Source organism: Armigeres subalbatus, unplaced genomic scaffold, assembly GCF_024139115.2.
Source record: "Armigeres subalbatus isolate Guangzhou_Male unplaced genomic scaffold, GZ_Asu_2 Contig1609, whole genome shotgun sequence".
NCBI lineage: Eukaryota > Metazoa > Arthropoda > Insecta > Diptera > Culicidae > Armigeres > Armigeres subalbatus.
This window is the reverse complement of record NW_026942405.1, coordinates 2,268-74,356: the sequence shown is the minus strand read 5'-3', so window position 1 is coordinate 74,356 and position 72,089 is coordinate 2,268. Positions and strand designations below refer to the sequence as shown.

At 44.6% G+C, this 72,089-nt stretch overlaps 1 protein-coding gene across 1 annotated transcript; it reads right to left on the bottom strand.

Annotated features, from left to right (window-relative positions):
• Positions 1-26,849: 26,849 nt before the first annotated feature.
• Positions 26,850-53,129, bottom strand: LOC134203049 (branched-chain-amino-acid aminotransferase, cytosolic-like). Its single transcript, XM_062678029.1, has 6 exons — positions 52,653-53,129; positions 38,029-38,250; positions 37,332-37,541; positions 36,326-36,860; positions 36,105-36,259; positions 26,850-27,513 (listed from the first exon to the last, which is right to left on the bottom strand). The coding sequence occupies exons 1-6, from the start codon at positions 52,668-52,670 to the stop codon at positions 27,325-27,327; spliced, it is 1,329 nt and encodes a 442-aa protein (XP_062534013.1). The 5' UTR covers positions 52,671-53,129; the 3' UTR covers positions 26,850-27,324.
• Between the last annotated feature and the right edge of the window lie 18,960 nt (positions 53,130-72,089).

Below are 72,089 nucleotides of genomic sequence, written 5' to 3'. Positions count from 1 at the left end.
TAAGAAGATCAAGTAGTTTTTTCAGTTGGAGTAATCGCAGAAAGATCACTCCGTTCGTTTTTCCGTTCCGTTCCGTTGACTACGTTGATTACTCGCTTTGCTTAATTTCTGCCGGGATTTATTGGCGGGTTGGAAGAGTTTGAGGGTAACATAACTTAGGAGGTGGCCGAATTGGAGAAGCACTGGGTGCAAGGCAATATTTTAAGTTTCAGCCAGCGACCGTTCGAGTGACCCCTGAGGAGAGAAGTCGAGTGTTAGTCGGGCAAAAGAACTCGACCGGTGGTCTTCCGGATTCCGGAAGTGGCGCTTAAGCCACCGGTTAATCATAAACCTCGAGCAGAAGCAACAAACTGTTACACACTATATATCTAAAACTAATAGTTTTGGCGCAAACATTTTTGTCTTGCTAGATTCGACTCTGGGACCATTATGCATTGTGTCCGTTGGGTGGTCCCCTGAAAGATGCAGAAAATCCTTAAAAATGGTCAGTTCGTAAATTCCGTCTTAAAGCTACTTGATTTTTTCTAGAACCATTTTATCCGGAACCCTCAGTATGGAATTGATGTTTTGATCCATATGTTCGTATGGTCAGTAAGAAGGTTAAAGCTAGAGCTGTGCGCCGATTGATTTTTATCAACGGCGGCGTCATGCCGTTTATGATCGGTGGCATGGGACGGCGTGAATTAAATTCTTGTAACATAAAATTTCCGGAATTTCTTCGATAGTTTCTCCAAAAATTTTCCCACGAATTCTTAATGAGAAAGACAAAAAATAATTGGCAAATATAAACAAATCATTATTAGCAATAAACAATTACAAAAATGTCCGCAAAATAAATATTGTGTGTGTGTTTGTTTTTTTCTTCTTCTTCCTAAGCAATGGAGGGGGAACCTGCTCAACAGACATCCTTGTTGGGTTGGACGTCCAGGAAGTGCGGGGTTAGGGCTAGGGCCCGCAAAACCGTTTCCATTGCCGCCAAGCCCATCGTCCCTTCGGTACAACCAGAAAGTAATGCTTCAAAGGGGGGCCAGTGCACAATGCACCCTCGAGGTTTGCTGCGTGTCCTTGCAGCACCGACCATCGTGACTCACTTGTATAGAAGAACACCAGTCTTCAAAGAGCATCCTCTTTTGAGAATGATTCGCAAAAGCATGCTTTGAAAAAATGATTTAAATTGGGATAAACTTACAACCTCGCTTTTAATTGCTCCTTTGCACACTTGATTGGAAATATCGCATCATTGATTCAAATCATTTCAGGCGATGAACTACCGAATGGTGAATCGAAGCATCAAATTGCCCTTTGAAAGCATGTAACTCAAAGGTGGCTCTGTGGTTATATGGCTAGTGGTGTCATTCAATTGTGTCAATTTATTGAGTGAGAGTTTGATTCTCTCGTCGTACTTTCTCGTTTTTTAGACTTTATCATATGGATATGATTCGAGTGTTAGGACACACATAATGTCGAATGAGGGTACTAACTATTTATTTTGACAAAAAAAACTTCTAGCTGACAGCAGCAGCGAACACAGACAACAACTTTACGAGCACAAAATCTATAGAGCTCATCGTAATGAAACTGGCGATTCTATCTGTTGCATAAAAATTAATCCTATTTATTTTGAAACTTTCATCATTTATGAATTGTAATTGGGAATTAGTAAAACGTATGGGAAAAAATGTAATGAAATGAAATTATGTTTGACTGGTTTGAAATGCTAGCTGGCACCCGATGTACTAAATATGTACATATTCGGGAAAATAACATCGGAAGCACCAGCAGCACATTTGGAAGAGTCATATAATGTAAAACAAATAGGGCAATTATTTTCTTAACACAATTCATTGAAGTTTTGGTCTTCAACCCCTCGCTTTGTTTCAAATGTAATTCCCTATTACAGAAGCAAAATATGACACAATATCCAGTTGCTAACAACAATCGTCTTCGCGACGTGACAATGAAGTGGAAAGCAAACCGGTTACTAATAATACGCACCACGTGTTTGCCTTTGCCTAGAATCCAATGAAAGGATTCAAATCAATGATGTAGTATTTTCCAAAATGATGCAAGTGCATCAAAGCAATGATCACTTGACAAATAGGGAGCATTCATTCTCCTGCTCCTTGGATTTTGCATCAATGCAACGAATTGCAAAGGAACTTTTGAAGACTGAAGAACACCATGGTATCGTGCCAGCGCATTGCCGGCTTTCTAGGTGGCCTTACCACGCCCTATATCTACGAAAGGTGAGAAGGGTCGACTTCGCGTCTGCTTCCCTCTGCAAGGCTGGTATCAAGAATGATTATGCCGCGTGCACTCCAAATTGACCTCTCTGCGAAAGGCCTATTCGCCAACACTCAGAGGGACTTGCCAACGCGGTGCTTACGCCTGCCCCAGCCTTGACGAGGACCCCTTTCCGTCCTCGGGATCGGAACCCGCCCAATTGACCGATGCCGCGAAAGTGACGATACCATGTTGTTCTTCGCGCGGCCACTTGTTCGATAAAAGGATCGAGTTGGACCACAGGGCACCGTTATGACCCATGAAGCCGACTCCGAACCCTTTGACCACCTCTTATTTGCGCCTGACCTAGCCATTCCTCGAGTCCACGCGCCACCTTCTGTGTAGCTCCGAGACGATTTGGACTAAACCTCCATACACCGGACACTCGGGCGAGACCGAGTGTACGAACCGGTGTAGATACTGTCTGAAGCAACCATGGCCTGTAAGGACCTGGGACAGATCGAAAGTGATTTCCCCATGGCGCCTCTTGACCCACGTACCTATCTCCGGTATCAACCTATGTGTCCATCTACCCTTAGTGGAACTGTCCCACGCACGCTGCCATTTGATCATTGAGGCCAACCTGACAGTCCTACGGATGCCTCTCGTGCCGCGCATTTCGAAGCACTCTATGTCTTCACCGATAACGATGTCAATAGGCATCATACCGGTGATGACGCAAATTGCATCGTGCGACACGGTACGGTACGCGCTCGCAACTCTTAGGCACATGAGCCTATACGCACTTTCTAACTTCGATCTGTAGCAGTTAATACGCAGGGCCGTGTCCCAAGCTGGCCCTCCATACCTAGTATGGACAGAGCGACACTAGTCAGAAGCTTGCGTTTGCTGGCATAAACCGCAGAGCTATTGGACATCATCCGGGACAATGCCACTATAGCTGTGGAGGCACGCTTGCAGGCGTAATTGTGGCTACCAAAGGTGAGCTTATCGTCGATCATTACCCCCAAAAGTTCCATGGAGCGTTCAGAGATGACCGCGCAGTTGCCTGCCATTTTCACCGCTTGTTGCTCCGACTTTCGGTTGTTAACAACAGCCACCTCAGTCTTGTGGTGAGTCAGTTCTAACTTCCTGGAACTGATCCACTCATCCACAATTGCGATCGAATGGGCTGCATTCAACTCCACCTCTTCGATCGATTCGCCGTAGACCTCCAGCGTAATATCGTCAGCGAAGCCGACGATTACCACGCCCACCGGGAACTTCAACCTCAAGACACCAACGTACATGACGTTCCATAACACCGGACCCAGTATGGAACCTTGCGGAACCCCTGAGGTTATGTCAACGCACATCCGTCCCGCCTCCGTGTCGTAGCTTCCGAGAATCTTGCACAGGTACTCGGGAATCCCAAGACGCAGGAGCGCATCTGCAATAGCTGCCCAACATTCTTCACGTCGAGAGTCACTACTGCACAATAGCGAACTCCCCTCCTCTTACGCTGGACAGCGATATACGCGGATTTGGTAACCGACAAGATAGCGTCTACGGTCGACTTACCCTTTCGGAAGCCAAACTGGTTACTCAATAAACCATCCGCACCCTCTGTGCGTATCAACAACCTGTTGAGGATGATCTTCTCGAGCACCTTCCCCGCCGTATCAAGCAGGCATATTGGTCTAGATGCCGACAGATCCCCCGTTGGCTTTCCCGCCTTTGACAATAGGACCAAGCTCTGCCTTTTCCATGCTTCAGGAAAGACTCACTCGTCCAGGCATCTTTGCATGACAGATCTGAACATCTCGGGAGCCTCAGCAATGGCCGCTTTGGTGGCCAGGTTCGGAATACCATCCGGTCTTGGCGCCTTACCTACACTAAAGGACTGTGCAATACCCGCAAGTTCCGCCACAGTTACTCTTACCTCATCGGCCACCCTGGCCCCTGGCAGCTCCACAAAGTGAGGCCAGGGACTTGGGTCATGACGTGGGAAGAGCCTCTGGAGACCGCTATGTAGGGGCCATCGCCCCACGTGTCTTGGCCATTACGACCCTATAGGCGTCACCCCATGGATTCGCGTTGGCACTTTGACACAGGCCCTCGAAGCAGGCTTTTTTGCTTGATCTAATATCAGTCTTCAGAGCCGGTCTAGCAGCCACGAACGTCACCCGTCGTTCAACACGCTCCTCTTCTGTGCATGCTCGCTGCATCCGCCTCCGTGCCCGTAGGCAGGCGCGCCGCAGGTTCGCAATTGCTTGAGTCCACCAGTAAGCCGAGGGCTCTCATTCCTAGGGTGGACTTTCCTAGGCATGGTGGCATCGCATGCACGCGAGAGTACTGTTACCAGCTGCTCGTCGCTCAGACCGAGAGTATTGTGCTCGCGGCGGAGCGCTTCCTTAAACACCTCGTCGTCGAAGTACGATGTCTTCCACATACGAGGGCTAGGCCTCGCCCCTTCTTCTGTCCGCTGAATACTGGTCGTATAGTCGATACTGTAGCGAACCGCCAGGTGGTCGCTGTGAGTGTAGGCATCATCTACCCTCCAGTTCGAACTACTCGTTTGGCCAGGGCTCCAGAACGTAACGTCGATAATCGACTCGGCCCTGTTCCAGCTGTAGGTACTTTTGGTACCAACATTGGCCAAGTCCACATCCAACATGGCCAGTGATTCCAGCAGGATCAGCCCCGTTGTTTTGTGGAACAACTTCCCCATTCCTCGGCCCAAGCGTTGAAGTCCCCCATCAAGTTAGCCGTCAAACAATCCAGCATACGACCGAACTGCTCGATCGACCATCGAGGAGGCGCATAGCAGCTGCAGAAGAAGACCCCGTTGATTTTGGCAATGACGAAGCCCTCGTGTGTCGAAGACACCAACTCTTGGGCTGGGTATTTCTCCGTTGTCCATATCGCCGCCATTTTAGACCCATCGGTGACCCAATTACCGTTCCTGGCGGGTACCCGGTAAGGATCTGCTATGATGGCGATATCCGTCCCCCATTCAGCAACTGTCTAACACAGCAGTTGCTGGGCTACATCACAGTGGTTCAGGTTTAGCTGCGTTACCTGCACTGTGATCTTGCAGCACGCTTAAACGCCGGGCACTTCGAACCCCCCATGGGATGCTTGCTGTTCGCAGCTTTCCTGGAACAAAACAAACAATTAGGAGGGTTCGTGCAGCATTGTGCCTTATGTCCCTCCAATCCGCAGCGTCCGCAGAGCTTGCTTCTGTCAGGGCCTTTGCAGTCCCATTGCTTGTGCCTGGTTCCAGGCACTTGAAGCAAACTTCGGGTTGCACGTATATGCCCACAGGGCACCGACCATCCCACCTTGACGCTCCCTAACTTGACTACCTTGGATGCGTCCGCTGCAGATAGCCGATCCAATGTTACCTGTGTCCCTGCCGGACCTTTCTGTAGCCGAACGGCTGCGGTGGGCGTCTCCATTTCACACTGTCGCCGCAGTGCCGTGACGAGCTCTTTGACTTCGGTGATCTCGTCCCTTAGATTTACCTACGTCGTGAGTGGCCTCACCTTGACCGTCTCGCCTAGGACTTCCTCCGCCAACTTCTTGTAGGAAGCGCCCTTTTGCGAGACGCCCCGCTTCAGCTAGAGCAGCGGTTCTCAACCTTTTTCCTGAGAGGTACCCCTTCGAACTTTTGCATTAATTTAGGTACCCCCTCTCTAGAGTAGGCTTCCATTCCTCTTGAAAAAATAATTCCAAGCCCTTTGAAGGGAAGCTCCTTTCAGCTTTTGAATCCCTTTAAAGTAGGTTTCCGCGCCTTAATTAAAGGATTCTGAGCCTCTTGTAGATAGGCTTCCGAGTCTCTTGAAGACGATTTTCGAGCCACATAAAAGGAGGCTTCCTTTGCATCTTGAAAGGAGGCTTCTGAGCCTCTTGAAAAAAGAATTCTGAGCCCCTTGAAAAAAGAATTCCGAGCTTCTTGAAAGGAGGCTTCTGAGCCTCTTGAAAGGAGGCTTACGAGCTTCTTGAAAGGAGGCAACCTAGCCACTTGAAAGGAGGCTTCCGAACCTCTTGAAAAGAGGCTTGCGAGCCTCACGAAAGGAGCCTTCAGAGCCTCTTACAAAGAGGCTTGAGAGCGTCTGTAAGTAGGGCCTCTTGAAAGAAGGCTTCTGACCCTCATGAAAGAAGGCCTCTGAGCCTCTTGAAAGAAGGAGGCATCTGAGTCTCTTGAAAGGCGGCTTCTGAGCCTCTTGAAAGGAGGCTTCTGAGCCTCTTGAAAGACGGCTTACAAGCCTCTTGAAAGAAGGCTTCCGAGCCACTTGAATGGATCTTGAAAGGAGGCTTCGGAACCTTGTGAAAGGAGGCTTTTGAGCCTCTTGAAAAGGAGGCTTTTGAGCCTCTAGAAAAGAAGGCTTTGAGCTGCTTGAAAGGAGGCTTCCGAGCCTCTTGAAAGAAGACTTCTGAGCCTCTTGAAAGGATGTTTTTGAGCCTCTTGAAAGGAGGCTTCTGAGCCTCTTGAAAGGAGGCTTCTGAGCCTCTTGAAAAGAGGTTTCCGAACCTCTTGAAAAGAGGTTTCCGAATCTCTTGAAAAGAGGTTTCCGAACTTCTTGAAAAGAGGCTTCCGAACCTCTTGAAAGGATCTTAAAACTAGGTTTCCGAGCCTCTTGCCAGCCTCTTGAAAGAAGGCTTTTGAGCCTCTAGAGAAGGAGGCTTTTAAGCCTCTAGAAAAGAAGGTTTTTGAGCATCCTGAAAGAAGGCTTCCGAGACTCTTGAAAGGAGGCTTCTGAGCCTCTTGGAAGGAGGCTTTTGAGCCTCTGAGGAGGTTTCTGAGCCTCTTCAAAAGAGGTTTCCGAACCTCTTTAAAGGATCTTGAAAGGAGGTTTCCGAGCCTCTTGAAAAAAGGCTTTTGAGCCTCTAGAGAAGGAGGCTTTTCAGCCTCTAGAAAAGAAGGTTTTGAGCTGCTTGAAAGGAGGCTTCCGAGCCTCTTGAAAGAAGGCTTCTGAGCCTCTTGGAAGGAGGCTTTTGAGCCTCTTGAAAGGAGGCTTCTGAGCCTCTGAAGAGGTTTCTGAGCCTCTTGAAAAAAGGCTTCCGAACCTCTTGAAAGGATCTTGAAAGGAGGTTTCCGAGCCTCTTGCCAGCCTCTTGAAAGAAGGCTTTTGAGCCTCTAGAGAAGGAGGCTTTTTAGCCTCTTGAAAGGAGTCTTCTGAGCCTCTTGAAAGGATGTTTTTGAGCCTCTTGAAAGGAGGCTTCTGAGCCTCTTGAAGGAGGTTTCTGAGCCTCTTGAAAAGAGGCTTCCGAACCTCTTGAAAGGATCTTGAAAGGAGGTTCCCGAGCCTCTTGAAAGAAGGCTTCTAGAGAAGGAGGCTTTTTAGCTTCTTGAAAGGAGGCTTTTGAGCCTCTTGAAAGGGAATTTTGAGCCTTTTGAAAAGAGCCTTCCGAGCCTCTTGAAAGGAGCCTTCTGAGCCTCTTAGAAAGAGGCTACTGAGCAACGAAGCAAAAGAGCTATAGTGAAAAAAAAATCATTTTGTTCGTTTGATCTTTTGTTCCGTGCTGATTGATTTGACATTGTGCTGATTGTGGAAGGCAGGATTTAATTGGGATTTATTGAACGCATTGCATATTATGTAAAATATAAATTTTTTAAATTAAAAATACGCAATTGTCAAAACTTTATCAATAAGTTTTGACTGGAATTGTAATACGTCCGCCATTACGTATTTTTGTCCGAGGTACCCCCTAGGACCAGCGAAGGTACCCCCAGGGGTACATGTACCCCAGGTTGAGAACCGCTGGGCTAGAGGATCATCTTGCCCGTCCGGGTATGTCGACGCCGAGTTCATCGAGCTTGACGTCACTCCTCTTCGCCTTCAAGACGTCCGAGTACTTAGCCTCATCCGTCGTGATGACTAGGGCATCGCCCCTGGAGTGACTGGCGCCTACCCTAGACTTCTTGCTATCTTCATTCGCCAGGGCCTTCTTTTCGGCTCTTGACGCCTTCGGTTTCCTCTTATTCTTGATCAGGGTTCAGGAGGCGTCACCCCCCTCTATTTCTCTGGTCTGGGACGGCTGAGAGCTCTTAGCCTGCCGTATCCCCTTACCACCGTCTTTCCTAGGTGGACGGACTTTTCCAGGTCCTTCCTCCCCCGGTTTTGAAGGTACCTGGCCGGGGTTCAGCTTCCCAGCCCCACTACCCTTGTTCGGGGTAATAACCCTCCGCGTTTTGGAGCGGCCTCCAGGGAGCTCATCCCCTGGAGACTGTCTCCCCCGTTTTTGTGTCTGCTCCGTTGGAGCAGTCACCTCCGACGTGCCCGCGAATACTTGAGCCTCAGTCTGGGTAGACTTTGGCACCACCGTCTACGCAGGCACGCCCTCGGTCGATTCGACCTTGCCCAAATTCGCGAATTCTTGGGCCTCAGTCTGGGTAGACCTCGACTCCACAGATTTCACGGGTTTGCACTTGGCCGTTCCGACCGCCCTCTCCAGCTTGGCGTCCAACATCGACTTTCGAAGTTTCAATAAGCTCCCCTTGAGGTCCTTACTGATATTATGCTTCGATGACGCAAAGTCGATGATGGCGTCCAGCTGTTCCGTCGCCACCTCGAAGGCCGAAAGCCCATCGCGTTTGCGGTTCATCGCCCTCACAAGCCATTGGCCGTCTATAACCACTACCGGCGTAGCCGGGGAGAACGTTAAGTGACCTACGCTGGCGCTGCGCACCGAGCTGCCGACTATTGCCTCTGACTTCCTAGACGGAGACCTGAACAACCCACCTCTTTCGAAGGGGTTGTCGCCTACACTACTACCACTAATTGAAAAGTTGACTTGGTTTTCCATTTTGATCCCACGAGTTGCTCGGGAAAAGAGGTTCACCACGCCAGAGCCCAGCATGACGCGGTAAGGGACAATTATTGTGGAGGGTGCCCAGGTACTCCACAGGCTCCGTTGAAGGCCTAGCTCATTATTTCAACCCCCCCCCCTGGCCCCCTGACCATGTCACCATGTCGCTTAACGCCTTGGCACGATAATTCTTGGCCGCACCCCCTCACTCTAGCTGATGTCAGAAGGACAACAGTGCCCAGGCTGCACTACCAGCTAAGTACAAAACCCTTAGCTGGCGGTCGATTGTCATCGGAAGACCCGTGGAAGCGTGAGATTGGAACTTGTGAGGACCAGAGCTGTGTGGGTCGCTCCTTCCCAGATGACAACTCACCATTTCGCAACTTATGGCCGATGCATACCATGCACTTGAGTAAACATTTTGATTTTTCAAAATAAAACAAAATTTTCCGCCGAAATTTTATCAATGCCTCTCAAAGATGAGTAAAATTGAGTTCCATTCCACGTTTTATTCCAAAATTTTGTGAGCTCAATATCGAGAAAAATCAACATATCTCGGGTACTTATTCAAAAGGACGTATGTGATTTTGTAAACAAAGATTCAAACGTCGATTTGTCCGATCTGATAACCCTCCCACGCAAACCATCACCATAGACAGATAGGGAGAGGCTTCGGCTACCTGTTGGTGGTGTTGATTTGCGTGAGTGTCATCAGATTGGACAAATCGACGTTTGAATCTTTGTTTACAAAATCACATACGTCCTTTTGAATAAGTACCCGAGAATATTTCTACTACATCATTTCATTTATTTAGTTAACATCTAAACAGATAACACTAAATCAACAATTTGACGCCACAATGCACGGTTCGAGGCCGCATCTCTCCATCCTCGGATACGCCCCACGCTCGCCAAGTCGTTCTGCACCTGGTCTGCCCATCTCGCTCGCTGCGCTCCACGCCGTCTCGTACCTGCCGGATCGGAAGCGAACACCATCTTTGCAGGGTTGCTGTCCGGGATTCTTGCAACATGTCCTGCTCCATCGTACCCTTCCGGCTTTAGCTACCTTCTGGATACTGGGTTCGCCGTAGAGTTGGGCGAGCTCATGGTTCATTCTTCGCCGCCACACACCGTCTTCTTGCACACCGCCAAAGATGGTCCTAAGCACCCGTCTCTCGAATACTCCGAGTGCTTGCAAGTCCTCCTCGAGCATTGTCCATGTTTCATGTCCGTAGAGGACAACCGGTCTTATTAACGTCTTGTACATGACACATTTGGTGCGGTGGCGAATCTTTTTCGACCGCAGTTTCTTCTGGAGCCCGTAGTAGGCCCGACTCCCACAGATGATGCGCCTTCGTATTTCACGACTAACGTTGTTGTCAGCCATTAGCAAGGATCCGAGGTAGACGAATTCCTCGACCACCTCGAAGGTATCCCCGTCTATCGTAACACTGCTTCCCAGGCGGGCCCTGTCGCGCTCGGTTCCGCCCACAAGCATGTACTTTGTCTTTGACGCATTCACCACCAGTCCAACTTTTGTTGCTTCACGTTTCAGGCGGGTGTACAGTTCTGCCACCTTTGCAAATGTTCGGCCGACAATGTCCATGTCATCCGCGAAGCAAATAAATTGACTGGATCTGTTGAAAATCGTGCCCCGGCTCTTACGCCCGGCTCTCCGCATGACACCTTCTAGCGCAATGTTGAACAACAGGCACGAAAGTCCATCACCTTGTCTTAGTCCCCGGCGCGATTCGAACGCACTGGAGTGTTCGCCCGAAATCTTCACACAGTTCATTTCTACTACATAAATTTAAGAAAAATGTGTATCTTAAGATAATATTTTGGTAGATTAAAAATCAGCAATTGTTGGTTTCAAACACCTACGATGCAAGATCTACTCATAATCTATGTACTGAGCTAACAACACCCAGGTCTACCAGCTCAACTACGCCTCGTATCAGACCAATGACAACCCAGCGTACCCATATAAGTCCTAAGAGCCCATGCGAATGCTTTATCATTTAAATAAGTACAACGCAGATGTTCTAGGTTCTCCAAATTGTCCGGGAGTTGACTTCAATTGGTCTATCGGTTCGCACGAGCTCTAAGGACTTGTATGGACTGGATTGCCGTTGGTCTGATACCAGCCGTAGCTGACCCGGTAAACCAATTGAACTCAACTCCCGAACAATTTGGAGAACCTAGAACATCTGCGTTGGACTCATTTGACTGTGTAACGGGTTACTGGGAGCTAGGATTCGAGAGGATATTACAACCTTCACCTATGCGCCAGACACGGTAATCTTGTCGTGAAGGCGCACGCTATATAGTTAAAGAATCTTCCCGTGCCCGGCCAGGAGATCTCAGGGCGAGTCTCGTCAGACAACTTCCAATAAACCGAAACTTTAACTCCATCCAACGGAAACTACTGACATTCAAATAAATTCTTATCAATCCTCAGGACGGGTGTAGGAACTCCTTAGGATCCTCCTATCCCCCTCCTATACTACTCGAACCGATCTTTAATCTGATTGTGTGAATACCGTCTCAATAACTAGGGACATGCCGCTATGACGAATTTAGTTCCACCCTACAATCCTTGAGTCACTCGAATTCTTTAACCAAAAGTACTATCGTATTGCGGCTGATTTCTGTACTTAACATCTTCTCTTACATAGGGGTTAGTATAATACAAGGTTTGAGCTCTTACGTGCATATAATTTCTTCTTGTTCTGTTGCCTTTTTCCCTCGGTGTCCAACGGCGGTCGCGACAAGTTGTGATTTTAGCCGATGCGCACACCGGCGGTTACAGTGGAGCGAGTCTACACTGTGCGTGGTGAATAAGGCATTGGCTATTCTAGTCGTAAACAATGATGACATCATAATAGGGCATTGATGACATCCTATCGAAGGTTTTTTCCTTTTTTATCCTGTCACTCGTCTGTCGTTTACAGGTTTTATGGTTCTTTGGATCATAAACGCTAGATTTGCTAAAATTTCATACTAATAGTTATTTAATTTCATCTGAGGGCCTTAAACTTCGTATCGTTACCCGGCAATCATATGGAGATATTTCCACCCATGGTATATTTTGACCTTAATCAATTGTAACGTTTTGCCTTTCTCGTATACTAAGTATACGTAAATGCTATATGTTCACTCCAAAAAAGATTTTTTATAAGAGACTCGGAGACCCATAGTGTTATATACCAATCGACTCAGCTCGACGAATTGAAGTGATGTCTGTGTGTGTGTGTGCGTGTGTGTGTGTGTATGTGTGTGTGTGTATGTGCGCACCAAAAGAGCAAAAAGTTTAGCTCACTTTTCTTGCACTTACCCTCAACCAATTTACTCGCAACAGGTTGCATTCGACGCAGTATACTGCCCCATTGTTTCCTATTGAAAATTGGCCGATTTGGACTATGGGCTTAGAAGTTATGGCCAAAATACTTTTCCTCATAAAAAAGCGCGTAAAAAAGTCTAGCTCATTTTTAATGCACTTACCCTAAACGGATACAACAGGCTGCATTCGACGCAGTATCCTGCCCCATTGTTTCCTATTGAAAATTGGACGGATCGGACAATGGGCTTGGTAGTTATGGCCAAAATACTTTTTCTCAAAAAAAAAGCGCGTTAAAAAATCTAGCTCACTTTTAATGCACTTACCCTGAACCGATTTCCTCGCAACAGGTTGCATTAGACGCAGAATCTTGTCTCATTATTTCTTATTGAAAATTGGCCCGATCGGACGATGGGCTTAGAAGTAATGCCCAAAATACTATTTTTTTACCGCACGAGAAAGGCATCATCACCGCTAGGTGGATTAATCTGGGTTTTTTAGCTTTTTATCCTAAGCTATTCACTTTTACTGTTTAATTGGCCTTTTTTTAACATGATCCAATAACTAATTTTGCTTTCGCGCGGACACTTCTGACTCTTGCAACGTCCCGATTTAAAGAGGTAGATCTCACAGCTTTATCATACAAAAGTCAGCGTAGCCCGATGTCTGTGTTTCTATTGTATTAGAATCTCCGATTTCGATTAATACCGAAAATCGCTGATTCAATCTCATATGGCATCTCTTGGCTAGAACATTCAGAGACTTGGAACATTTATTCGAGTTTAAGGTGAAGGTGCAATTTAAGTGGATGAATTAGGAATATATTTTTTTGTATTCCTGGTAAAAGGTTTCTGTAACTCCGTTACAACTAGTGAAGCTTTCGCTTGGACTCTATGGACTTATATGGACTTGATGGATTACTATAGTTTCGTGCTTCATGCATACAAATTTTCATTTATTTAGAGCAACTTCACCACAATCTGCCAGATATATCATACAAATGAATCATATTGAATAGCTTTGTTCATACGAGCTGTTAAACAGAGGGAAGGGTTTTCCGTTAAAAAAGCGCGTGGTAGCACTCTCTGAGAGAGAAATTTGCCCAATTCAGCCCGCCAGAATGACGCTGTCAGTGTCGCCAAAATGATTTCATCATTATGCAGTTTACAATTGCTTGAGAATTTGCCGTAAAAAGAGAACAAAAGGAATTGGCAACAATGCGGTAGAAATTTATCACTCATGCAGTGGTTCGGCGAGAGAACAGCAGCAGCGTCGACCAATCACGCAATGAGAAAATCAAAATAAACAAACTCCAGCTGGTTTTGGAAAATGAAAACATGAGCCGTTTCTAGAACAACATTACAAAATATCGTGAGAGGATTTCTGTACAAGGTTTCCACAAAAGCTTTGAAAAGAATTTGGGTGATAACAATGGTGCTGGTGTAAATAAGACAAATAAGACAAATAATACAAATAAGATAGATAAGACTAAGAAGAAAAATAAAGTAAGTTCCTAAAGGAATTCCTTCGGAAGTTCCTCCAGGAATTCGTTCGGAAGTTCCTCCAGCAAATCCCTCGGAAGTTCCTCCAGGAATTCCTTCAGAAGTTCCTCCAGGAATTCCTTCGAAAGTTCCTCCAGGAATTCCTTCAGAAGTTCCTCCAGGAATTCCTTCGAAAGTTCCTCCAGGAATTCCTTCGAAAGTTCCTCCAGGAATTCCTTCAGAAGTTCCTCCAGGAGTTCCTTCGAAAGTTCCTCCAGGAATTTCTTCGGAAGTTCCTCCAAAAATTCCTTCGGAAGTTCCTCCAAGAATTCCTTCGGAAGTTCCTCCAGGAATTCTTTCGAAAGTTCCTCCAGGAATTCCTTCGGAAGTTCCTCCAGGAATCCCTTCGGAAGTTCCTCCAGGAATTCCTTCGGAAGTTCCTGCAGCAATTCTTTCGGAAGTTCCTCCAGGAATTCTTTCGAAAGTTCCTCCAGGAGTTCATTCGGAAGCTAGCCCAGGAATTCCTTCGGAAGTTCGTCCAGGAATTCTTTCGAAAGTTCCTCCAGGAGTTCCTTCGGAAGCTAGCCCAGGAATTCCTTCGGAAGTTCGTCCAGGAATTCCTTCGGAAGTTCCTCCAGGAATTCCTTCGGAAGTTCCTCCAGGAATTCCTTCGAAAGTTCCTCCAGAAATTCTTTCGGAAGATCCTCCAGGAATTCCTTCGGAAGTTTCTCCAAGAATTCATTCACAAGTTCTTCCAGGAATTTCTTCGGAAGTTTCTCCAGGAATTCCTTCGGAAGTTTCTCCAGGAATTCCTTCGGAAGTTTCTCCAGGAATTCCTTCGGAAGTTCCTCCAGGAGTTCCTTCGGAAGTTCCTCCAGGAATTCCTTCGGAAGTTTCTCCTAAAATTCATTCACAAGTTCTTCCAGGAATTTCTTCGGAAGTTTCTCCAGGAATTCCTTCGGAAGTTCCTGCAGGAATTCCTTCGAAAATTCCTCCAGAAATTCCTTCGGAAGTTTCTCCAGCAATTCCTTCACAAGTTCTTCCAGGAATTACTTCGGAAGTTTCTCCAGGAATTTCTTCGGAAGTTTCTCCAAGAATTCCTTCGGAAGTTCGTTCAGGAATTCCTTCGGAAGTTCGTCCAGGAATTCCTTCGGAAGTTCCTCCAGGAATTCCATCGGAAGTTCCTCCAGGAGTTCCTCCGGAAGTTTCTCCAGGAGTTCCTTCGGAAGTTCCTCCAGGAGTTCCTTCGGAAGTTCCTCCAGGAGTTCCTTCGGAAGTTCCTCCAGGAGTTCCTTCGGAAGTTCCTCCAGGAGTTCCTCCGGAAGTTCCTCCAGGAATTCCTTCGGAAGCTTCTCCAGGATCTCCTTCGGAAGTTCCTCCAGGAATTCCTTCGAAGGTTTCTCCAGGAATTCCTGCGGAAGTTCCTCCAGGAATTCCTTCTGAAGTTTCTCCTGGAATTCCTTCGGAAGTTCCTCCAGGAATTCTTTCGGAAGTTCCTCCAGGAATTCCTTCGGAAGTTCCTCCAGGATTTTCTTCGGAAGTTCCTCCAGAAGTTCTTCGGAAGTTCCTCCAGGAATTCCTTCGGAAGTTTCTCCAGAAATTCCGTCGGAAGTTCCTCCAGAAAATCCTTCGGAAATTGCTCCAGGAATTCCTCCGGAGGTTCCTCCGGGAATTCCTCCGGAAGTTCCTCCGGGAATTCTTCCGGAAGTTCCTAAGGGAATTGCTCCGGAAGTTCCTCCGGGAATTTCTCCGGAAGCTCCTCCGGGAATTCCTCTGGAATTCCTCCCGAAGGAATTCATGGAGAAACTTCCGCAGGAATTCTTGGAGAAACTTCCGAAGGAATTCCTGGAGAAACTTCCAAAGGAATTCCTGAAGGACATTCCGAAGGAATTCCTGGAGGAACTTCCGAAGGAATTCCCGGAGGAACTTCCGGGAGAATTCCCGGAGGAATTCCCGGAAGAACTTCCGGAGGAATTTCCGGAGGAACTTCCGGAGGAATTCCCGGAGGAACTTCCGGAGGAATTCCCGGAGGAACTCCCGGAGGAATTCGGAGGAACTTCCGGAGGAATTCCTGAGGAACTTCCGGAGGAATTCCGGAGGAACTTCCGGAGGAATTCCTGGAGGAACTTCCGGAGGAATTCCCGGAGGAACTTCCGGAGGAATTCCGGAGGAACTTCCGGAGGAATTCCCGGAGGAACTTCCGAGGAATTCTGGAGGAACTTCCGGAGGAATTCGGAGGAACTTCCGGAGGAATTCCCGGAGGAACTCCGGAGGAATTCAGGAGGAACTTCCGGAGGAATTCCCGGAGGAACTTCCGGAGGAATTCCCGGAGGAACTTCCGGAGGAATTCCCGGAGGAACTTCCGGAGGAATTACCGGAGGAAATTCCGGAGGAATTACCGGAGGAAATTCCGGAGGAATTCCCGCAGGAACTTCCGGAGAAATTCCTGGAGGAACTTCTGGGGGAATTCCTGGAGGATTTTGCGGAGAAATTCCTGGAGGAAGTTCCGAAGGAATTCCTGGAGGAAGTTCCGAAGGAATTCCTGGAGGAAGTTCCGAAGGAATTCCTGGAGGAAGTTCCGAAGAATTTGGAGGAGTTCCTGCAGGAACTTCCGGAGGAATTCCTGGAGGAACTTCCGGAGGAATTCCTGGAGGAACTTCCGGAGTAAATCCCGGAGGAACTTCCGGAGGAATTCCCGAGGGTACTTCCGGAGGAATTTCCGAAGGAACTTCCTGAAAAATTCCTGGAGGATCTTCCGAAGGAATTCCTGGAGGAACTTCCTTAGGAATTTCTGGAAGAACTTCCGAATGAATTCCTGGAGGAACTTCCTTAGGAATTCCAGGAGGAACTTCCTTAGGAATTCCAGGAGAAACTTTCGAAAGAATTTCTGGAGGAACTTTCGAAGGAATTCCTGGAGGAACTTCCGAAGGAATTCCTGGAGTAACTTCCGAAGGAATTCCTGGAAGAATTTCCGAAGGAATTCCTGGAGGAACTTCCGAAGGAATTCCTGGAGGAACTTCCGAAAGAATTCCTGGAGGAACTTCCGAAGAAATTCCTGGAAGAACTTCCAAAATAATTCCTGGAGGAACTTCCGAAGGAGTTCCTGGAGGAACTTCCGAAAGAATTCCTGGAGGAACTTCCGAAGGAATTCCTGGACGAACTTTCGAAGGAATTCCTGGAGAAACTTTAGAAGGAATTCCTGGAGGAACTTCCGAAGGAATTCCTGGAGGAACTTCCGAAGGAATTCCTGGAGGAACTTCCGAAGGAATTCCTGGAGGAACTTCCGAAGGAATTCCTGTAAAAACTTCCGAAGGAATTCCTGGAGGAACTTCCGAAGGAATTCCTGGAGGAACTTCCGAAGGAATTCCTGGAAGAACTTCCGAAGGAATTCCTGGAAGAACATTCCGAAGGAATTCCTGGAGGAACTTCCGGAGGAATTCCTGGAGGAACTTCCGGAGGAATTCCTGGAGGAACTTACTTACTTACTTATGGATCCTGTACACCTCCGGTGGTGCAAAGGGCCGACTTGAAAGATCTCCATCCTGAGCGATGCCCGGCTATCGCTTTAACCTGTTGCCAGGTTAGATTTCGGTCGACTTCTTTTATTTCTTTATTGAGGCTTCGCCGCCATGAGCCTCTGGGTCTGCCTCTGCTGCGATGTCCCGCTGGGTTCCAGTCTAATGCTTGCTTACAGATTTCGTTTCCGCCCCTACGTAGGGTGTGGCCGACCCAGCCCCACTTCCGACCCCGATTTTCTGTTGCTATCGGCCTCTGGTGACAACGACGATGGAGCTCGTTGTTTGAGATCCAGTTGTGAGGCCACCAGGCCTGAATTATATACCGCAGGCATCTGTTAATGAACACCTGCAGCCGTTGAGTGTTCTCCACTGATACACACCATGTTTCGCTAGCGTATAACAGCACAGATTTCACGTTAGAGTTGAAAATTCGTATTTTGGTGCGTTCACTTATCTGCCTGTTTTTCCAGATATTTCTTAAACTCGCAAAGGCAGCCCTTGCTTTCTTGATCCGTGCGCCTATGTCGATCTTGGTACCGCCGTCTGACGCCATTTGGCTACCAAGATATTGGAAGCTTTCAACATTCTCCACTGGTTGCCCGGCTACTGTGAAACTGGAAGGAGTCACCGTGTTTACATCCAACGATTTGGTTTTGTTGACGTTGATGACTAAACCTGCCGAGGAGGAGCGATCGGCAAGGTCGTTGAGCTTACTCTGCATATCAGAGCGCCGTTGCGCGAGTAGTGCAACGTCATCCGCCAATTCGAAGTCGTTTAGGTGCTCCATGGTTATAGGCTGCCATAACAGCCCGCGGTTTGGTTCACGGTCAATCGCATCTACCAGAATCTCATCGATTACGATGAGGAACAGTAACGGTGATAGAATACATCCTTGCCTCACACCAGCTACGACCCGGATAGGGTCGGACAGGACCCCATTGTGCAGCACTCTACACGAAAAGGCCTCGTACTGTGCTTCTATGAGGCCGATGATTTTCTCAGGAACCCCCTTGCGTCTCAGGGCGCCCCACATATTCTCGTGATTGAGACGGTCGAAAGCTTTTTCATAGTCAATGAATACCAAGTAAAGGGACTCTTGGAATTCGTTGACCTGCTCCAAAATGATGCGGAGCGTGACAATATGGTCCACACAGGATCTTCCGGCACGGAATCCGGCTTGCTGCCGCCGGAGAGTCGCATCGATCTTCTCCTGAATCCGGGCTAGGATAATTTTGCACAGAACTTTGAGAACGGTACACAGCAACATAATGCCTCGCCAGTTATCGCATACAGTCAGGTCACCCTTTTTGGGCACCTTCACTAAGATACCTTGCAGTCAGTCGACCGGGAAAGTTGCGGTGTCCCAGATATTACGAAATAAACGACGCAGTAGTTGAGCGGATGTCATGGGGTCAGCTTTGAGCATCTCGGCTGATATGCGGTCGACCCCTGGGGCTTTATTCGATTTCATGCTTTGGATGGCTGTTTGAATCTCTAGCAGTGATGGAGCTTCGGTATTGACACCGTGTTATACGTCGGATCCTAGGCAGATCATGCCGAGGTGGTGATGGCCTGGTTGGCACTTGAAAAAGTTGTTCGAAGTGCTCGAACCAGCGTTTCAGCTGGTCAGTTGGGTCGGTCAATAACTGATCATTCGCGTCTTTCACAGGCATCGTTGCATTCATCTTCGCCCCGCTTAAGCGTCGTGAGATATCGTAGAGGAGGCGAATGTCCCCGGTTGCGGCGGCTCTCTCTCCTTCGTCGGCCAGAGAGTCTGCCCACGATCGCTTGTCCCGTCGACATGAGCGTTTTACTTCCTTCTCAAGAGCCGTGTATCGTTGACGGGCTAAGACTTTGGCTCCTCTGGTTTTCGATCGCTCTATCGCGGCTTTGGCTTCTCTTCGCTCCTCTATCTTCCTCCAGGTCTCATCGGTGATCCATTGTTTTCTCTGGGTGCGTAGTTCACCCAGATTGTTCTCGCTGGTGGCGATGAAGGCATTCTTGATGGCGGTCCATTGGTCTTCCATGCTGCCACCTTCCGGAATATCTGCAGCACGCGTCTCCAGTTCTTCAACGAAGGACCGTTTCACCGTGGCATCTTCCAGTCGGCGTGTGTTGAATCGTCGTCCAACTCTTTCCTCCTGCCGACGAATCCGCGCAATGCGCAGGCGTATTTCGCCGATGAGGAGGTGATGATCAGACGCGATATCGGCACTACGTTTGTTCCGTACATCAAGAAGGCTCCGTTTCCATTTTCGGCTGATGCAGATGTGGTCGATTTGATTTTCTGTAAAGCCGTCACGGGAGACCCACGTGACCTTGTGAACCGGTTGGTGAACCTTCTTTAGAAATTCCTGGAGGAACTTTCGAAGGAATTCCTGGAGGAACTTCCGAAGGAATTTGTCTTAGTTGTCTTATTTGCTTTATTTGTCTTATTTGTTTAATTTGGCTTATTTGTGTGATTTGTCGTATTTATTTTCAATTGCTCATCTCATCTCATTCCTATATTTGATTTCAATTTATATATTTGGTATCCTCGTGTTCACAAATAGGAATACACTTTTTTCTAGCGTCACGCTAGATACAAAGTTGACGGACTTTCAATCGCTCTCAACGCTCCTTTCCTGCCGTGCGCCACAAGAAAATATGCTGTTGGCTGCTCTCCCGAAATGGTAACTTTTGTATGGAATTTAAAAAACTTGGTTGAAGTAAAAAGAGCTTCCTGCAAAATTTATAAGCGGTGACATATACTTTTTATTACATCAAAATGATCGTTGGAAAAATTCAAAACTTTTGTCAGTTGGGTTTTGCGAAATTCGGTTCCTTTGTGCCTCAAATCATCGGAGAGAGGTACTGAGAAGCAAACATTTCAGTTGTACAATAGTTCAGTATTTAGAGCTTAATTCAAATTTGGGAAATAGTAGGTCCATGGAATTTTGTAGGAACATTCCTTGATAAATTTCAAAGAGATTCTTCTTCTTCTTCTTCTTATTGGCATTACATCCCCACACTGGGACAGAGCCGCCTCGCAGCTTAGTGTTCATTAAGCACTTCCACAGTTATTAACTGCGAGGTTTCTAAGCCAGGTTACCATTTTTGCATTCGTATATCATGAGGCTAACATGATGATACTTTTATGCCCAGGGAAGTCGAGACAATTTCCAATCCGAAAATTGCCTAGACCGGCACCGGGAATCGAACCCAGCCACACTCAGCATGGTCTTGCTTTGTAGTCGCGCGTCTTACCGCACGGCTAAGGAGGGCCCTATGAGATTACTATGTCTGAAACTTGATTATGCATATGTACAACATGTGATAGATTTAGTTCGGAAAAGGTATTGAAGAGGCGGTTACCCTCCAATACCTTTTCCGAACTAAATCTATCACATGTTGTACATATGCATAATCAAGTTTCAGACCCATCCAAAGCATAAAATCTAAAGGGGCCCGCAATCGATAAGATCTTGGTGGGTGCGATTGACTGTGTGGCTGAGTGTCAACGGGAACAGCCCCTCAAACTTTGCAGTAGCCGGACGTTCGGAGGATTTCAATATCCTGGCAGTCTGATATCATCAGACGGCGAAATTAAGATCGACATGGAAGCACGAGTCAGAGAGGCTGGGGCTACCTTCGCGAGTTTTCGAAATATTCGGAGACTCAACCGGATTGTTCCACGCACCAAAATTCGAATGTACTACTCTATTGTGAAACATGTTGTGTATAGCCAGATATAACGCAGATGATGTCTAAAATTCATAATTCTGATGGCTTTACAGCTGGAAAGTGTCTGCCGAGCAACATAAAAGCCATCAAACACCGATAACAATAGATGCTGAAAACGTGGATGGAAATGGCCACATATCGCAAGGGAGGACGGAATCTGTAAGCAAGAGTCCCCTCAATATTCGGGACCTGATAGGGTTTTTCGTATTTTTCTTTAAAATAGTCTTGGTAACAAATGTATGGTCTATAGGTGAACCCTCAATAATTTTGGAAAGTTGAAGGGGGGGGGGGGTCATCAAATAAATTTAATATTTGTATCGGCCTTACTAGAAAATTTAAAAATTTGAAAGCACCGGGTGATGATGGTATTTCTACATACTTATCAAAAAAACTTCCTGAGAGCTCTCTATCCTTTTTGGTTAATTTATTTAACAAATGTTTCCCATTGGCATACTTCCCAGATAAATGGAAGAACGCCAAAGTTGTTCCAAATTAAAAGCCGGACAAAAATCCAGCTGAGGCTTCTATTTGTCGCCCAATCGGTTTGCATTCTTCAATACGCAAACTGTTTGAAAAGATTATTTTGAATAGAATGATGGTTCATATGATTGACAATTCTATTTTTGCTGATGAGCAATTCGGACATTTAACCACTCATCAGTTATTAAGAGTCACGAATTTAATTCGACTCAACAAATCTGAAGGATATTCGACTGGAGTTGCTCTTCTTGATCTAGAGAAAGCATTTGACAGTACTTGGCATGAAGGTTTGATTGTAAAATTGATTAATTTTAATTTTCCTCTGTACATTATTAAACTGATTCAAAATTATTTATCAGATCGCTCACTGCAGGTAAACTATCAGAATTCTAAATCTGATAGAATTCCTGTAAAAGCTGGTGTTCTCCAAGGCAGCATACTGGGGCCCATATTGTATAACATTTTTACTTCTGACTTACCTGATTTACCACCAGGATGTCAAAAATCTTTCTTTGCAGTTTGAATATTTTATCCACTTACTTGCAAAATGGAAAATTTCCCCGAATGCTTCCAAAACTCAGCTTATAATTTTCCCACATAAACCGAGAGCTTCTTATTTGAAACCTTCTAGCAGACATATTGTCACTATGAATGGGGTTTCAATTGATTGTTCTTACTTGATACTTGATACTTGATGGGCTACAGCTCTTCGATGAACCTACGCCGAATGGAGTATCCTTCTCCACTGGACTCGATCCTGGGCCAATCGCTTCCAGTCGCCCTGAACATTGAGCGCCCTCAGGTCCTCTTCAACTGCAAAAAGCCATCGTGTACGCGGCCTTCCACGAAGCCTGCGGCCTGTTCCGGGTTCTCTACTAAATACTATCTCCGCTTGACGTTCTTCCGGCATGCGATCAACTTGACCAGCCCACCGTAGTCTGCCGTGTTGTATAAGCTCAATAATATCCAGCCCTTTATACACCTGGTACAATTCGTGATTCATGCGACGCCGCCATATACCGTTCTCCTGTTTACCGCCGAGTATTGTTCGCAGTACCTTACGCTCAAACACTCCGAGAGCTCTCCGATCAGCCTCCTTTAACGTCCATGTCTCATGGCCGTATAAAGCCACCGGAAGAATCAGAGTAGTATACAGCGCGAGTTTTGTTTTCGTTTGCAGACTACGGGACTTAAGCTGTTCTAACGAAGCTAAATATTTAGGACTTCTGCTAGATCAAAAATTTACTTTTAAAAATCACATTGAAGGCATTCAAGCCAAAAGTAACAAATATATTAAGTGTCTATATCCATTTATCAACAGAAAATCAAAACTATATGTCCTTAGAACAAATTTTTGATTTACAAACAAATTTTTAGACCAGCCAATTTGTATGCTGTGCCAATATGGACTAGTAGCTGCAATACCAGAAAGAAGGTACACCCAGTTCTTTTTTTACACGATTGGGTTTTAGTCGATTGTGACCTTTAGCGTCAATGAAACTATGAGTTCACCCCACGAAAAAAATTCGAAAAAGGAAGAAAATTCAGGTGGTATTAAAAAAGCTGTGTAAGTTTTGGTTAACCGAGAAATTAATAAATACCAACCGTGTAAAAAAATATTAGGTGTACTTCAGTGCAGGGTTGTGCTGAATCATTCTCATACGATAGTGATTGGAATAACCAATTGATAACTTCTCAAGTGTGAAAAGTAGGCGGGTTGTCGTTGGTGATAACGTATCAAATTTTGGAATCAATTGATAAAAAACACAACATTACCATCCTAATGTAAACCTTACTGAAACCAATTTAATGACAACAATGAAGTTCAATATTATGTTTGGCATTGTTTTTTAATGTTATGTGTAGAAAAAAAAGTAACGGTAAATACTTTAAATCGAGATACAATTATCGATCAATTCTCGCTCGCTAACGAGTTTTTATCAATCGATTATTTGGATATGTTATCGCATGGGAGTGGTGTTCATCATCGATTATTTGAAAATTTGGTTTTTCCCATCCCTGCTTCAGAAGATTCAAAATAAAATTTTGAAAATGATTCTGAAGCTGCCTCCGTGGTATAGTACCAATGAACTTTGTAGAATTTCTAATATTGAGACATCGCAATCTGCGTGAGGAAACATTCCAACGTATGAGCTCCAATAGCTCGGAACAATCCAGATTCCATGTTAGGAGGTCGAAGATAAACAATCTCTGCATTTTTAGGCGCCTAGCGGAAAGCGTTTCCAAGTCGATCAGCTTGCAACGACTTGGATAGCTCGGGAGGTTAAATGGTAGCTGTCTTAAAGCAAACCTAATGAGAATTTTCTGAATTCTTTCGAGTGCCAGCGTATGGACCAGGTAACATGGAGACCAAACTGATGAAGCATATTCCTTAATGCTCCGGACCAATCAATCAACTTGTCACTTGGCTTCAAGCTCTCGAGATATGATATGACACGTAACACATCAAGTTTGTTGTTGTTGAGGGGTTTTTCATAAATCCATGCTGGCAGCTTGAGATAATCGGTGCAGCGGCTCTATAGAATCGTGCGTGGATCAGCTTTTCAAAAACCAGAACAGCAGAGGATGGATATTGCCCGATAGTTGGTGACGCAATTTCTGCTTCCAGATTTATGGATCGGTATTATGGACGCGGTTTTCCAAGCCAATGGAAACACTCTGTCTTGGAGCGAGTGGTTGCGCACTGCAGCAATTGGATCTTTATGGAACGTACACACGGTCAAGCAGTTTAACCAACATTGACTCCACCTCTCGTTTATTCAAACATCCATCAAGTTTTACAAACAGCGACACGAACAATCAATTTATTCGACCAACAATATCACACACAAACGACCGAAGCGCCAACTTGAGCACCAACCATCAAAAAATATATGGGGGTTTGTGCAACTCCACTACAAATGCTCAAACATGTTCGGCGAACCTTGACTCCACCCCCGACAACTCAAACCAAAATCAAACCGTTTTAATTTTTTCCAACCGAGCCGCCAACTGTCAAATGGTTGTTCGAACAACTTCATACACGTTCAAACAAAGCAGCAACCGAAGCGTTTTCTTGGGGCGGAGTCAATATTCGTCAAACTGCTTGACTGGTGTGTACGTCGCATTAGATGTGTCAAGGTCATCCAGAGCTGTTCGAATCTCATCAGGAGAAAACTGGAAGCATAGCAAGCTGATGTTGTAGGAAGGTATTTGACCAAAACAATTCTGGCGACGGACAGGAGATGCTCTACGAAAAACACTTTCGAAGTAGGCAGCGAAAAGGTCAGCTGCTTCAGTGCTTGTTCTTGAAGTATCCATTAAATTTCACCAAAATGGGGATGCCGTTGTCATTCTTCCTCTTTTTGATGTAGTTCCAGAAACGGGAAGGATCTCCTTCACAGAAGCTTGAACGTTGTGAACATAGTTTTTGTGGGCAGCAGAAAGAATTGCTTTATATTCCAGCTCGAAATCATGAAGTCTGTCCCTGTCAGAAACGTTCTTTGTTACGAAGTATCGGCTACGCAGCTTGCGGAGATTGTTGCGAAGGTTACGTAACTCAGGAGTCCACCAAGGTTGATTTAAATCAGGCACGCTTCTTCCGAGGAACGTGTGTGTTGATAACTTCAAATAGAAGTTCGTAGAGCGTCGATAGCATTCCGTCCACTGTATCAGACCGCAGAGATGATGTCCAATCGATGTTGTCAAAAGTAGAATTAATCAGATCGAAGTTGCATGCCGAATAGTCATATATAAAACAGTCTACGTCGTCAGGTAATGGTGGCATGACATTCTCGTAGAAGTACGATGATTGGTTTATGGTGGATATCAATAGGCAGTTATATTAACGATCTCAGGGAGAGTTGTGAATATAAGATCGAGAAGTCTTCCATTTATGTTTACAACATGGTTAGTTTGCCTCAAACCATTGGTAAACATTGCTTCCGTGAAGTTCAGCTCAGTGTGAGTGGAAACGTTGGAAGGGACGTACCCGTTGATATCCACCATGGAGTGTGATATCTTTGTTTTCTATGACTTATTTCTTAATCTGAGAGAAAAATGGTTTGCTTTATTTTCACTTCCATCATGGTTTAATTTAATACAAAAAAGCAACTCTTACCTACTAGTAGAAAAGCTACTACTTTAAAGACTAACGCAAAATAAAAGCTAATAAAAAAGATCTAGTCGTATAAGGCGTCTTCAAATAAACACACTTGTACTACTACGACTGGGCTAGGATATGAGATACTTCCGTACTTGTATTTTGCCTCATTTGCTTTCCAGAATCAGCGCTTGCAAAATTCGGCACCGCAAATGAGCACTCGAGCACGAAATGCACACCTGAACCCATTTTAGAAGCTTGGCTTCCCTACTAACAAAAAGACAAATTTTATCCTATTTACAACCTGGAAATGCACTTTTCTTCGTTTTGTACGACAAACTACTACTTTCGGGTTCGCGAGTAATTTTGTGAATAATAATTTACAGAACAAAAAACGTAAAATAAAACTAAAAACGTCTCGGTTTGATTAGTGATTAACGCTTCGACGTGTGTAATATAAAATATTGACAAATTTACCTCCGAGTAAACGTTTCAAATTGGCACGTCGTAGCATCATGCTGCTGGTTTCAAATCTTCAATAAAAAGCACCAAATGTCGCGTTTCACTTGTCGCGCGACATTTGATGTAGGCGCGCGCGCGTTAAAAATCACTTGCACTGCAAGCCAAATCAGCGTGGCGTTGGCGGTTGGTAGGAGAAACATTTCAGTGAAAGATTTCTAAGAAAGCGAAAGCTCCGTGGACGCGACACGCGACACCTTTCGAAGTCACAAAGCGCAGATGTGCTTTTTGACGCAGTGTTGCGTCCTGAATTGAGGAGATACAAAATTGAATGGGGAGAGAGGAATAAATTGGTTCTATGTTCTCGACTTCAATCATTTGATAGACTGGAAGCAGAATGGTCTGGACGAATTAAAAACCAGCCTTCTGAAGAAAGTTCAATTATTGGTATGTATGAAAAATGGTATGAAAATCACTGAAATCTTTCTCACGTTTTCCTGAGTTTGTTCACAATTTTCTACGCCAAACCTTGAAGTTTCTCTATCACTATGGAACTATACATAAGTTAAGCAGTGAATGAAGTAGAAATTTTCCTAAAATTGAGCTCTCGTTTAACCTAAAGCGATACGTATATGATAATAAATGCCTCCACGCAGTATTCGATATGTCAGTTTCTTCGGATGATCCGTCAATTTCAATATTCGATGTTCTACATTAAGAACAAGTATTTCTATTTGCTGTAGTGAAAATGAAATCTTGATTATGACTCACTAAAGATTAACAACTGTATAAACAAAAAAAAATCACAATCGATTCGCTACCATTTGCTTGGCACTATTCGGGGTCTTCCACCCGTCCTGTAACACAATGCAAGCTGCATAAGAAATCAACGTTCCTTCCAGCTTCTAAATCTAATCTTACTTCATCTTAGCATGCACCCACTCCGCTTCCGATATCTCACCTAAGAGTGTCTTTTTCCTCTCCTAACCTGTATTCATTTGTTGCGGAACCTAACTAACAATATCTGGAAGACTTATCCACTCATACGCACTCGCGCCTACACTCAAATCCCACTCATGCACAGTTTAAAACAAAATAGTACTGCTGATTCACCTATTAGTGTAGTAGTAGAAGTAGTAATAGAACAGCGTCGCGGGGTTGCGGGGGTACTCCTCCGTTCGCTTAGTCTATAACCGGGGCCCACGGGTGTTCGATCTTGCCGTACTGGATTCCGGTCAGGGTGTCGTACAGCCGCCGGTACACGGGCGATTCGTGGCTTTCGGTCGGCACCTGGATTTCCTCGCCCATATAGGCGATGCGCTCGATCGGGCTGATGACGGCAGCAGTGCCGGCGCCGAACATTTCCAGCAACTGTGGATGAGAAAGAGAGAAAAAGTGCGTGAGCAAATTGGAAAACAAAATATGTGCTGCGAGGGAAATTTCTGCTATTCGGAGGGGTCCTAATAGATAAGAATTCGAATGAGATGTAAATTTCCGGACGAGATTCTGATAGAAAACTACAACGGAATAGAATAATAATTATTATAAGAAACCAATCTGACAGCCAACCGAGCAGCGCTAAAAAAAAACCGTCCTTCTATGAATTGCCAGTCTCGACTCTGACTGGTAACCCCGCCTGACAGAATTTTCCGCAACGTTAAGTCCCTAAGTGGTATTTTTTTCAGTTCAGGACTTCGAAAGACAACTGGATTTTGTATTGAGTTTTGGAAACAATTGCTTAGTTCTTTAACTAATCAAAGTCCCTGAAATTCAGGAAGGCCAACTGGTAAAAGGAGTAGGAGTAGAGGATAATGGAAAGAGGCCAGAAGTAATCCAAACAGGGCACATATTTAAAAACATAGAACCTGGCTTTACGTTGGTAAAGGTTGGTAACAATGCAGTGAAATCTTATACCTCGGCCTATTTTTCGCATGCGGACTTTAAGATAGTTCTAACAACCCAAATGGCTTTTGAAATCTCTTAAAAGCGGTCCTTAAGTCCAGTCTTTGATTTCAAACCGTGTTTGGGTCTTCCTAATTAGTTATGGAGACCGCAGACTTACAAACAGACGTTCGGTAACAGACGCCCACAGGATTTCTGAACTGCCTGCCCTTCTAATATTTTTCTCCTATATTGGCTGTGAAGGAGTGTCAGCTCTTCTCTCGACACTGGGGGACTCTAAAAACCGGGTGAAGACTGGGGTCTTATTGCACATCACCTTTCTATAGCTCTTTCATATGAGAGTTTGCATGGTTTGCTCGTTTCGGATCCGTTTTTTTATTTTTTTAAAAATTTGGATCATATGATCGTTTGTTGAAGAGATAATTGAAGCCTACACAAGATGGCGGGAGGACAAGAGGCCCGCTTGACACAAGCGAACTCAGCTGAAGTGTAAGTGTGAAGTCCGGAAAGGTTGCAGACGTAAATAAAATAGATGGAGGACAAAACTATAACTAAACCCGGCCAATGTGGATCCGGAGCCCTCCATAGTTGGTTCTGTGGGGTACGAAAGGGTCTGGATCAAGTTTGTCACCTTCACTGAACAAAAGTGTGGTGAAAAAGAAAAATCCTAGATCTATGGAGACTCAAAAAACTTTCACTTTCTTTTTGCTGCTGACTGTTTCTTCACACACGTCACATGATTTACTGGCCGATATAGAAAATCCGACGAGATTCAAGCAATCAAGCACAAAGCAGACTCCCTTGCTGGCAGGTACTTGCTTCAAAGGGACCGAAAATGTTGTCCCGACCAAGCCCATAACAGTTCGGTCTGTAAAAAAATTAAACTGCGACCATAAACTTGCCGGAGAAGCTGCCATCAGCTGCTCCACAAGGGCCTTGGGAGACTTAATTCTCCCCTGCTTTACCAAGTATTTTTATAATAGATCCTCTTGACCAGCGATTCTCAACCTGGGATACATGTACCCCCGGGGGTACCTTCGCTGGATCCAGGGGGTACCTCGGACAAAAATGCGTAATGGCGGATGTATAACAGTTTCAGTAAAAATAATTGAAAATATTTTAGTAATTTTTAATTCTAAAACTTTGTATTTTACATAATATGCATGTCGATCAGTAGAATCGACCTAAATCAAAGATTTTTGAATCCTGCCTACCCTGCCTATGGGAAAAGCTGCGGGATGCGGACAAAAGATCAAAAGGACAAAAGAGGCTCGAAGCCTCCTTTCAAGAGGCACGGAAGCCTCTTTTCATGAGGTCTGGAAGCCTTCTTTCAAGATACTCAGGAAGCCTCCTTTCAAGAGGCTCAGAAGCCTCCTTCCAAGAGGCTCAGAAGCCTCCTTTCAAGAGGCTCAGAAGCCTCCTTCCAAGAGGCCTCGAAGCCTCCTTCCAAGAGGCTCAGAAGCCTCCTTCCAAGAGGCTCAGAAGCCTCCTTCCAAGAGGCCTCAGAAGCCTCCTTCCAAGAGGCTCGGAAGCCTCCTTCCAAGAGGCCTCAGGCCTCCTTCCAAGAGGCTCAGGAAGCCTCCTTCCAAGAGGCCTCAGCCTCCTTCCAAGAGGCTCAAAGCCTCCTTCCAAGAGGCCTCAGGAAGCCTCCTTCCAAGAGGCTCAGGAAGCCTCCTTCCAAGAGGCCTGAAGCCTCCTTCCAAGAGGCCTGGAAGCCTCCTTCTAAGAGGCTTCAAGCCTCCTTCCAAGAGGCTCAGAAGCCTCCTTCCAAGAGGCTCGGAAGCCTCCTTCCAAGAGGCCTCAGAAGCCTCCTTCCTAGAGGCCTGGAAGCCTCCTTCCAAGAGGCCCGGAAGCCTCCTTCCAAGAGGCTCGAAACCTCCCTTTCAAGAGGCCCAGAAGCCTCCTTCTAAGAGGCTCAGAAGCCTCCTTCTAAGAGGCTTGGAAGCCTCCTTCCAAGAGGCTAGGAAGCCTCCTTCCAAGAGGCTCAGAAGCCTCCTTCCAAGAGGCTCGAAGCCTCCTTCCAAGAGGCTCAGCCTCCTTCCAAGAGGCTCGGAAGCCTCCTTCCAAGAGGCCTCAGAAGCCTCCTTCCAAGAGGCCTCAAATTCTCCATCCAAGAGGCTCTCAAGCCTCCTTCCAAGAGGCCTGGAAGCCTCCTTCCAAGAGGCTGGAAGCCTCCTTCAAGAGGCTCAGAAGCCTACTTCCAGGAGGCACAGAAGCCTCCTTCCAAGAGGCCTGAATGCCACCTTCCATGAGGCCTGGAAGCCTCCTTTCAAGAGGCTCAGAAGCCTCCTTCCAAGAGGCCTCGGAAGCCTCCTTCCAAGAGGCCTCAGAGCCTCCTTCCAAGAGGCTCAAGCCTCCTTCCAAGAGGCTCAGAAGCCTCCTTCCAAGAGGCCTGGAAGCCTCCTTCCAAGAGGCTCAGAAGCCTCCTTCCAAGAGGCTCGGAAGCCTCCTTCCAAGAGGCCTCAGAAGCCTCCTTCCAAGAGGCCTCGGAAGCCTCCTTCCAAGAGGCCTCGGAAGCCTCCTTCCAAGAGGCTCAAGCCTCCTTGCAAGAGGCTCAAAGCCTCCTTGCAAGAGGCTCAGGAAGCCTCCTTCCAAGAGGCCTCAGAAGCCTCCTTCCAAGAGGGCCTCGGAAGCCTCCTTCCAAGAGGCCTGGAAGCCTCCTTCCAAGAGGCCTCAGAAGCCTCCTTCCAAGAGGCTCAGGCCTCCTTCCAAGAGGCTCAGAAGCCTCCTTCCAAGAGGCCTCGGAAGCCTCCTTCCAAGAGGCCTCAAAGCCTCCTTCCAAGAGGCCTCAGCCTCCTTCCAAGAGGCTCAGGCCTCCTTCCAAGAGGCTCGAGCCTCCTTCCAAGAGGCCTCAGGAAGCCTCCTTCCAAGAGGCTCAGAGCCTCCTTCCAAGAGGCCTGGAAGCCTCCTTCCAAGAGGCTCAGGCCTCCTTCCAAGAGGCCTGGAAGCCTCCTTCCAAGAGGCTCAGAAGCCTCCTTCCAAGAGGCCTGGAAGCCTCCTTCCAAGAGGCCTCAGAAGCCTCCTTCCAAGAGGCTCAGAAGCCTCCTTCCAAGAGGCTCGGAAGCCTCCTTCCAAGAGGCCTCAGCCTCCTTCCAAGAGGCTCGGAAGCCTCCTTCCAAGAGGCTCGGAAGCCTCCTTCCAAGAGGCTCGAGCCTCCTTCCAAGAGGCTCAGGCCTCCTTCCAAGAGGCTCGGAAGCCTCCTTCCAAGAGGCTCAGAAGCCTCCTTCCAAGAGGCCTCAAGCCTCCTTCCAAGAGGCTCAGAAGCCTCCTTCCAAGAGGCTCGGAAGCCTCCTTCCAAGAGGCTCAGAAGCCTCCTTCCAAGAGGCTCAGCCTCCTTCAAGAGGCTCAGAAGTCTACTTTCAAGAGGCTTGAAGCCTCCTTTCAAGAGGCCTGGAAGCCTCCTTCCAAGAGGGTCGGAAATCTCCTTCCAAGAGGCTCTGGAAGCCTCCTCCCAAGAGGCCTGGAAGCCTCCTTCCAAGAGGCTCAGGAAGCCTCCTTCCAAGAGGCTCGGAGAGCCTCCTTCCAAGAGGCTCCAGAAGCCTCCTTCCAAGAGGCTCGGAAGCCTCCTGTCAAGAGGCTCAGAAGCCTCCTTTCGAGAGGCCTCAGGCCTCCTTCAAGAGGCTCAGAAGCCTCCCTTTCAAGAGGCCCAGAAGCCTCCTTTCAAGAGGCCTCAGAAGCCTCCTTTTAAGAGGCCTCAAGCCTCCTTTCAAGAGGCCTCAGAAGCCTCCTTCCAAGAGGCTCAGAAACCTCCTTCTATGAGGCCTGGAAGCCTCCTTCTAAGAGGCTCAGAAGCCTCCTTTTAAGAGGTTCGGAAGCCTCCTTTCAAGAGGCTCGGAAGCCTCCTTCCAAGAGGCTCGGAAACCTCCTTTAAAGACGCTCGGAAGCCTCGTTTCAAAAGGCTCGGAAGCCTTCTTCCAAGAGGCTCGGAAGCCTCCTTAAAAGAGGGTCGGAAGCCTCCTTCCAAGAGGCTTGGAAGCCTCCTTCCAAGAGGCCTCAGAGCCTCCTTTAAGAGGCCTGAAAGCCTCCTTTCAAGAGGCTTGGAAGCCTACTTTCAAGAGGCTCGGAAGCCTCCTTTCAAGAGGCTCGGAAGCCTCCTTCCAAGAGGCTCGGAAGCCTCCTTCCAAGAGGCTCGGAAGCCTTCTTTAAAGAGGCTCGGAAGCCTTCTTTAAAGAGGCTCGGAAGCCTCCTCTAAAGAGGCTCGGAAGCCTCCTTTCAAAAGGCTCGGAAGCCTCCTTTCAAAAGGCTCGGAAGCCTCCTTAAAAGAGGGTCGTAAGCCTCCTTCCAAGGGGTTTGGAAGCCTCCTTCCAAGAGGCTCGGAAGCCTCCTTTCAAGAGTCTCGGAAGCCTCCTTTCAAGAGGCTCGGAAGCCTCCTTTCAAGAGGCTCGGAAGCCTCCTTTCAAGAGGCTCGGAAGCCTCCTTTCAAGAGGCTCGGAAGCCTCCTTCCAAGAGGCTCGGAAGCCTCCTTCCATGAGGCTCGGAAGCCTCCTTCCAAGAGGCTCGGAAGCCTTCTTCCAAGAGGGTCGGAAGCCTCCTTCCAAGAGGCTCGGAAGCCTCCTTCCAAGAGGCTCGGAAACCTCCTTTAAAGAGGCTCGGAAGCCTCCTTAAAAGAGGGTCGTAAGCCTCCTTCCAAGGGGTTTGGAAGCCTCCTTCCAAGAGGCTCGGAAGCCTCCTTCCAAGAGGCTCGGAAGCCTCCTTCCAAGAGGTTCGGAAGCCTCCTTTCAAGAGGCTCGGAAGCCTCCTTCCAAGAGGCTCGGAAGCCTCCTTTCAAGAGGCTCGGAAGCCTCCTTTCAAGAGGCTCGGAAGCCTCCTTTCAAGAGGCTCGAAACTGATATTTGAGTAAAATTGGCTTGGCTTGACTGATATTGAGTAAAATTTCCGTGGGTTTGAAAGAGCCCGAGCAACACAAGTCAGACAAAAATGGTTACAGCAACTTGATTGTAACTGAATCCGGTCACATATGAGTTGCAATAACCTGTGCGGAACATTTGTGCTGCTAGGGAGAAGGCAATTCAATTTCACTTAGTCACTGAGTAGATAAAAATTAGCGTGTTCGATTTTCCTTTCTCTTCTGAGTTCGTTCTAAAAGAAAAGAATGGCGAGTGAAAGATGTTTTTCGCCAAAACTTACGAAAGAAAGATTCTCCTTCGACCCCAAAAACGCTTGATTTCGTCTCTTGCAACTGAAACTGAAAGTCACTATTTGGCCACTTTTTCTGCAACTGAAAGTCACTATTTGGTCTCTTTTTTCGTCAGCTTTGGTCACTAAAGTCACTATTTCGAGCGGCATCGGTCGCTACCAGCCCTGAAATGGGGGCCGTTTGGCCGAAAGTCCTTTCGTTGAAAGTTGCTTGGCCGAATAAGTCATTTGGCCGAAGTCCATCTGGCCGAAAGTCAATTGGCCGATATTTTCATAGGGCCGAAAATGTTGTTCAGACGATAGACGACGAAGTCGTTTGGCCGAATATGTCGTTTCTCCGTGAATTCTATTTGGCCAAAATGGTCGTTGGGCCATTTGCCTGAAAAAATTATTTAACCGAACGGGTCATACGGCCGAAAATCTGTTTTGGCTGTTTTTGGTCAAATGACCTTTCAAGCATGTGACCTTTTCTACCAAATGATCATTTCGGCCAAACGATGGCTTGTATTGCGCTTTACTCCGGTCGAAACTGGCGCGATCTTCATTAGTTTGCATTAGTCATCGAGCAAATAAGTAAAGTGCGTGTTTTAGCCGTCACGAAAATGAAAAAAAAATCCATTTGGTATTCGTTGGCTCATGCGCATGTATTGCGCAATGCTCCGGTCGAAACAGGCGTGATTTTCAGTAGTTTGCAGTAGCCATCGATCAAGTAAGTACAGTGCGTGTTTTAGTCATAGCGAAGTAGTTAAGATGTCGAAACAGTCTTCGGGAAAATACGTTAAACAAGCGTTGCTTTTCCGTCTTTGTATCATCATAAATATGGCATCGTTCAAAAGAAATAATTCATCGCTTACCAAGGCGATTTCCAATAGATTTCCTTCCCAACTAACATGCTATTCCTCTTCAGTGCGCTCATGGAGATGCAGAGGATTCCTCGGTCTCTTGTAGCAATGAGTGTCGAACTAATTTTCCTCTACTTATCCTAATTGGCGGTGAGGACGTGGCCGGCATCGTTTTTGGTCTAGTATTAAAGAAACTCCGACGTATGTACATTGAGAATAACTTTCTAGTCCCGAGAAAATTATTCAATTTCCGAGCTGTTCACCAATTCACTTCATACTTCAATCACGACTAGCAACTACGATGTGTACAGTCAATCAAGCAAATCTAAGCTATGCGGCTTTTCGGCCAAACGAGATCTTCTGCCAAACTGCATTTTCGGTCACATGACCTGTTCGGTCAAACAACATTAACGGCCATATGATCTTTTCCGGGCAAACGACATTTTCGGCCAAATGATTTGTTCGGTCAAACGACGTTTACGATCAAATGACCAGTTCGACCAAATAACATTTGGTCCATTCTACCAAATGATCATTTCGGCCAGACGGCATTTTCGGCCAAATGACCTATTCGGTCAAACAACTTTTGCGGCCAGGCGACCTTTTCAGCCATCCGACATTTTCGGCCGAACGGCATGTGACCTTCAACGGCTATGTGACCTTTTCGGTCAGATGACCTGTTCGGTCAAACAACTTTTGCGGCCAGGCGACCTTTTCAGTCAATCGACATTTTCGGCCGTGTGACCTTTTCGGCAAAACGGCATTTTAGGTCAAATGACTTGTTCAGTCAAACAAATTTTTCGGCCAAATGTTCAAATTGGCCCAATGGAATGCGGCCAAATGGCTTTGGCCTAACTACCCTTCCCCTACAGATACGTGACCATGACCCCGGCAGGTAGGTGTGCATAACTAGACAACTAGTCAGGAGTCAGGATGTCGACAGACCAATCCAAATTCTGAGGTTGGGACTCAAATAAGGTGCCAGTTAGGGCCGCGATAGGCAGTCGTTTGGGACTCCGATAGACAGATAATCAATGCAGGTCAGGACTCCTACAGATGGCCGGTAAGTTAGTCACACATCTCCTAAATCAAAAGAATTACCTCTCACAAAATACTTCTAAATAGAAAAAAAATATATCTGACCCCGTCAAGCAGGCGGTCTGTGCTCCAAAAGCCAGCAAGTCGGGACTTCGACAGACCAGTCATGATGTTTAGATTAGGTCTCGAACAAACAGCTGGTAGCCAGTCAGAACTCCGTTAGGCAGCCTGTTTTAAGTCACATAGGCAAATGGTCAGAACTCTGAAAGGCAGCTTGTTAGTTTCGCACAAATTACCGCTACATAGAGAGATTAGGACACAACCAGGTAACTTATATGCACTCCGATAGGCATCTGCTCAGATTACTGGCTGGCTGGAAACTGGTTTGTGTTCTGACAAATAGCTGGTCAGGACTGCAATAGAAAGTCACTTGATTTGACCAAAAATATTCTCAATTGGGGGAAACATATCCCCAGATAACGTATGGCAGGTGGTCTCGAATCCGAGACAGGTCTTGTCAGGACTACGACAAAGTAGTTGTGCTTTTGAGGAAAGAACTCAAGCAGTTAACTGGTCTGGACTCCGATAGGCAAATGCTCAGAACGTCCATAGACGATTGCTTAGGACTTTGATAAGGCAGCAGTCAAAAAGATCGATGGACAACCTCTTTAAGCTTCGACAGGCAGCTGCTCAGAACTTCAAGAAGCAGCCGCTTAGAACTCCGATAGGCAACCGCTCATGACTTCAATAAGCAACCACAGAACATCGATAGGCATTCACTCAGGACTTCGATAAGCAACCGCATAACACTTCGATAAGCAACATGACTTCTAGAGGTAGCCACACAGAATGACGACATAGAGCCACATAGAACTTCGATAGGCTGCCGCTCAGAACTTCTATAAGCCTACGATTGAAGCTTTTTCCAATTCCAATAAAAATCCGGCAAACTTTTGACGACCTTTATCTCAAGAATCCAGTGAAAGTAAAACGAAGAGTACACCAGCGAATAGAATCAAGTTCATGAACTGAATTGACACTTACCCGTCCCTTCTTGGCCAACTGCTTCACCATCGGCATCGTGAACTTCTCCTCCTTGACGGTGAATTCTCCCCACTGTCGACATAGTCGGAGAATGGAATCGCGTGTTATTCCCGGCAAAATCAGACCATCCAGCGGCGGGGTTACCAGTTCCCGTTCTGTAATGCAAAACATCCATTAGCCTCCACCCGTATTCCAATTCAAACGTTAAAAAAAAAACCTACCTCCATTTTCCTTCATATGCAACATGAAGATATTCATCACGCCGACCTCGGTAAGCTCATGCGCATCGCCGTACAGCCACAGCACCTGGTGGCATCCCTCCTTCAGCGCCTCCCTTTGCACGTGAATCGTTGGCCCATAATTGGACCCCACCTTCCGATCACCAACGCCTCCGTGCCACGCACGGGTATACTTCGGATTGGCGTACAGCTTCAGTCCACCAGCGCCCGGCTTGAAGTACGATCCCACCGGCGACAGTATCGTGTACAGGAGAGCCGAGTCCGACGAGGCCACGCCCAGCGTGGGTTCGATGCCAATTAGGGTGGGTCGGATGTACAGACTGGCCGATTCAGTGTGCGGGACCCACTCCGAATCTATCATGATCAGTCGGCACATGGCTTTGACGAGTTCCTCCCCGTCGAAGGTGGGCAGTCCCGAACGGTACGCGGTGATGTTCATGCGGGCCATGTTCATGTCCGGGCGGAACAACCGAATGCGGCCGTCCACCCCGCGGTACGCCTTCATGCCTTCGAAGAGCTGGAAGAGGATGGGCAAGAGGGAAATCGTGAGTAGTGTGGGCAGAAACTTCAAATTTAATTCAAATAGATTTGTTCGGAAAGCAAAACAAATTATCGGAATTTAAAATTAAAATAAGATCAATAAACAGAATAGGGTTTGAAAACAAGTTCCAATAACAAATAAAGGTTATATTCAGTGTCAATGTTGAATGCACAATCAGCCGTTGACAACAACGAGACGAACAAGAATTGCAAACTAGGTGAGAGAGGCTCGTACGATCCACCAACACGGTAGCTACTAAGATTGGAAACGATCGATCAACCGATCGCCTGTTATCGCGGATTTCGCTAATCAGCCCACTGATAACAATGCCAGCGAAACAACAACTTGTTTATTACCCTTGTTTTCCCATTCACGGTGGCAATTGACATGCTAAACGATCGCACCAATTAGCGTCAAGGTGCCATCAACCTATGCATGGGTGCTTACCTCGACGGCATAGTGGAACACCTTGGCGGCGGGATGCAGGTTTAGCGTTTCCATGGGGGTGATTTCCGGTTTCTGCCAACCTCCGAGCCGTTTGTGGTACGCGATTTTGAGCATGTGGTCGGTGAAGTACTTGCCGAAGGCCATATCGTCGGTGTCCGGTTTCGGGGAGAGCTGGTGCGGAGCGGCTAATCGTACCGAGAGGTCCGAGTACTGTGGGGAAACAAAGGGAACAGACGGTTAGTGACATGCTTTGTTGTCGTTGCTTGCAACGGTCGATAGCAGTAGAAGTCATTGCACTGGCCACGTCCTTTCAACTACGAAATGTATTATTGCGCATGAAAAGAAAGTCATTTCATTAAGTTTCAGCACAATTTTAAACTGTCGAAGCAATCAGAATGAGGCCAGCCACGCGAATCGCGCTAATTGTATTCTAATTAGTTCAGTAAAGCCACAGTCCACTCAATCCAACTACTGTGAAAGTGATGTCACCATCACTCGATTAGCATATGAAAGGTGCAAAGAGGTCAACAACTTGAAGTTCTACTCTAGAACCGTCACCGAAGTCACACTTTCGCATTAATGCAACCGGCAGTCCCAAACCCTAGCTATCGAATGCTAATCCAGCCGCAGTCAAGTTCAGGGTCATTACGCCGTCGCCACTATCTAGGCGCTAGCTAGCTAGTCGACATTCACTCACCCGGAACTGCTCACCGACGTCCGGCGCGTGCTCAATCTTCATCGGGAAGGGCGCCGCCACCGGAGCGGCCTGAGAGATCCTCGGCATATCATCATCTTCGACGCGTAGCGCCTGTTGGATCTGCTGCGAACCGCCACTGCACAGTCGAATCTGTAGTTGTTGTGTCTGCACCAGCTGCTGGATCAGTTTGTGCTGATTCTGGAAAATGTAGCGGGCAAAGCTCTGGAAAGAACCACGGACAATAAAAATGCGTTAATAATCGGTGGCGGATTGATAATGATGGTGGCATTGATTTTTATGACCGCTATTCTAATTCGGTAATAAACAGGAGACGGTGGCTTGATAAGGTCGCACCACGCCACCTTCTTCCCAAACCGCAAAATCGCGGTTGTTGTCGGTCAGTCGGTTACAGTCCCCAAAGCGCCGTTATCGCAGTACACGACGAATGCATGTGACGCACGAAACCCGTGCAAAAGATAACCCTGTCACTTGCTGTGACGTTGGCGCGCAGGCAAATCAAAGTTTTCCTTTCCGCCATAAATCGAATTGGCAATCACGACATACGCCGAGTATGATAGACAGCTCTGCTGATGGAATTGACCACCGTCCACGGTGCAGACACGCTTGACTCCCGCAAATAAGCGGGTCAACGTCGTCGGTCATATTTTTGATGTTTCGGGCAAAAAATTGGCTCCTGATAACGGCACAACAAGATAGTAGGTGTGGCGGTTAAACAGTCAAAGTAGGCGGAACAAAGCCAGCTGTTGCTATGGCGATAATAACATGATATTGATAGGACGCGCGTTTATTTTTTGAAAGAATGATTACAAAAAGAAATATTCGCCACCGTGTTGATAAGGACAGCCCTGTCCGATGTTTGGCACACCCTGCGCTAGTTGTTTGACATTTGACCGCGTCTTGGCGATGCAAATCCAATGCAAACAATATGCGTAGAACGCTTCCTACAAAGCGCACGCCTCGGATGCTCGCGAGCTCACAGCGGCAATAACAAAATATTTTTATTTATACCGCAGCGATCCAAAACAACTCAATTGAGGCTTATTTCCCGTTTTCCGCGCGGTCTTCTTGCGAAGATGACGACAGCCGCTCGGCCAAACCCAGATAACGAGAGCGCCCATTATTCATCGGATGGATGACATTGACCCGCTGATGATTGGCCGACTGCCGTCGTCGTCGTCGGATGCACGCCCTCTACTCATCGCATGAATAGGAAGACGTGACTATGCCGTCGGTTGATTGGAAAAGTGCACTCTTCAAAGCAAAATGTAGGTAGTCGTGATTTGTCGTGTGGCATTTGAATGTGACACAGCCAGTAACGAAGTTGCTCTATTTTATATGATTCTATTTGTGATGATCACCTTCAGAAGCAATTTAGAGTCGCAAGTGGCGGATTGCAACCGGGAAGTGCTCTCACTTCAAGGATTCACGCATCCATTTTACTCAAACGATTTTGCGAAATTTCTCAATTGTTAAAATCGTTTCAAGTTGTTTGCGGTTGCGTCTTAAAACAAATTTATAAACATGAAGTAGACTCCATCAAAAACTTTCTATCCATAGCCTATTTGGAGTGTCCCGTTGACATTTGATAAATTCCCGTTTGTCTCATGTCGACTGAACTGTAAACGATTAAATTTGATCGTTTCAGTTTCATACTTTATTATTAGATGAAGCTTCCAGGTAAAAGCTTATATCTAAGGCTACATTCGGAATTGTAGTTGAATTCTAGAAAGTTTGAAGAAAATCCGACTCAACATGAAGTTTGTGTAGCCATTATTGTGCGTCTCACTTTGTTCGAGTACAGTGATCGCTCACTAAATGGGGCACGAAATTCCACGCGACAAAATTTATTGATCTCGCTAAGTATTGCGAAAATGGAACGTCACCGCTGGTTTAAAATCACATTTTGACGTTTGGTTAAACTTTTAAATTGGTTTTTGCCCCAAATTAGTGAACCAACAAGTAAATAAAGCTCAATTGGCGAATGATTACGCAGCAGCTGGCGATGGGCAGGAGAACCCCGTTATCTGATAACGCCAGTTTGGCCCACGGATGTGGGAGTGTCCAGTTGCGTTGCGCAAAGTGCAATGTCATCAACTGGGAAACCCCCAAGCGCTCTTGAAAGTTGATGCACTGCCGCGCCGCCCGTAGCCGTCGGAACCGTACGCAATCAGTAATCGAGCGAAGGTCAACGACGACTGACTGACTGACTGCGTCGAAATAGGATACTCCTGGGTTCGAGTTTCCACGCACGCACGATCACTTCCCGGCGATCTTGAAAGTGAGCAGCGACATGGTTAACGGCGGTTTAACCGCCGCGAGAGCGAGCCGGTTTCTGTATGGGGCGAATGGATGTAACGCTTGCATTGATGGTACATAGTAGGGATCCTATATTAAGAGATGTGCGAATACTTTTCCAGACGATTCAGCAACGCTGTTACTTTCGTAAACAAACGCTGCCAGCACTTGCCGTGGCGCAAAATGTTGGAGCTCGAACATGACTTTGCGAATAATAAAATTTTCAGATTTCGTTATCTAACGTCCAACAGTGCATTATCACTAAAATAAAAGTGCAATACAAATGAACAAAGCACCATGCACAAACTAGACTACTTCAACTTGCCAATGTAAAACAAATTGTTTATTCGACAAAACTTTTCGTAAATTATTTTTCATTACAATCGCAATACCTTTTAATCCGCAACAATAACAATGTTCATTTGGCTCAGATTCTGACAGCTCTCAATGCTCGATTGGCTCAAGATGGCCGCTTTCGCATATCTCTGAATGTAGGATCCCTAGTACATAGGAGGGGCTATGTTTAGAAATGACTGCTAAAATGTTATTTTGGGAAATTGCGGAAAATGCGGTTGATTGCTGATTACGAGTTTTATCATACGCAAAGCAAAAATTGTAAATTAATTTGAACTTTGCAAATTAACTCTCCTGTGACCCAACTATTATAGAAACAAGAGTCCTTTTGGTGTCGTAAGTGGCAACTACAGTCACGATTCACTGGTTGGGTCACACCCTCGACCCAACTAACGATTTCTGTTTTTTTAGCTCGGTCAACTGAATGTCATTTGTTCACATACTTTGCGATTAGCACATCACAAATGATATTCAGTGAGTAGTGACGTATAATCGTGTTTAAGCAATCTCATTATCGGATGTAATGTTAACCTAGGAGGTCTATCTAGTTGGGCTGTGGAGGACCGCATATATTAAAATCCCAACCAACGAATCACGACGGTACTACTGGAAGACTAACTCAGGGCAATTTAATTCATCAATATCCTCTGGTTGATGATCATCATATAGACTCTTCCGGATACCGTTTTGATGCACTCGTCAGCCGCCTGTCGAAAGCCATCGAGCGTGTGATCGAATAACGGCTCAAGAAAGGATTCGCTAGATCCGGCACTTATCTGGCAGTATAACTGAATTCAGAACATCAAAGTGAAGGCTTTATTCCGAAGCCATGGTAGGTCTGTGAAACATTTCTGTTATTTTTCGGAGCGAGTAGGAGGACTCCGTTCCTAATGTTCAAAGTGGAAAGAACTCTTGGGAAAATTTGAACTCCACGACGTGTTTTCAAATTTTGTTTGCACCATCCGAACCAGACAGCATCCGAATTTTTGGCCATCCACCATCCGAATTTTTGGCCGTCTTGGAATTTTCTTTCTATTCTTCTAACTCCTAGTCAAATTCCTTCTTAACGTGGCGCGTAAGAATTTGCTGCAACCTTTTTGTGTTTTGTTTCAAAATTAAAAAGTAAAAAGGCTTCTCAAGCATTTTTGTTGTTATTGAAGCGAGAACTCCATAACATTTTTTTCAAATTTTGTTTCCAACGTTCGGTAAGAGAAACCCCGGAAGCATTTTCGTGATTGCCGGAACCTGTAGCTATTTTATTTTGCTCGAAACTTTTCTTATTTTCGGATCGAGAAAGACTAAGCCATAGCTTTTTTGTGTTGTTTGGGAATTTTTGACCGAGACTCCGAGGCAGTTTTGTTATTTTCGGAGCGAGAAGGACTCCGAGGCAGAATTTTTATTCTGTCAAAAAATCTAAATGATAACTTCCAAATGAAAAGGGGCATTAATTTCTAAGCGAATATACGTACAATGAACGTTTGCAAATTGAGTTTTCTGAGTTGGGGGGTAGAGGTGTGCACCGCGCCGGTCCGAGATTCAGCGGCGGCGGCGTAGGTCAGAATTTTGGGTCGGCGGTGACAGCGTTTTCGGCGTCACGCCGAAAGTCATTTATGCCGGCGGCGGCGTCGTGAATCGGCGTGACGATTTTTTTATTAAGTTCCTTGGGGATTTTATTTTGCTTTTTCTCGGGATATTTTCAAGACATCAACGGAAGAATTTTTCGAATTCCGCCTGAAAAGTCTGATGAAGTTCTTCAAAAAATTCTTTTAGATTTTCCAAAATATTCATTTGGAAATTATTCCCGGATTTTCCACGGGAACTACTTCGAAGTTTCGAGAATTATTTGGAATTACCAACAGAAAGCTCTTAGAAAATCCCAAAGAAAATTGTTCGGAATTTTAGCAGGAGATACTTCGGAATTTAGATGAGAAAGTGTTCTAAATTTATACAGGAAAATGTTTGGAATATCCACGGGAAGTTCCTGTTGAGTTTCTGAATATTCTTCGAAATTTACACAGAAAGTTCTCCATATTTGTTCTCCATTACTGAACGGATAATATGGTCGAAAATGTCCACCCATTTGGCCAAATGACATGAGCGGTGAAATGGTCTTATTTTTAAAAGATCATTGAACGAAATTTCGTAACCTCTCTACTTTGTAAGCCAAACATCTAACCAAATCCATTAAGCCGAATTGAACGTATATCCGAAACCGCTATCCGGTCGAAATAAATTATAATAATAAATTATGACCAGTTAATGCTTGTTGAAGCATAATTTGGCAAAATAATTTAAATGACTACAGCGCCACTAGCGTTCTAGTACTTATGCTTCTACTTTCGACCCGAACTGGTATTTTGGCAGAAAAAATCGTTCGACCGAATAGTTCATTTGACCGAAAATGCCGTTTAGTAGGAATGGTCAATTGACAGAAACAGCCATTTTGCCCGAAAAAAATCTGCTCGCAAAACAACATTTTGGCATTTTCTGTCAAATGATTTATTCGGCTAAACGACTAAACGAGTAAAATGATCAATTGATCCGTACCTGGGTGGTGGATAGAATCGATTTGATATTTTGTGAAAATACCAAATCGATTGTGAAGCCAAAATTTTCTATTGTGCCGGAGCCAAACATTGAAGATTGTGGTTATGTTCGTTTTAATGAGATCTGAGCTTGAGCTCGATTGACTGCCCGTAGTTGCTACTCCATTATGACCAGATCAGCTGTTCTTGCACAGAGAACCAACAGATGTTTACTTGGGACTAGCACTCATCTTCAATGTACAAGTACTGGTGATTAGTTAGGTCATACTGGCGCCTGCCACGTCAGAATGCAAGTCAATGTAGGGAAAAGGGAGGAAATGATGATGTAATCACTCACCCACTGCAAGCCGAATATACCTCTGCACTTGCCACGAGTTCATACGGAATTCATTGGAATTTTTGGGTTAGGTTCGAGAGACAGAGGTTCGTCTTGGTTAACGAGCTGCCAATGTTATAGATAGAAGAAAGCAACTGATGGAATTTCTAATTGGATGTAAGAAACGAGCTTTTTAGTTCCAATTCTAGCAGCTACTGCTAGAATAGTCAAGTTGAAGGTATAGGATAGGAATGGAAACGGTATGGACGTTCATTTCCACTTCTAGCGATTGCTAGAATATGATAAATATAGAGAAACATACAAACTAGGAGAATGATTTGGACCTGGGATTGAACCCACGACCTCCTGCGTAAGAGGCAGAAGTAGTAGCCATATGACTACCAAGCCTGTCTTTGAGAAGTATTGTTATTATTTGGGGAAAAAATAAAAATAAACTTAGTTTGAGTTTTGCATTCTTTGTAACAAATATATTCACATTATATTTCGAGTGGATAATTAGTAGGAATGCAACTTAAAACGCACTCGTTACGAGATTTCACGAGATTCAGCAGCTGATTGGGGCAGGAATGTATGTTAACCATCGTAAAGTCATGTAGAGTCTCGCGCATTTGTGCGCCATCGTGCAGCATGGAAAGAGAAATTCGAAGAGCGGGAAATGTTTGACAGCCGGAGAACTGCAAAATAATTCTGGTTATGGGATTGATTTCAAAATATCCCGCTACTCGCTTGAGAGCAGAAAAGCGGCTCTATCCGCAGCACCCAGATCCGTACGACACGTTTCGCAGAAAATCCCTTTTGACCGAAACGGTTGTTTTGCAGAAACAGCATTTTTGGCCAAATGGCTTCTTTCAAATGACCATTCTTACCAAATTGCATTTTTGGTCAAATGATTTATTCAGTCAAACGACTTTTTCGGCCGATTTCAATCGAATGTTCCTTTCGTCTTATGTTGCTTTCGGCCAAACTACATTTCGGGCACATCATTTTCGATAAACGTTTAGTTCGGCTCGGCTAAAGGGAATTAAAAAGTAGAATAGTTATGGAATTTTGTTCAATTGTCATTTGATAAAAAGGCCCCAAACGAGTGGCCATTTTTACCGTATTATCCATTCAGGCTTTGGTCCGATTCAAATTAAACTTAAAAGTAATAGTTCGGAAATTATGAAATCCACCGCTCATAAAAAAAAGGCTGGTGCTACGACGACCAACAAAACGTCTATTAAAACTGATTCAATATCTGCCAAAAATAATCTTGTTCTGCAGGCAGGGTTATTTAGAAATTATTGAATTGTCATTTTTAAGTTTAATTTGATTTTAATTCGCGAATCGGACCAAAGACTCAGTAATTGACATTTGGCCGTATGCCAAATAACATTTTCGAACAAATGGCCAAAAGGTATTTTCGCCTAATGACTTCTGTGGCCAAACCATCGTTACGGTCAGACGACTTTTAGGGCAAATGGCTTTTTCGGCCAATCGAAATTTGTTCTTATCATTGTCCATAAGAAATTCGAAATTCCTGTAAAAATCCAAAGAAAATCTTCAAAAATTTCGAGCAATTTTCCGTTTAAAACCATTTTTTTTAATCTATATTTTGAACAATCTTCCGCGGAAACTTTGAAGATTTTTTTTTTTTCAGAAAATTTCTCCCTGGAATTTTTTGTTATTCCGCGGATATTACGAAGCATTTTCTGTTTCATAGTTGGCTTAGCAGATTTAATTGATCGCAAATCGTATCGGATATCCCTTAACGCCATAACTGAGGATATACTACTGCAAATGTACGCTTAAATTGATATGAAACTATTTCCGTTGTCCTTGTACGATCAAAATATCACAAGTCAGTCGAAAAGCCGCTTGGTGCGGTTTGGCTGTACCCCGACCAATTATAAGTCACAAGATCCTACAAACATGAAGGATTTTCTGTGTAAATTTTGAAGACTATTCAAAAGAAACTCAACAGAAACTTTTTTCTTGTAGAATTTTGGATCAACTTCTAGTCAATATTCTTACGAAATTCTCACGTAAAATGCGAAGAATTTTTCGCTGGAAATCCAAAGAGCTCCGTTTGGAAATCCAAAGTAAATCCAACGAATTCTCGAAGCTCCCGTGGAAGGTCTGAGAATAATTTCTTAATGAATATTCAGAATTTTCAGGCGAAAATATTGAAAATGACCAATTCAGCCGAACGACACTATCAGCCGAATGTCCATTTCGGCCAATGTTGCTTTCTGCCAAACGACCATTTCGGCCAAACGGCATATTCGACCAACCGCCATTTTCAGGCAAATGAACTGTTCGACCAAATGACATTTTCGGCCTTATGACTTTATGCTGCTTAGTCTTCTATCAAATAGACTATTCGGTCAAACGATATATTCGGTTAAACAACTTTCGGCCTTGTGGTCTTCGGCCAAATGGCTTTCTTTTTTGTTCAAAAATTCGATTTCAACTAGAAATTTTTTGGATTAAATGGGAAATCCTTCGCCATTTCCACACTAGTTTTTCGAAATTTCGCTTGTTCTTCGAAATTTGAATCGGCGTGGAAAATTATGAATCAGCGGCGTGACAAATTTTGAATGGAGGCGCGTCAATGCAAAAATGTCAGCGACGGCGTGCCAAAAACTATTGGCGATGGCGGCGGCGTGGCGTGGGGTGGCTATCCAACTTCGCTAGTTGCCCATTCCGTCTTTCAACTGGATTGAGTATATCGTGGAAAGAGGTCAAGTCTCCCCCATTTGGAAGATTGCATGCGCTGTCGAATTCCATAGCAAAAATCGTTCACGCAGGAGAATCTTGCACGATTGAAACAACTATTTCGATTGTTGCATCAAGCAACGTGGATATAGTTTCAATCTTCAAAATTGTTGTTGCAACGCAGATTCACTGCTCAGTACAATGGAAAATTACTTAATATTGTTCTTTTGACAACCATTCCATAATATGGAAAAACTGTTTCAACCGATCAACATAAATCATCCTATCTACCAAAAGTAAGCATGGAGCAGAGGTAAGGTGAATGACTCTCACTGCCCATGCAAACAGTTCGATTCCATTTCTGTCATATTTTTCTCTTTTGTTTATGTCATCGTAGTGTCGATAAAGTATAGTCTCGCAGCATTTTCGGAAGTAAAAACAACCATGAAAATTGTTAATTTATTTAATTTCATATTATTCGGCAACTCTTCCGTACGATTTTTTTTAATACAACAGTAAAGCACATGCGAAGATTAGACAAATCAAGCATCCGAAATGTATTCAATTTGCAAAAAAGAGTAAATTGCGGTGGAGGTTGGTACTCGGTTTCCGATGGCTTTTCCGCAAACGTGACCTTTAAGTGGTCACATTATCTAATCGCAATCCGGTAACAACGATCTGTTTCAGATTACCTTCGCATCCGTCCCTGGAGTGCAACAGCGATCGTCATTGCCCGAGCGATATCTCTCCTAGCGCGCAGAAGTTTCAGATCGATTGACATCGGCATCGGTTCGGTAGACTAAGAAGCTCGGTAGGCAAAACGGATATCACCAGGGAAACTTCCGAAGTGCGAATCGCAGAAACCGACGTTGAACAGATTCGATTCGTTCGGGTCAATTATTTAGTGCAAGGCTCTAGACCGCAGAACAGTCAGTACTCCAGTCCAGACTACAGCGTGGAACGCGCAAGGGACAGTAAGTGGCTTTCGGGTACTAAGCATATAATAAACATTAGAACAATTCTTGGTGAGTCTCTTTCTTCTAGAAGCTTTATCAACAATGTACGAGATGTACTGCTTAAATGTTGGCTTTGAGTCCAAGACTAGACCCAAGTACTTGGCTAGGTTTGCTAAGCAGAAGCAGAAGGCTAGAAGGTCTGCTCTGTTATCACGTTCAGCTATATTATGATCAACATGATTCAACCATAGTAGCCCGGATTATCGGTAAGGAGTTTTACCGGGACCTTGAATGGAAATTTATTGTTTTGGTTTGCCAGTTTTCAAATATAAAAATTGGGCTACTGTGATGAAAAACAATGATATCTGACACATGAAGTACCGCCTTGAACAAAACATGTTGATCACAAGATGTACAGCGCCATTAGCAATCTAACTGTTGATGTAGCTAAATGGATGCCGAAAATGAGATCAAAAACGATTGCAATCTACTACGAGTTCTCATGGGACAGGACTTTTGTCGCAATCTACTGAGACTTCCAAAGTAAAAAGAACGCCGATGCATTTTTATTATCCCTCGGAGCGAGAATAGCTGACGTGGCGATTTCGATATCACCAGAAAGAACAGCAGTCCGTGTGAGTTGGGACTCTGAGGTATTTTTGTTACTCCAGTGTAAGAAAAACTCCAAGCGAGGTAGATTTTTCATTTTGTTTGACACTCCGGAAGTGAAAATAACGCTCTTTCTTTTGTTATTTCGGGAGCAAAAGAACATTTTTTTAGAATCTCACTGAAATATTCATTGCATGGTAAGACAGAAATATAGCACTGAAAAAATCAAACATGAAATGGCGAATCGAATTCAATTCATAAACAAAATATTTTTGCAAGGACAAACATAGGGGCAATGAGATGAAGTCCACGAGCAGTAACCCTAGTCATAGCTTAGTGACTCGTAGCATTTTTATTAGGTTCTGCAGCATGACGTCACGAATGAATTCGGTCCTCGTCGAATGAACTTTTTTGACAGTTCAGTAGTACAGTGAACGTTCGCTAATTGGGTTTTTTCTAGTTGGGGCGTTTTTTAGTTGGGGGTTCGCTAATTGGGGTGAAACCCAATTAAAAAGCAGCTAAGGGAGCGTCCACAAATTACGTAACGCTTTAAGGGGGAGGGGGGTTGGGCAAAGTGTGACGATCCACACAAAATTTTCAGACGTTTCATACAAAAAGTGTGACATAGGGGGGAGGGAGGGTCGAAAATGCCCAATTTTTGCGTTACGTAATTAATGGATCTTCCCTAAACGTCAGAATGTGATGTCAAAAACGCGTTGACGTTTTATTTCCGTGTTTGGCGGGATCGATATTTTCTGGCGCGCAAAATTTTCCTTTGTTCGATGCAAAAAGTAAACAACATTGACGCTTGTCAAAACGCCCCAATTAGCGAACGGCATTCGCTAGTTGGGGTGAGGTCGTGCCCCAATTAGCGAACGATCACTGTACTTTCCACTGACTCCGACAAGGTTCGAGTTCGTGATTGGTTGGCTGCCCCCGAGTCCAACGCGAAGTACTACTAATCAGTCATCAGTTTGAGGTTAGATACAGACGCTGCAGAACCTAATTGCCAAGTGTGTTAGAGCACCCGTAGCAAGACTTGTGACGTCGTCTGCGAGATGCTGGTAGGAGAGAATTTGAGGCATAAACACAGAATGTGTTCCGCCGTGTTGTGGATTCCACACTCTTCGTAAGAAATCCTGAAAGGACCCACGCCAGGTATGTTTGATTTGTAGCTGGAAGACAATCTACTTGTTCTTCAATTTAGAAAAGCTGATTTACGAAGCGGTTGACTCCTTAATCTTCCGCGACTGGGTGGAGTGAGATGACCTCTTCCCTGACTTGTTTCCTAATCCAAACCTTGTCCTGCTTTGGCAGCCAACTCCCACAAGAAGATTGACGGTAACTTCCTCCGTAGTACCCGATATCCGGGCAAAAGTCGTGTTCTAGTGCTTATTAGCGACGACGCTTTGGATTCAGGGATGCTAGGGATGCTCACCCTGTAGCGCTGGGATAGCACTAGCAGAGTCGGTGAGAACGAGGATTGACCAAGTAGGCGGCAATAAAAACTGCTGCTACCTCGGCGGAGCAAATGTTTCGCTAGTTCGAAACATTACCACTCCTGAAGCGTAGAACTATGGAACTGTTGACAGTGGCTGTAAAGGGGTGCCAATGCTTTGCTCCGTGCCACTGGCTAAGGCCATCGTGCACAGGATCCGATCTTTTTCGACAAGAACATGAAACCGGTATTCCCTGGATGTTGCTGCCGCGATAAAGGCAGCATAGCGGCAGATGTAGATGGGAGCAATCCGGCAGCAGCTCTAACGTATTGATTGAAGGTCGATGATCGAATGTCGGTCAAATTCCGGTGAGCAAGTAAGTGAATCCTAAGCCTCACAGCAGTATACTGTTGGTTATAGACAAACCGATTCGCCTACGGATCGCACGATTGTTGACCCTGTGGGTCTTGGAGAGCATCTTAATCAGGTTAATCCTCGTCTTACAGCTTACCTTCTGCTCGGAAGTGGGGCAGCGAGGTCAATTAATAGCCTTAAAACCTTCGCTATCTTGTAGCTAGAAATAGCTGGTGCTGGTGCAGACGTGGCCTCGAACACACTTACTAGCTGTGATAGAATATCATACTGACATGGACCAATGGAGAACAACGGTTTGGGCCTTGATGCGTGTGCGTGGCCGTTTACTGATAAAGACAAGCATGTTTCCCGAAAATCCATATTCACTGAACCGCTTGAAAACTACAAGTATCCATGAGCAGCTGAACGTCTCCAAGATGTCCGCTTGTGTGCCTTGCTTAAATGCGTCCTGAAGTACATCTCTTTACACCAGCAAAATAAACCCTGTTCCACACCCACGACGAAACGCAGGCTTTTGGAAGGGCAGTTATCCATCTGCTTCCACCTCCCAAACAAGCCTGCGGCTAACCAACCTCAGACCAAAGCAGACCGAGTTCCAGTTGGAATGTAGATCCATTAGAGAAAAAGAGAGAAACGTGTTGGAAATCTCCAGTTGGTTAAACATTGTTCGTTCTTGGACATCGAATTGAATGGGGGCTGATCTCCGCTTGTCTGTGAAGAATGCACCCGAGTTCCGCAGCGGGTCCTGTTGGGTCAACCGGTACGTGAAAATCTCTCCAATTTTCCTTCTTCGTATTTTCTAGACCAAGAAAGACTCCGTCGAATTTTGGCGTTGCCAGAGCATTATCGTTAATTACAGAGTGAGTCTCTACTCCGAGAAATTTTTGTTATTGCCGGCGTACTAAAGACATCGAGGCAGCTATTTTATTTTGTTTGAAATTTTCGAAATAAGAAGTACACAGGAGATACAACGAGCGAAATGAACACAATGTTAATTTGATGAGGAACGTCCGGAGCGGTATTTTTGTTTACTCAGGAGCGAAAGTAGGGGAAGAGGCCCCAAAACGCCCCACCCCCCGCGCCTCCCGAGGCAAAACGCCTTTTGTGGTTTTCCTCAAATTTACTGTCATTAAGCTGGCCATAACAAAACTAGATCTAAAATTATGTAGGTTAGGCGAAAAAAGTTTCAAAGTAGCGTATGGGAAGGTCACAAAATCCGCAAATTTCCACATTTTGAAGAAACATCTAACATTTTGGCGAGGCAAAACGCCCTAGTGGCACTAACCAACAATGTACTTGCGTCTCCACGCACTATTCATACCAGAATGCTGATCCACCGACGCATGGTGCTTTGTTCCCTAGAAGCTGCCAGCTAAAAGGCGTTTTGCCTCATGAATATTATCAATATGATTGAGATTTTTGACAATTTTTGAATGGCATCAACTAGCTATCTTGTTGTATAATGTTGTATAATGTAAAAATACCCATGAATAGCAAAAAAGGCAATAAAGCAGTGTATGCTTAGCTAGGGCATATTTCCCCCCCTTCCCCTATATCGTCGAATCTGACGTTGAAGAACGATATCGGTTTTGGCAAACCGCATTGCTATCAAATTTAATGAAATGCGTTCAGTTTGAAATGACCAAGATGTCAGAAGAACAATTCAAATGGCTAATAACTGTCGCAAGTTGCCAATAATGGCTGCTACGTCTGAAAGATGACACGCCATAAATTTTCGGAAGGAACGATGAAGGTAGTTCAGCATAATTCTACAGCACCTACGCCAGCCGAGAAGAACTACAGTCACTGCAGAACTACGATGTTCAAGGCTCCTCATCATATTTGCGGTGTCAAAATTTCACGGTAGAATTTCTAGATCGTTATGAATCTATACAATTTGATCAAGACTTTCGATTCGACAGACATTTCGACGAATGGCGTTTCTCCTAATATCATTTGGTAGACAATGAATAATGGAAACATGCTGTAACACATTCCAAAAACTTAAAAACAAATTCATTATTCCTTCTACCAGGCGATGAACAAGTAATCTAACAATTTTTCTCCCCGCTAATACTTTGTTTACGTTTCTATTTTTGTCCAACTGTTGTCCAACGTTCGTAGCTCAAAAATAGACTCAATAATTTTCCACCTTAGAAGAGAAACAAACAAACAGTTCGATCATTCATCTACGGCTAGGATCTAATCAACTCAAAGTAGCATGCTAATTGCCATAACAACATCGACCCAATCGATCAATTTCGGCCTACATTTTCGCACCACACCCAGCGCTGCCGTGCCAGACTTGCAAATCTTGACCTAAGCAGGCCGCGGTTCATTCTAGAAACATTGAACCCGAGGCCCTTTCTCTTTCGTCGGTGTCACAGAAACCGCCCAAAACCATTACAACATCTCGCGACGACGCAACGCGCACGTGTTCTCTCGCATCGTCATTCTCCCGACGTTCGGCTCGTTGTAAACAACTGTAGATCAAATCAAACACAGCCTACTACTCACGCTCAGTGAGACTTTTTTTATCATCAAGTTCTCCTCCGACCACGTGAGTGTCGAGTGATAGCCAAAAATTCCTTCCTCCATATCAACAAACACACAGTCGCAGTACAACGACTTGCAGCCAAGCCCGAACGCCAATTCGGTTATCGCAGTCTTCCGGAGTAGTTTCCGTCCATCGTAAACATACTGATGATGGGCAACGCTTTCGAACCGCTCCAGTTCTAGTTCGGTACTACGACGTTAATATGTAAACAACTTTTCACCTTATCCTTCTTCGTCGTTTGCCTTCGAACACAATCACTCGGCGACTCGGCTTGATCTACTTTGAACTTTTTTTTTCCATACCTGCAGTTAATTTATGCTTGAAAAAAACCCAACAACTAACTGACCGACCCGCAAAAAAAAAAATAAAGAAAAGTACCACCTCGTTTGTGCAAAAAATTGGAATAATCAACTACAATTGAAACTGAACCTTGCTCACCTTGCTTCGTAGAACCATTTTTGCAACCTTTGCTTTTCGTTAGCGGTAAGCGAACTGAATTGTCCAACGATCGGCACACGTCTTCGAACACACACGATCAGGCGCCTCGTATTCGTATCAAATCTCGGTTTCGGATCACCCGCGAAAATATCTGGTTCTCGTGTTAACTCGTTCAATAAACTCGGCGTTGCAATCCGATTCTATGTAGATCTTCTTTATCGACCCCAAGCTACTGCCGCACTCCGCGCAAAGATCTATCCGACCTTGACTTTCGCAGATTTTTTTTTTTGCTTCAACGTTACTCTCGGAAAACAGATAGTCACTTGTCTTTAAAATCTCTCAAGTTCATATAATAATTCAAGGCAAATTTCGATCACACTTCTCGAGGGGGGTTTGCTTCTCGGTTATCTGTGTTTGCTCCCAACCAGCTTCCAGCTGATGTTGACTCTTCAAGAACCAAATTAACACTGAATTGGAAGCGAGGATCGCAGCCGAAATTATAACTTGACCGGGGTGCGCCGCGACCAGGAATCGAAGTACATAAGCGGCGATTACGCAGACACCGCAGTATACTGCGCCGGGCGCCTAATCAGTGCGAACGCGCGTCACGAACCACGAGATGATCGTGTCGCATAGCCTCGCGCCGAAGAGCGAGAGAGAGAGAGAGCGAGTAACGAGCGAACCCGAGTTGACTCTCGCGAGAGCGAGATAAGGAGCATTGCGCCGGGCGACAAACCGCGAGGCGAAACATCCCAATGCTCACTGCAGTGATAACAAGCGCAATGATCGACGAGCCTGCTCCAATCAATTTCAATCATAAAAGGATGTTTTCATGTTTTGATTAATTTTATTGCTGATTTAATGTTTCGATCGAAATCAAAATTGTTTTTCACTTTCCATATAGGATTCCTTATCAACCATCTATTCCATCTTGAAATGAAAGTGACTTGAAAACCAGTTCCCAAAAGTACCGTCAACGTTCGGAACTCCTTATCGCAAGAACCGAAAACTTGAACACCGCACAAAACTGATTAAAATTCGGCGCGGTGGCGTTTGGTTGGCGGTATTTACTTGCGAAGCCAGCTCGACGTTTTTTTTTCGCGAACATACATATTCGACGATCAACGTCACGAATGCCAGAAAAGTGTGTTTCGAGTGTTACTGTGCCATTAGGTGCTACGCGGAAGGCAGTTCGCCTTTTCTAAACTTTAAAATATGGTGCGATGTCTGGACTAGACTTTGGAGAACAGGTTTTCTATATGAGGAATGGTTTCAGGAGACCTAACAGCGGATCATCGACCGAATTTTACATGGTTCGATTCGACCAGAGTGGGCACGTCTTGACAACAGTTGGATGACTTTTGCAATATCCCAATATAGGTGGGATGATATTCAATAATGGAGTGAAGGCAAAGCATCAACTGGATTTTTTTTGCGATTTCTCTATCGTTGGCGAGGGTTTTGAAGACCCTTTGTCTAATAGTCGTTTTCTTACTTGGCTCCTTTATTCAGATGAGGAGAAGAAACTTACTCTCTCTCTAGCGACTTTGGTCCTTATTTCAGATTGAGATTGGATAGACATGACATTTTTATGAATAATCCTCTATTTCTTCCTTTCGCCTTATACCGAGAAAACGTATTCATTTAAAGAAAGCATTACTCCTTCGTTCGCGTTATACCGGGCAGACGCATTCATTTAAAGAAAACGTTTGCTTTCCCTTCGCTTAAGGGGAAGAGTTGTGTGGCCGAAACCCATTCGACCGCAAGCCATTTGGCCGCACGGGTCATCCAGCCGAATAGGACATTTGGCCGAATAAGACATTTGGCCGAATAGGGCATCTGGCCGAATTAGACATCTGGCCGATAAGGACATTTGCCCGAATAGGTCATTTAAAAAATGATAAATAAGGACAGAGAGCCGCGCGAAAGTGCATCCGCTGGATTCTCCGTTCCTGCTACGTGTCTCCAAGTACCATTTTTCGTCATCTCGTTCGCCACGTACATTTGGTACAGCGACGGATTTGATGAGATCCAGTAGATAACGCACAATCATGGCGTCGGTGTGGAAATATAACCGGAAAGCTTGCAACTGTTTTCTCGTAGAGATGAGCTAACAGCACAGCGGAAGACAACTCTAGCCGAGGAATTGTGAGCTGCTTCCTTTTCTTTTCAAGCTCTGCTAGCGGGGAGGTTTTGCTACCAGCAGATTAGTGATGATTGTCCCATCCGAATGCGTACACCGAACATATATGCACGCCCCGTAGGCCTTCGTCGAAACATCGCAAAAACCATAAAGCTCCACAGAAAGACAGTTTTTCCGATATGCGATCCACCTAGGGATTTCTAGGAATTCAAGCCTGTACAGACTTATTCGAAACTCGGCCCATTGCTCCCGAAGTTCGTTTTGCAGAGGTTCGTCCCAAGACACCTTCAGTTTCCAGAGACTTTGGACGAATATTTTGGCTGAAACCAAATATACTATATTTGCTGCAACGGTTACAGTTCCAATTAGCCCGAGAGGATCAAAAATTCGAGCCAAATCGGAGATAACTGATCGCTTGCAGGGCACGGCAAATGCTGGGTAAAGCGTACCATTGGTACTTCGCGTACCTGAAGGAATAAAATAGACCCCATCTCGCGGTCCTTAGCCTCTTACGCAGAAACTACTATCCCTACCTTCCCGTGGTGCTGGCCGGGATACGAGCAACCTTAAGGAAGATCGGATAACCAACCCCGGTGACAGCTATGGTCGTATGCTGACAGGGAAGGGGGGGTTTGCTCCTCTCCGATTGTGCAAATCTTACTGAGCGTCTGTTCTCCATGTCAGGTCGGCTCACAACAGCGTCTGTTCTCCATGTTAGGGGCGGCTGATCATCGTCCGAGTGCCAGCAAGGGACTCTAAGTGAAACTGTGCACCATGGTCCACCGGGAATAGTGGAATGGTCCTCCGGAAATTTAGGCGGTTTGGTGTCAGCGTTGATGATGCGAGCGTTTAGAGGTAATCATACCATCTACCAGAGCTGGGGCAACACACACGAGCTGGGAACAGCTTTCATAGTGATGGGCGATATGCAAAGACGCGTGATCGTGTGGTTCAAAGGCCGGTTCTTCAACTTCAGCATAATCAACGTTCATAGCCCACACTCCGGAAGCACTGATGATGATAAGGACGCATTCTACGCGCAGCTGGAACGTGAGTACGACAGCTGCCCAAGCCACGACGTCAAAATCATCATAGGAGATTTGAACGCTCAGGTTGGCCAAGAGGAGGAGTTTAGACCAACTATTCGACTGACGAACGAAAACGAGCTCCGTCAAATTGGTTTTGCTGCGTACTTCCAAAACAGCCTTCCATATCGGTACACCTTATAACTTGCCAGCTCACGGAAAGGGTAATTAGTACCAATCACAGGGTCGCTAATTAACTTGAACCCTCAACGGTTCACCTGTTGTATCCCAGTCTTTGAAAACGAAGCAAAAACGTCAAATATACCTTTCTCAGATCTTACCTGAACCAACACACTCCACAAACCATGGAACTTTGAAAAAGGTTTCGATTGAAGGAAATCCGAAAGCGCAAATTTATTGGTTCCTCTGGAACCCGAAACGAAGGCGAAAACGATAAAGAAGTGGAAAGGCAAATCACCAGGGCTATGCTTCTTTAACAAAAATAGCTACTAAGGCGAATTTAGCTTACATTTTATAATTTATTATATGGTGGTTACTCAGTGTTGTAAAATGTCATTTGCATTCTTTTTCATAATTTTCCTAGAACTTTTTTCAGTAGTTAGCTATCAACTATCAAGTATGACGAACTTATAGCGCTTAAATGTGGCTACAACTTTGTCTAACAAGAAATTGCTGTAAATATGTAATCTGGGGCGTGGGAGGCAAAATGTCATTCAAATGACATTATGTCAAATGACACGTGACATTTTGGAGAGATTTCATTCTCTAGCCTCAGATGTTATATTTAGAGTAATGTACCTTTGGACTAAAATATAGCACTACTCAAGCGTTATGCGTGCATCTAAAATTTTGAAGTAAATTTGGCCTCCGAAGAAAGTTATGAACAAATTAGTCAAATGACATGCAGATGACATTTTACAAGCCTGTACAATGGTACTTGCGTGTTAATTTGATGCTTGGTGCGGGCTGGTTGTTGGGGGACATGCTTCTCATTCTGTAGCCGACGGTGATGTGGGTCGGCGGCTCAGAGCACTATATTTAGCCGGTTGTGGGAATTGGTGTCATCCACGTTTCCCGGCGGCGTCTGCGACGGATTGATGGGGTGTCTAGGCGGTGATACGGATCGGCGGCTCGCAGCACTATCTTGGCAGGATGTGGGAATTGGCGTCATCCACGTTTCCCGGCGACATGTGCGACGGACCGATGCGGTGTCTAGGCGGTGATGAGTATTGGCGGCTTGAATCACTTTTTTGGATGGGCGTGGGAATAGGCGTCCCCGGCGGTGTCTGCGATGAACTGATTCGGCGTCTCGGCGGAAATGAGGATCGACGGCTTGAAGTACTTTCTTGGATGGGCGTGGGAATAGGCGTCCTCCACGTTTCCCAGCGGCGTCGCAATCCTACTCGGCGTCTGCTTGACGACGGTGATGCGGCGTCTACGGCGATAGAGGTCTTCACGGCGGTTCGCTTCGGTTAGTGCCACGCGGGGTCCACATTTAACAGTTAGCGCTACAACACTACGACAGAATCTTTAGAAGTATCTTGCTGGTAACAACTGGATTCTTTTTCCGAACAGCTACTGACGGTTAACTAGTCGAGACGGTAGGATGGTAACCTCGCAGGGGAACGGTCGCGGCTTTTGACGGCGATACCGGAATGCGGCTTCTCAACCCCGACTTCACTGCTCTCATTTGCCGTCTTTAAACCGTCTTGGCAGTTTTGCGGAAAAACCAGAAGAAAAAGGCCCGCTTTGTGGACCTTCCCACCAGATTAGCACCATTATTACACACATCACCTTTCCCCATTATCACACAAAGTACACCAAAGAACCACCAAATTACCTTTTTTCTATAGTAAATCAATTTAGACAATTGATATGAATTGACTCTTTTGTATTTTTTTTTTAGAACAGCTAAAACAAAGAAACACAAAGGTTATATTAACACTTCCACTTCTAAAGACAATTTACGCGAATCGCTTAAACGTGCACTACCTTTTGCTTTCAAATTTCACTTTCAACAGAGATCTTTTAAAAGTCTTGACGATTGGTGAAAGAGACGAAACTATCAAAATTCGTTACCGAAGTTTGACAGTTGCTTCTTGCTGACTCGGGTTCCACCTAGTGGAGGATACTTGAACTACCGCAGGGATATTTCATGTTTAGCCCAGCGGTTGTTATTACATGCATTTTGACCGTGGTTATCTGAACAGTGTGGCCGCTGAAAGTGGGAAAGAGTTTAGAGTACACATCAAGTCACTATGTATCATCACTGTCCCATTATAATGCTAGTGGATTCTATCTTTTTTTTAAGGAAAGGAAATTTTTATTTGGATTGATGGAGGAGCCAGCACGATAAACCTGGAACCCAAAGGTTACAACCTGGAGACCTGCAGACAGAATCACAAATCGACCACGTTCTGATTGATGGACGGAACTTCTCCGACATTATCGACGTCAGGACATATCGTGGCGCTAACACCGACTCTGACCACTATCTGGTGATGGTTTAACTGCGCCCAAAACTATACGCCATCAACAATGTTCGGTACTGACGACCGCCGCGGTACGACCTAGAGCGACTGAAGCAACCTGATTTCGCCACTGCATACGCGCAGCATCAGCGTTGCCGAAAGAGGGTGAGCCCGATGGGGCCCCTCTTGAGGACTGCTGGAATACAGTTAAAGCAACCATTAACGACGCAGCGGAGAACAACGTCGGGTATGTGGGACGAAGTCGACGGAACGATTGGTTCGACGAGAAGTGCAGACAGATTCTGGAGGAGAAGGACGCAGCGCGGGCGGTCGTGCTGCACGCTGCAGCAAGGTACCCGGCAAAACCTAGAATGTTATAGACTGAAGCAGAGACAGCAGACCCGCTTTTTTCAGGAAAAGAACGCCGCCTGTAAGAAGTGGAGTGCGAGGAGATGGAACAGCTGTGCCGTTCTCAAGAAACACGAAAGTTCTATCAGAAGCTAAACGCATCCATCAAAGGCTTCGTGCCGCCAGCAGAGATGTGCAAGGATAAGAATGGGAGTATCTTGACGGACGAACGTGTGGTGATCGAAAGGTGGAAGGAGCACTACGAGGAACATTTGAATGGCGCTGAGAGTACAGTTAGTGAAAGTCAAGGCAGCGGAGGAGATGACTACGTCAGTTCAGCGGACGATGGAAGCCAACCAGCCCCACCTTGATGAAAGTTAAGGACGCCATCCAACAGCTAATTACAAATAAAGCAGCTGGTAACAATGATATCGAAGCTGAACTCATTAAGATGGGCCCGGAAAAGCTTGTTACTTGCCTGCACAAACTGATTGTCAGAATCTGGGAAACTGGGAACAGCTACCGCAGGTGTGGAAGGAAGGGGTCAAATGCCCCATCTACAAGAAAAGCGACAAGCTGGAGTGTGAGAGCTTTCGAGCGATCACTACCCTTAATGCCGCCTAGGAAGTCTTCCCTCGTCTCTGACCAATAGTGAATGAGTTCATGGGAAGTTATCAAGTCGAATTTGTTGACAGTCGTTCGACAACGGACCAGATCTTTACTGAACGGCAAATCCTTCAAAAATTTTCGTTAATACCAGGTCCCAACGTACCATCTGTTCATTGATTTCAAAGTGGCATACGACGGTATAGACCGCGTAGAGCTATGGAAAATTATGGACGAGAACAGCTTCCCTGCGAAGCTTACCAGACTGATCAAAGCAACGGTGGATGGTGTGCAAAACTGTGTGAAGATTTCGGGCGAACACTCCAGTTCGTTCGAATCGCGCCGGGGACTAAGACAAGGTGATGGACTTTCGTGCCTGTTGTTCAACATTGCGCTAGAAGGTGTCATGCGGAGAGCCGGGTGTAACAGCCGGGGTACGATTTTCAACAGATCCAGTCAATTTATTTGCTTCGCGGATGACATGGACATTGTCGGCCGAACATTTGCAAAGGTGGCAGAACTGTACACCCGCCTGAAACGTGAAGCAACAAAAGTTGGACTGGTGGTGAATGCGTCAAAGACAAAGTACATGCTTGTGGGCGGAACCGAGCGCGACAGGGCCCGCCTGGGAAGCAGTGTTACGATAGACGGGGATACTTTCGAGGTGGTCGAGGAATTCGTCTACCTCGGATCCTTGCTAACGGCTGACAACAACGTTAGTCGTGAAATACGAAGGCGTAACATCTGTGGAAGTCAGGCCTACTACGGGCTCCAGAAGAAACTGCGGTCGAAAAAGATTCGCCACCGCACCAAATGTGTCATGTACAAGACGCTTATAAGACCGGTTGTCCTCTACGGACATGAATCATGGACAATGCTCGAGGAGGACTTGCTGAAGCACTCGGAGTATTCCAGAGACGGGTGCTTAGGACCATCTTTGGCGGTGTGCAAGAAGACGGTGTGTGGCGGCGATGAATGAACCATGAGCTCGCCCAACTCTACGCCGAACCCAGTATCCAGAAGGTAGCCAAAGCCGGAAGGGTACGATGGGCAGGACATGTTGCAAGAATGCCGGACAGCAACCCTGCAAAGATGGTGTTCGCTTCCGATCCGGCAGGTACGAGACGGCGTGGAGCGCAGCGAGCGAGATGGGCAGACCAGGTGCAAAACGACTTGGCGAGCGTGGGGCGTATCCGAGGATGGAGAGATGCGGCCTCGAACCGTGTATTGTGGCGTCAAATTGTTGATTCAGTGTTATCTGTTTAGATGTAAACTAAATAAATAAATAATAAATCAAAGCTCTAGATGATCAAGATTGGACAGGACCAGCAAAAATCTTCAAGCCGTACAACTTGGAACTATGTAGAGTATCAGACATTTTGATGCGGGTTGAGCGAATAGTAATACCGCAAGCGTTACATCCTAGAGTTGGCTCACGAGGGACACCCAGGTATCGTCGTTATGAAGAGACGTTTACGACAAAAGGTATGGTGGCCTGGGATGGATAAAGATGCAGAGAAGTTTGCTAAAAGCTGCAGTGAATGTATTCTAGTTTCAGCGCAAGACCATCCAGAGCCATTAACGTGAACAACTATGCCGGATAAACCATGGGCGCACATCGCAGCTGATTTCATGGGACCATTTCCATAAGGCCATAATCTACTAGTACTAGTTGATTATTTCAGCCGATTTATCGAAGTGATCGTGATGAAAGACATAACAGCAAAACTGATGATTCAGGCATTCCATGAAACGTTTTGCAGGTATGGCATCCCGGAAACATTGCGGACTGATAATGGGCCACAATTCGTAAGTGAAGCGCTGAACCGATTCTGCAAGGAGCATGCCATTCAACTGCTGAGAACTACACCATATTGGCCGCAGGCTAATGAAGAGGTCAAAAGAGCTAACAGAGGCTTGAATAAACGCCTGCAAATAAGTCAAATCAACGAAACCTCGGATTGGAGATGGGACTTGAGGACATATCTTTTGCTTTAGAATTCCACACCACACGCAACAACAGGAGTTGCCCCGTCGGCTTTAATGTTTGGACGCATGTTGCGGGACAAGCCACCATCTCTCTCAGCAGTTAATAAAGGGGCCATTGAGGAGATTCAAGACAGAGATCGCCAACAGAAGCTGGTGGGAGCTGAATATGCTGATAATCGGCGCCATTCTGAACCAAATGCGATAAAAGTTGGCGATGTGGTAGTGGCTCGTAGAATGCTAAGGGAGAATAAGTTGTCGAGCAATTTCCACACAGACGAATTAGAAGTAGTTTAAAAAGTTGGATCGGATGCAACGTTGAAATCATCGCACTCAGGGAAGATATTTCATCGAAACATTACTCACCTGAAAAGGATTATCCCAAGGACGAATGAACAAAATGTGGATAGTGGATGTACCACAAATGAGTCGACAACACAAGAAGAAGCTCCTGAACCAATCAAGAAATCGATCAAAACGGGATTCTCGTACCTCGTACTCTTCTCGTCCGGGAAGATTATGCGACAAGGCCAGATTGGTCGCACACGGTTTTTCGCAAAAGTGCGGGACTGATTACGATCAGGTATTTGCTCCGGTTGTAAAGCAAATCACACTCCGTACCGTTCTGACGATAGCGAGCAAGCGACGAATGCTTGTCAAACATATTGACATTAAGTCGGCGTATCTGTATGGCATGCTTAAGGAGGAGATTTTTATGAAACAGCCTCCGGAGTACTCTAATGGCGATCCAAATACGGTGTGTTGGTTGAAGAGGAGTCTGTACGGGCTCAAACAAGCAGCGCGGGTGTGTAACTAACGGATTGATGTCACACTGAATGACATGGGCTTCCGGATCATGGGCTGATCCGTGTTTGTACTTACGCATTGTAGGGGAACTGTTCCGTTTTCAATCTCACTGTACATATATTCATCTCATCGCGAAACAAAGAAATACGGCACCAATTTCGTTCCTTCTTTTTGCTAACATGCATGCTCACTGCTGAAAAAAATCACAAAAATAATAAACAAATCAAATACCTTTTCGTTGCTTTGTTTTTCGTAGGACCAATATCGGAGCTATGAGATGAAGTCCAGGAGCAGTAACCCTAGATGGTTTGTATACGTACATTTTGATTTATGTGGACGATATCGTTGTTGTATGCACAACGGAGCAAGAATACCGGGAACTAGTAGCAGCTTTAAGTAAGAACCTGGGAATTCGAATTTGACAGCTGGCTGATCGATATGTTCTAAGTCAGCAGTCCTATGTGCTGAAGACGTTATCAAGGTTCAACATGGAAAAGTGCAACGTCTCTCGTGTACCTATGACGAGCGGATTCGTACGACAAAAGTAGGAGGATAGTGAACCACTGACAGATGCACAACAATACCAAAGTCTTGTAGGCGCTTTGTTATACATCGCAGTCAATACACGCCCTAATGCAACGTACACACCAGTCAAGCAGTTGGACGAACATTGACTCCGCCCCCAAGAAAACGCTTCGGTTGCTGCTTTGTTTGAACGTGTGTGAAGTTGTTCGAACAACCATTTGACAGTTGGCGGCTCGGTTGGAAAAAATTAAAACGGTTTGATTTTGGTTTGAGTTGTCGAGGGTGGAGTCAAGGTTCGCCGAACATGTTTGAGCATTTGTAGTGAAGTTGCACAAACCCCCATATATTTGTTGATGGTTGGTGCTCGACTTGGTGCTTCGGTCGTTCGTGTGTGATATTGTTGGTCGAATAAATTGATTGTTCGTGTCGCTGTTGATAAAACTTGATGGATGTTTGAATAAACGAGAGGTGGAGTCAATAATGGTCAAACTGCTTGACCGTGTGTACGTTCCATAACATTGCTATAGCAACTTTCATTCTCGGGCGGCGGGTGACTAAACCAACGATGGCGGATTGGAATGAAGCTAAGCGGGTGCTTCATTACCTGAAAGGTACGGCAGATTACGAGCTGCACCTGGGTGGTGGTGGCTACATACAGTGAGTCCAAAAAGTATTCGTCTAGCTGTGTGTTTTCTAGAAAATGTCAAAGATAGAATCTAGTAAGTTCAAAAAAATAAAACTATCGATTACATTGTGTAGCAAATTAATCAATTCATCTTTATTGTTAAAAATAAAACAGAAAAATAAAACAATAACACAAACAAAGGTAACAAAACATAACAATTCATTAAATACGGGCTCAAAAAGTATTCGTCTATTCAGGTTTAGCGCGCTTTTGAAACGAAAACAAGAGTTGTATAATGGAATTCAATATTTCCTTGGATTCCCCTGTGTATCTATGACGGAATGTAGTTCTTGTGGCTTGGAACTGACCAAATTAGCCGTAACGGGGACGGAATATTCTTCCATTCTTCTTTCAACACTAATTTCAATTCGTTGTTGTTGGAAATATGACTTTCACGAATTTCACGAAAGGTTGTCATCCAGAACCTGCCAATGGAGTTAAATTAGATTAATATCTGGGCTCTGATGAGGCGTTTTGAGTTGATTGAGGTATTATAGAGTAGCTACAGCTTAGTACTTTGGGCTGTGTGTTTGAGGTAATTATCACCCCTTAAGATGTATGTTCCCTGTAAGCCCAATTTTTCAGCACTGGCGTTCAAATTTTCTTTCAAAATGCGGTTGAACTTTTTGTGATACATAATTCCTTCAATAATGTGAAATTTTCCCACACCGATTGCGCTCAAGCACTTCAGAGACTATGACGGAGCCCCCACCATGCTTTACTGCTCAAAAGAGATTCTGCGGCTGTCACTCAATATTCCTTTTCCGCCATACCATACATCGGCCATTTGATCCAAATATGCTGTACTTGCTTTCGTCAGATAACATAACTTGATTCCGAAAGTCATCCTTGTTCCAACAATATTTTTAGCTGAAATCGAGCTGTTTTTGATAATTTGATGGCTCACTTGAATTTTCTTCCGTGATACTCGCCCATTACACCCATACTTTTCACAGGTATTTCTGTTCGTATTGGTTCAGATCTGAGCACTTTCATCTCTTCAACTCACTTGCCTATATGGGTAAACTCGTTTTTAAGGATTTTTTTTAATTTTCCGTACAATAAATCACTCATCGTTATCAGTTTACCATCGCTGACGACCACTCTGTTATTTGTTTTGATAGATTTTTGTGGCGCTGATGCGATCAATCACCAATTAAATGGTTGAATTCTTGCTACCCTTGGTCTACCCACATTTCTTGCAAAGTCATAAGTCAACTTGCACTAGGGTTATGCGCAAATTCGTCCATGGCGCTAGCATTCGTCATATCAAATTCTAAATCACTAAATACTTGCGAATCGTAAACTAAAATATTGAACTAATCATCTGACGAGATAGAAAAAAGTGTACACTACGATCTGCATTCATTTAAATTACATTCCGGTGCTACTTACTTGAAATACAGTTGAATTTAACTTTGCGGCTCTGACTTTTGCACAATTTCCTACGTTATCCGTGCGATGAAGGAAAATCCAGTTCGTTCAATGCTGTAGTAGACACCGTCACCAAAATCAACGGAATTCACTGATTTTCACCGCACTTATTCACATAAATTTCTCACTGCGCACTAAATAAAAGCAATGTTCATTGCTCAAGTGAATAATAATTGCAAAATAACTACCGGAAGGCGTTCATAAGATCTGTTTTTTCAAACTTTAGAGTGTTTGAAATTTATTTTCTTCGTCGCCTTGTTTATAGTCGAAAAACGCGTTGCCAAACTGGCGGTTTGAACTGAAATAATCTTCTGATAATACATCATACAGTCAATAAAAGTGGGTTTTTCAATAATTTTCCGCTAGTGTAACAAAAGAAAAGTCTTCCAAATAAATATTTTTCATACACACTCGTCATTCACACTAAAATTTTCCACTATTCCAAAAGTTTGAAACAGGAGAAATAATTTCATAGCAGAAATCTGTTGGCAGCACTACCCACGTACATGTTAAGCATTTGTGTTAGTTGTTTGACAGACTGAGGCATTTAACTGAATGGCAGCACAATCGAAACCATTTTTATGCGGTCGAAATGGGATTGCAATAGGAAATTTTTGTTAACTGGTACCGAAAATAATCTTTTAAGTTTGACTTTCAAAATTGACCGAAATGATAGTTATTCTGCATAAAGTCACAGATAAGTCGTCCAGTTATCCAAGAAATGGCTTGAGCTCAGGACCAAAGATTTGCAGTCCTGTTTTAAGTATGGTACATGCTCCTTGTGGTACAGAGAAAGAATACGTAGATGATCAATTTTCCGGTTTCAAATATGGAACATGCTCTCTGTAGTACAAAGAACAGAATGCGTTCACTGCATATGTTCTTGGTCATCCAAGAAATCCCTGGGATAAGGCCTTTCGATCTACACGTGTAACTGAAGATCAATTTTTCTGTTTCAAATATGGTTCATGATCTCTGTAGTACAAAGAACAGAATGCGTCCACTGCATATGTTCTTGGTCAACCAAGAAATCCCTGAAGTAAGGGCTTTTGATCTACACGCGTAACTTAAAATCAATTTTCCTGTTTCAAATATGGTACATGCTCTCTGTAGTACAAAGACCAGAATGCGTTCACTGCATATGTTCTTGGTCATCCAAGAAATCCCTGGAGTAAGGCCTTTCGATCTACACGCGTAGCTGATGATCAATTTTCCGGTTTCAAATATGGTACATGCTCTCTGTAGTACGAATAACAGAATGCCCTCACAGCATATGTTCTTGGTCATTCAAGAAATCCCTGGAGTAAGGCAATTTGATCTACACGCGTAGCTGAAGATCAATGTTCCGATTTCAAATATGGTTCATGCTCTCTTCATATTGAATACATTTGTGTTGAACTTGATGTTAAACTTGAAAAACACACAAATAAAGGGATGATTCAAATATGACGTCCACTACTTTTTGAGATTTCTAGACCCCCCTCCCTCCTCTGTCACGCGTTTTTATATACCTTGTATATGCAGTGTCACAAAATCTTAGACCCGCTCCCCTCCCTAAAACCTGTGACATCATTGTTGAACGCCCTGAAAGAAAAAAAACCGAACTTAGTTCACCGAATACTGCCTTTCTCGCATTTAGTCAAGACACCAACCTTATATGTCGCTTATATGGCTCGGTTTAATGTACCATTTTCGTAATAACTTTCAAACGCGATCAACAAGGCTTTGCCTTCTATCGAATAAAACTTGTTTCGAGAAAATCGGCTAAGGATTACTATAAGAAAAGTTGTCTAATGTTTTTCTTCGCTTTTGTGCACACACATACACACACATGCATACAGTTCGTTGAGCTGAGTTGATTGGTATATAATACTATGGGTCTCCGGGCCTTCTATAAAAAGTTCGTTCTTGGAGTGAAATGATAGCCTTTCGGTACAACTTTGTTGTACGAGAAAGGCAAAAATAATGGGTACATCATATATTCAAAACAGGCCTTTAGATCGTTGGTTACGCGTGTCGATCTGAAATGATCCACTTCAGGTATTTCTTGGATATCCGCGAACGGCTTTCATACGCAGATTCTGTTACTGTGAAACCTCCATGAGTCGATATTAAAGGGACCTTACATTTACAAAACCATCTTGTAGATCATTGGTTATGCATGTAGATCTGAAGACCTCCACTTCAGGTATTTCTTGGATAACCGCAAACGTCTTCCATACGCAGATTCTGTTATATGTCCTACAATGGGTACATAACATTTAAAAAACAAGCCTGTAGATCATTGGTTACGCGTGTAGACCTGAAGGCCTTCACTTCAGGGATTTCTTGGATAACCGTGAAGATCTTCCATACGCAGATTCTATCATATGTACCACAATGGGTATATTACATTTACAAAACAGGCCTGTAGATCATTGGATACGCGTGTAGATCTGAAGGCCTTCACTTCAGGTATTTCTTGGATAACCGCGAACGTCTTCGATACGCAGATTCTGTTATATGTACCACAATGGGTACATTACATTAACAAAATAGGCCTGTAGATCATTGGTTACGCGTGTAGATCTGAAGGCCTTCACTTCCGGTATTTCTTGGATAACCGCGAACGTCTTCCATACGCAGATTCTGTTATATGTACTACAATGGGTACATTACATTTACAAAGCAGGCCTGTAGATCATTGTTTACGCGTGTAGATCTGAAGGCCTTCTTTTTTCAGGGATTTCTTGGTCAACAGTGAAGATCTTCCATACGCAGATTCTGTTATATGTACCACAATGGGTATATTACGTTTACAAAACAGGCCTGTAGATCATTGGTTACGCGTGTAGACCTGAAGGCCTTCACTTCAGGGATTTCTTGGATAACCGTGAAGATCTTTGATACGCAGATTCTGTTATATGTACCACAATGGGTACATTACATTTACAAAATAGGCCTGTAGATCATTAGTTACGCGTGTAGATCTGAAGGCCTTCACTTCCGGTATTTCTTGGATAACCGCGAACGTCTTCCATACGCAGATTCTGTTATATGTACTACAATGGGTACATTACATTTACAAAACAGGCCTGTAGATCATTGGTTACGCGTGTAGACCTGAAGGCCTTCACTTCAGGGATTTCTTGGATATCCGTGAAGATCTTTCATACGCAGATTCTGTTATATGTACCACAATGGGTATATTACGTTTACAAAACAGGCCTGTTGATCATTGGTTACGCGTGTAGATCTGAAGGCCTTCACTTCCGGTATTTCTTGGATAGTTGCGAACGTCTTTCATACGCAGATTTTGTTATATGAACTACAATGGGTACATTACATTTACAAAACAGGCCTGTAGATCATTGGTTACGCGTGTAGATCTGAAGACCTCCACTTCATGATTTCTTGGATAGGCGCGAACATCCTCCGTATACATATTCTATTCAATGTTTCACAATGTACACATATTATTTTCAGAACAGGCCAATATTAAGTGAATTTATGTTTTTTTATATTTAACACGGTATGATACCGCATAAAAAACTAATTTGACGTAGATACTTGTTGAAATCGCATACCAATACCAACAGATTTATTTGACAGCAATCCATCGAGTTTTAGACTGGACGAATGAAAATTCTCATGGACGTAAACAGATTTTCATAAGACAAATTTGAAAAATTTGAAGGGTATTTTTGATTGTCGATTCTCAATAAACTATGATTTGTTCAATGCGCTAATAGTACACAATGGAAACTAGTAACTCTAAAATACGTGTTACATATAACTTAGTTAGAGTAAGTAGTTGGGCTGGCGTATAAATTAGATTTGAAAACCAAGCACTACCTACTACGACGGGAATTAGCTCACTACCCTAATTATGCAGGCGTAGAATAAGTTTTTTTTTCATTTGGACTCATCTTTTTACTTTTCCCACCCATGGTGCTTCTATTTTCCGCGCCAAGTTCAAACAAAACAAAAACATTATTTGATCTGTCATTGAATATTGACAAAAATGTTGCTAGACATCACTAGAGTGTGCTAGTGTAACTACATGCGAATAAAAATATTATATTCGTGTTTCACTCGATTATTTTCTGAATAGACGAATACTTTTTGAGCGAGCGAAATTGACGAAATTTAGATATTCTCTAGATACCAGAAAAAGTAATTGAAATTTCTATTTGCTTTTGAATAATAATCATGTCTTGATAAGTTTTCTACCAAATTTAGAAGAAAGTTTTTCGATTTCACTTCTTTTACGCCTAAGTTTTACATTTTACTAAAGCATATGCAGCTAGACGAATACTTTTTGGACCCACTGTAGGCTACATTTTCAGGTTCGGGGGGGGGGTGGCTTATTGGCTGGGGGAGGCGGAAACGAACGTCCCAACAAACAATTTAAGTTGAATAAGCTAGTTTTTTAGCTGAACAAGCTAAGTTGTGGCGAAATAAGCTCTTTATCAGCCTCCAAAGCTTGTTGGGGTGTTTCCAGCACTGAAGCGGAATACATTGCGCAAGAACTGCAAGAACTGCAGTGCCTACGTCGATTAATTGAAGATTTAGGTGAACATCTAGCGTTGCCGATGGTAGTCAACGAAGACAACCAAAGCTGCAACGCACTGGTAGCGGCAGACAGAACATCAAGGAAGTCTGAACACATCGACACAAAGTACTGTTTTGTGAAGGATTTGGCAGGAGCTGGTATCATGACTATTCGCTACAGTCCTACAGAGAAGATGAAAGCGGATATTCTCACCAAGCCTTTAGGAATCATCTACGATATGCTATTGGAATTTTATCTAATGATGTTGAGGAGGAGTGTTGAAGCATCGAAGCAATCTTTGGATAAGCAACATCATTCCAAACAATCTATTTCCCTAGCAACCAGTTTTATAATCTATGTCGTATCCCAGCCGTATTGGTTGGACGAATCCGCCATTGAATAGCGGTACGACATTCCGTCTCTAAAATCGTCAATAAACTGACGGTACGAGTCACTTCGGACAGACAATCAATCTCGCATACTGCGATCTCACCAACACTCACTCTCCCGCATCAGCATTGACGCGCTGGTATATTGAAGCACTATGTCGCTCAATAATCATGTGCGTATATATACATTACAATTATTATCCTAAAAATTCAACATCAACTCCGGATACTACATCCTTCTTCTTCTGTACTCCTTCAAACTTTGGAAAAATCGAATTTAGCATTTGGATCTATTTAGAAGCGATTGCTATTTCCATTTAAATTGATTCAAATTAAAATAATATCATTTCAGAATGTAATCAGCATTTGACTTATTTAAAGATAACCCGCTTGGTGGTCACATGGCTACCGCTTTTGCTGCACACAAGAGGTCGTGGGTTCAATCCGGGACCATTCCAAACTCGTGCTTTCTATTTTACATTTATTTATCATGTTCTAGCATCTTTTGTCCTATACAGTCACATTGGTTATTATTCATTAGAATAATTAAAATATCATTTGTTTTCGTTGCTTTGTTTAGGTGCTATTTCCAGGAGCAGTAACCCTACTACGTCTTAGAACTATTCATCAAAATCAACTTCAAAATTCAAACACTCCAAAACATATATCGATTGCCTTGATCTTCAAAACCAATCTTAAAATTCAATTTCCAATACCTGTAATAAAATACAACTTATGCTTCAACTCCAATGTTCAAATTAAATTTTTCATCAAATTATCATATCCTTAAGCTCCCATTGCCACAACTCTTCAATCTACAATTCTATCTCCAAATCCTAACACTCAGTTCCGTTTCTATAAAGTTTTCAATTATTTTCAAATCTAGTTTCTCATTCTAATGAAATTCATTTTTAAATACATTTCGTAAGCTAATTTTTACATTTATAATAAATTAGAGCTCCGTCCTTCCAATTCAACATTCCAGCAACTCAACAAATTCAAAATCCAATATAATTTTCCAATGTGAATTTCTAAATATTGAAACTTCTCACAGGTCTACAATTTACAAGAACCGTTGTGAAAAAATACTATTTCGCTGATCACGACTTATTTTTAAAACTCCGAAAACATTTCAGAAACAAATCACCGCTGTTTCATTCTATTTAACAACACTATGATTTGTTCAAATGCCACTTTTTTATCATTTAAACTGTCTAAGACGAGTTAAGTATTCTCAATTTAATTCCTCCAATTATCATTTCTATCATTCTATCATTTAAAGTTAATATTCGAACCTAACCTTCGAATTTGATGTCCACACAAACTCCCAAATCGAAATTGCTTGTTTATTGAAATGCCTCAACAAGTCCAATTTTATAATCGAAACGCCAATCTAATTTTTAACTCCAGCCTCTCAATTCAATTACCCAATTCAGCTAATTAATTTCAGTGAATCTTATATAAAATAAAATCGTATACTGTTCTCGGAATCAATTGTCGAGTCAATTTTCAAAAACATATCTGTATCCAATATCCAAAATCGATCTTCTATATCAATTACTAAATACTAACTCAAAACGCAATCTAGTTTTCGTTGTAATGCTTTGACCTCGGTTTTGACATATTACTTAAAAATATACTAACTTTGAAAACTCCAAGTACATACAATCGAATTTGTAAACCGAAACTTCAAATTCTGTTTCACTAAAAAAAATCAAAACTGACCAATCTTTTAGTCGATTTTTAAATCCCGTCTTCAAACAGTTGAAATTCAATCACCCAAATTCAATCATTATCTAAACCTAGAACCGGTTTTGTCAATCCTCCCACCTGATTCTTCCCTTGGGTTTTGACTTTTGCACGATCCTTTTTTCGGATTCCTGCACGTAAAACTTTTTTTTGTTCTAGATTTCTGGTCCTACACGCTCAAGATATTATTTCCACTGCGGAGACCTGCTCGCTCCGGCAACATTCATTCAAACTATCGGAGGCCTGCTCGCTCCGGCATTTTTTTTTTATTCAACCTCGGAGACCTGCTCGCTCCGGCATTTTTTTTGTTTTCAACCTCGGAGACCTGCTCGCTCCGGCTTTTTTTTCCAACCTCGGAGACCTGCTCGCTCAGGCATTTTTTTTTTTTACTACCTCGGAGGCCTGCTCGCTCCGGCTTTTTTTTATTCAATTCGAATCTCGGAGACCTGCTCGCTCCGGCAATTTTTGTTTAAATCATGAAGACCTGCTCGTTTCATGATTTTATAGTTTTTTTTTTCTTTTATTAAATTTGAAAACAACATGAAAAGTTTCCACACCTACCTATTAATTAACTAACTAGAACATTAATGGAATGTGGCCAGCATCCATTTATATGTGCTAGTTTGAATAACCGAACTATTACACAATTCCTACCGACTACGTCATGTCGTATCCCAGCCGTATTGGTTGGACGAATCCGCCATTGAATAGCGG

What these genes read in the sequence shown, in the direction of transcription:
- LOC134203049 (XM_062678029.1), bottom strand. An exon ending in TGTTCCACTATGCCGTCGAG is followed by an intron (nt 36,861 to 37,331) that starts GTAAGCACCCAT and finishes ATCCTCTTCCAG; the next exon opens with CTCTTCGAAGGCATGAAGGC. An exon ending in GCATATGAAGGAAAATGGAG is followed by an intron (nt 36,260 to 36,325) that starts GTAGGTTTTTTT and finishes TTTGCATTACAG; the next exon opens with AACGGGAACTGGTAACCCCG.